This window comes from Urocitellus parryii (assembly GCF_045843805.1).
Source record: "Urocitellus parryii isolate mUroPar1 chromosome 8 unlocalized genomic scaffold, mUroPar1.hap1 SUPER_8_unloc_2, whole genome shotgun sequence".
Taxonomy (NCBI): Eukaryota; Metazoa; Chordata; class Mammalia; order Rodentia; family Sciuridae; genus Urocitellus; species Urocitellus parryii.
This window is the reverse complement of record NW_027551786.1, coordinates 42,901-114,989: the sequence shown is the minus strand read 5'-3', so window position 1 is coordinate 114,989 and position 72,089 is coordinate 42,901. Positions and strand designations below refer to the sequence as shown.

The 72,089-nt window shown below is 44.2% G+C and overlaps 2 pseudogenes; both read right to left on the bottom strand.

Annotated features, from left to right (window-relative positions):
* Positions 1-13,447: 13,447 nt before the first annotated feature.
* LOC144251528 (chondroitin sulfate synthase 1 pseudogene) lies at positions 13,448-15,624 on the bottom strand (annotated as a pseudogene).
* Positions 15,625-35,245: 19,621 nt separating this feature from the next.
* Positions 35,246-66,243, bottom strand: LOC113178056 (OTU domain-containing protein 4 pseudogene; annotated as a pseudogene).
* Between the last annotated feature and the right edge of the window lie 5,846 nt (positions 66,244-72,089).

Genomic DNA, 72,089 nt, shown 5'->3' with positions numbered 1-72,089 from the left:
GGGTGTGTGGGCATTTGCAGGCCAGGTCCAGGGGCTGCCCAGTTCCCTAGAACCTAGCCTGTGATGGCAGGAGGGACTCAGGGCCCTGGGCACCATCTAGCCTTCTGAACAGTGCAGTTCCTACTCCCACCCCAGCCCCTACCTGCAGCACTGAGGCCGAGAGTAATAAAACACCCACCTCACAGGAGACAGCTTTATCTTGTTGATCGGAAGTCTGCCAGCCCAATTTATGATGGAACATAAGATCTCCAAATCTGAATTTATGTGCCGGAGTATAACGAGAGGTCAATGAGATTGAAAGTGGGCTCCTGAGAGGAGCTGGCAGGCTCACTCCCAGGTGCTCTAAGGAAACCTCACAGTCTTTGTCCCCAACTCCAGCCTGGCCCAAGAGGGAAAGGACCGCCAAGGAGAGCCCTGCCTGGGAGGCATGCCGTTTGGTGTAAGGGGGAGAGAGAGGGACTCTGTCAGGCGGGGCCACGGCTGTGGCAGGAGTCTTGGAGAGGGCCAGCCTGGACCATCTGGCAGATCTTGTGCCTGGTCTCAGGCCTGGCCCTCAGCCGTGGGCGAGCCTCTGGCTCAGAACAGTCATAGCAGAGCTCTGGCTCTGGCCCAGGGACCCACCGCCAAATGGAGTTGCCATGGGTAACCATGAACCCATGGCCCCCACCCAAGCCCTCTGGAGCCCTCTGTCCTCATCACCCACTGGAGTCAGGGGTGGGGTAGGAGGAGGGTTGGCTCTGTCTGGGGTGGGCACCTGGCCAGCAGGAGGCTGGCTTTCTGTGCCCCAGGGCAGACCCTGACTTTAGGATTTATACAAATAAATGAAATGAAAAGTGCTGGCAGCCCTGATCTGATTACAGCCATTCATTTATCACTGACCGAGGATGAGTAATTTTATTGTGAAGCACAGTTCAGGGTGATAGATGAGGGAGCAGGGCAGGTGGTCGCCTTGCTGTCTTCCTCTCCAGAGGGAGGTGGGAAGGAGAATCCTGCCTCTCCATAAGTGGAGGCTGGCAGTTGGGGAGGAAAGAGCCCCATCAGGGTGGCTGGCCACGCCAGATCGGAGTGAGGAGGCAGGGAAGGCAGACCAGGTCTCCCTGTCCAGATAGGGCAGGACCAGGACATGGCCATCCCCCACGTCCTGACTAGGGCTGAGGCTGAAGGCCCTACAGGTGGGAGTATGGAGGGGCAGATGTGTAACTCCAGCATCCAAACAGAAAAAGTGGGGATGCTTTCCTCTGAAAATTGCCACAGCAATCAGCTTCTCTTTGAATCCATGTGTTTCTGTTTGTTTTCCTTTTTTTTTTTTTTTTAAATTTGCAGTACTGTGAACTGAACTCACTGAGCCACACCCCCAGCCCTTGTCATTTTTTAATTTTGAGACAGGATCTTGCTAAGTTGCCCAGGCTGGCCTTGAACTTGAGATCCTCTGTCCTCAACCCTGCTAATCCACTGTTTTTAACAATGCTCATCTCACCAGCTACTGCACACCCACACTTCAAAGTAACACTTGCCGGCTGGGGCTGGAGCTGGGGCTCAGTGGTAGAGCACTTGCTTAGCAGGTATGAGGCAGTAGGTTCCATTCTCAGCACCACATAAAAATAAACAAAATAAAAGGTATTGTGTCCATCTACAACTAAGAAAAATAAACAAAGTAACACTTGCCATTGGTCACTTCCAGGTGTTTGGTGAGGGACCCTGCATTGCTGCCGGTGGGATTTGGGGTTCTGGCCTGCCCACCCACTCCAAGGTCCCCGGCCTGGGTGGGATGTGTGTGGCTGGGTGGGTGGAAGCTGGGAGGCGCAGGTGCCAGGGAGCAAGCTCATCCCGACTGCTTATGGTGGGCAAGGTTCTGGGGTCTAGGAGGGCTGAGCAGACCCAGGACTTCCCTCCACTGTGGTCAGCCAGCAGCCTCCCTCTGGCAGGCAGGTTAGCCCCCTGGCTGGACATGGGTCAGACAGTCCTGCAGGACCTCTCAATCTTGGCCGAGAAGCGTGGATGGTGGGCGCCTCGCTGTGTGACAGTCCCTGTCAGTCACGATGGTTGTGGGCCCAGAGAGAAGCGGGGGTGGCGGCGGGAGGGGGCGCTGGCTGGCGGAGCTGTCCCCAACCGCCGGCTGCGTCCCCGGAGGCTGGTGGCTGCGGCGCCAGGAGCGTCCAGGAAGTCTGGGCAGCCACGACGCCACTGCCCCTGGCCTGCCCGAAGCCTGCCCCCCGTGGGCTTAACCCTTAGTCTCTCTGGGCTAACCCTCGTGCCCAGGCCTGGCTTAACCCTTAGATCTCCACTGGTCTAACTCTTCTGTCTCAGGGACTAGCTGACATCTGCTGTGCCTAAGTTGGCCCCAGTGGGCAGCCCAGGAGCAGCATCTACTGGAGCTTCAGGCTGGAGAAAGACGCTGGCCCAGGTCACTGAGGACACTGCCCCTCCCTCCTGCCCCCTTTTCCCAGGGTCTGCAGTCAGGCCTGCTGTCTTCCCCTTGTACCACAGGGACGCAGTGAGGGCACACTGGATAATGACAATTTCTGCTAAAATTGTTAGTATGCTGGGCTCCCTACCCAGCTCTTTGTGCAAATCATGAAGCTTGTCAAGATGGCCTGCCCAGGAAACTGACGCTCTGAGAGGCCAGGACTTGGCTCAGCCCTGGCAGGTGGTAGAGCTGGATCCTGCCTCCTGCACCAGGGCTAAAGACATTCCCTCCCCTCTCTCCTGGCCCCTGCCCCTTCCTCTTCTCCCTCCCAAGCAGATGGTGCAGGAATTGAAATGGACTTGTGGGGAGGTGGGCCTCTGGATTCTCAGAGTCTCTGAGGAGGGTCTACAGATGATGAATCCCTGGGAGTGGGAGTATCTTTGGATCTCAAGGAGGAAGAGTCAACAGTCATGAAACCCAGAGAAAATGGACTGCAGCAGTTCCAATCAGGTGAGACTCAACCTCTCTTTGACTCTGATGGGCTAAGGGGTAGATATTGTACCAACCCCTGTTGCCCACTGCAATGCCAGCTTGAGTTCTCACACAAGACTGGCATTTGAACCATAGATAGGAGCCTTAAAAATAACGTAAAGGTTGGCTGCTGTGGCACGTGCCTATGATCCCAGAGACTTGGTCCAGAGTTATTAGGATAATGAATTTGAGGCCACCCTTGGTTACTTAGCAAGACCCTGTCTCAAAAACAAAACAAAACAAAAACAAAAAACAAAACACACACACACACACACACACACACATACAGAGAGAGAGAGAGAAGACTAAGGATGTTGATCAGTGGTAAAGTGACCGGTATTAAATCCCCAGCACAAACAAACAAACAACAAAAACTAGAACTTTAAGGGGTTAAGGTGTAGTTTAGTGGTAGAGCACTGTCCAGCATGCTCTACCATGAGGCCTGGGTTCAATACCCAGCACCAGGGAAAACAAAAGAAAATAAGACATTAAGGAACAGAAATCATTGGTCAGCCAGAGAATGACAGGAAAGGCTTGGGCACACTACTGGAGACAAGGGAGAGAGAGAGAGGTGCTCCAAATTAGGGCTCCTAGGGTTTCCACAGCCTCAGCCTCTCTACTACACGTATTCAATTCCCCAGGACTCGGCTGAGGTCTGGGTAGCAAGTGTGTGCAAGAGGACGTGGGCCTTCAGCCCCTCCAGTCAAGGAGAGGTAGAGTCTCACCTGATCAGAACTGCTGCAGTCCATTTTCTCTGGGTTTCTTTGTTGAGGCTTGGGAGGCCTCAGTACAGCTGTGGCCCACAGGTTGGTCAGGGATACCTGGGACCCAGAGTCCTGTAGCACCTGCAGGGCAGTCCCAAACCATCTTCCTGGCTCCTGTGCATTTTAGGTGGGTGGTGGCTGGCTAAATTTCTCAGCATCTCCCCAAGTGTCACCCTCACTTGTGACCTTGGATTCAATACCCAGTCTCATCCTAGGTGGAGACAGTTGGATTTGCTGAACTATGGGAACTCTCTCCATTTTTCTTAGCAGGAAAGAAAAGAGGGTGGGAAACTGGTTTCTGAAAGCCAGGTCACATGCCAGGAGGACCTCTGGCTGCATACAGTCACCTCTTGCAGTAGGAGGACAGTAGAGTGAGCACATGTGGAGGGGCTGGGGTCCAAGAGACTGACCATGAGGGACAACTCTGCACCCAGCCAAGGTCTGCATCTTATGCCACTATCAAAGCCTACGGGTGGGTGAGGATAATTCCATGGGTTATGCTGCACTGCTGTGGTACATCCTTAAAACTGGCAAGAGTGGGTTGGCAAGTGAGGAGGGCCTTGACTCAGAGGATAGTGCTGGATCTGCTCCTGAAGGCGGTGGAGCCCACTGCCCATGCAGGGTGAGATACCTGCAAACTTCTCTTCCTAGACAACTGACCAGGAGGTCCGAGAGAGGCAGAGTGAAGAAAGTCAGGGTCAGGGTGAATTGACCCTTGGCCTGACTGGTGAGAGACTGAACATGTTTAAGGGCCAAGGGGCTGAGGTGGGGGCTGAAGATCCAGGAGAGTTTCCCCCAAAGCAAGGTCAGACTTAGATGGGAGGTGGACCCCCAGCATCAGGCCAAGGGCAGGAATGCCTGATGGGTGGGGGTCTGTTCAAGGTTGGTGAAGGAGGAGGAAGGCAGGGAGGGGGTCATCAGGGCTTCTGCCAATGGCTCGGTGAGGTGCAAAGGTGCAGAGGTTGCTGCTAAGTGATTGAAGCCACAGTGTGGGCAGAGGTGAGCCATCAGGGTCTCCTCTGCAGGGAACAGTGTCAGGAGGTGGAGCTCGTCTGCAGCTGGTGAGGGCAGATCAGGTAGAGAGGAGTCGTGGACACGCAGCAGAAGGGGGCTGCAGGTGGAGGGAGAGTAGGGCTCTTAGCCTCAGCCCAGAGAGTCCTGATATGGCTGAGGATGGTGGGGCTCGAGTTCTAGGGACAGTGGGTACTAGCACTCAGGCACAGCTAGATGGCTGAGTGCGGGGCACATATGGCCTGCATGGCTTATTTTTTTATTTTATTGAGATAGTATTCACATTACAGGGGCTGGGGTTGTGGCTCAGCCGTAGAGTGCCCGCTTAGCGTATGTAGGGCCCTGGGTTTGATCCTCAGCACCACAAAAAATAAATAAACAAAATAAAGGTATTGTGGTCAACTACAACTAAAAAAATATTTAAAAATTCACACAACATAAATTTAAGCTCAAAGTGAAAAATTCAGTGGTGCTTTTTGCATTCACAGTGTTGTACAACTTGAAATTTCGCCTAACTCTTGACACATTTCATAGCACCAAGCAGTCACCCCTGTTCTTCCTTCCCTCGAGCTGGATAACCACAACTCTATTTCCTGTTTCTATGGATTTGCCTTTTCTGGACTCTTTTCTAGATGGAGTCCTGCACTAGGTGTCTGTTTTTGCTGATCATACTGTTTTCAGAGTTCATCCATGTTGAAGCATGTGTCAAACTTTATTCCCTTTGGGGCTGAATAGCATTCACCCTGTGGATGGACCACAGTAGTATCATTCACCCACTGACGGCCCTGGGGTGCTCCAACTGTATGGCCATTGTGGACAATGAGGTTGTCGACATTAAGTGTTGTTGAGCACTAGTTGCAGTCTTTTCTGGCAGGTGTCGGAGGCTGGAATTGTATGTCCTGTGTGATTCTGTGCTTAACTTTTTTTTTTTTTTTAAAGAGAGAGTGAGAGAGCAGAGAGAGAGATTGAGAGAATTTTTAATATTTATTTTTTAGTTCTCGGCGGACACAACATCTTTGTTGGTATGTGGTGCTGAGGATCGAACCCGGGCCGCACGCATGCCAGGCGAGCGCGCTACCGCTTGAGCCACATCCCCAGCCCCATCTGTGCTTAACTTTTGTGAGAAGTTGCCCTTCCACATTTCATAACCTCACCAGTCATACAAGAGGGTTCTAACTTCTCCACATCCTCATCAACACCTGTTATTTTTCTTTTTGAAATTTAGCATTCTAGCAGATTTGGAGTGGTACCTGGCGCGCTGGTTTTGTGTTTATTTTTCCCATCATTCAGGGGCTTCAGAAGGTGGAGTTTACCAGCGGGGTGGAAAATGAAAGTGTCCTGCCAGGAATGGGGTGAGATGGGGGCAACAGCCCTGTGGAGATCACACAATACGCTGAGGAGGCCAGGTGCTTGCTGTTGACAGGAGTTCTCACTGCTGGACCAGCATGAGAGACAGCCCTTCTTCCTCTATCCCCATAGTCCCTGCAAAGCTGGGTCAGTCCCTAGATGTGTGCACATGCTCAGATCTGCAAACCTGCACCCTAGGGTCACAGAGTCAATGCAGCGTCTCCCAGAGTGTGGGGAGGGACTCAGGGCAGGTGTCCTGACCAAACAGCTATGGACAGATCCTTCCTGGAACATGAGTCTGGAATTAGTGTCCAGAAAAAAAGCCCACACTTTGGGAGCCTTGCTATTGTTAAGGCATTTGTCTTTTCTGTGAAGCTTACTGATTCCTCACCCTTACTTTCTACACATACTCTGGGAAATCCTACACACACTTGGGCAATGCTACAGGAATTCAGGCAGGTGCAACAGGGCTGGGAGGAGGATTTTTGCCCCCTGGGGGCTGTGTGGGAAGCTGGGCAGGTGTCAGCTTTGGACAGGGTCATGGGCTTGGTCACCTTGTGTAAGAGCTTGTGCATCTAGGGAGGCCATGATGGTGGGGACCCTCTGGTGCAGGTGGCACTGGGGGCCAGCACCTAAACCTCAGGCTCTTTCATGGATTTCTCCTGGGAGTGAGCAGAAGGAAGGACACAATGTGGGGACATTTCCTGTACTAGATGTTGATGGGAGAGTGTCAGGTGAACCTCATTGATGGTGTGTGGGAAGGGACCCCACGCTCAGATGCTCAGCCCCCGAATCTGGAGGACCGCAGAGAGAAGATGTGTTCTGCTAGAGGCTGTGCTGGCCCTCCCCTCTGCCACTGTGATCACTTCTCCATGGGACTCCAGAGCCCAGGCACAGGCAGAGAGGGCTCCAAAGGTGAGAGGGCTTGTTTCCTACCACCAGACCCTGAGACTGGAGGCCAGCACCCTGCTCGGCTGTATCCCCTGCTCTCTGAGCCTCCGCCTGCTTTATCGATCCAGGTTTTCTCATTTACATGGCTGGGTTCTGTCTGGTGACATGGAAGTGAGAGGAATACAGGCTGCAGTGGTCTAGCAGGAAGCCCATCTATCTCCCTAAGGGAGCCCTCACTTCCCAGATCCTGGGTCTAGCTGCTGCAAGCTGTACAGAAGGGTGAGTGTGCCCTCTGGTGGCCAGTTCTGTCCTTGCAGGCTGAGGGAAAGAAGCAGAGGACCCCTCCTTAGGCCTGACCTCTGACTCTGTTCAGCTTAACCCCCAGCTCAGTGTCCAACCTTGTCTTTGACATGGTAAAAACATTCTGGCTTTACTTTCATCCTCAGAGAAGCCACTTACCATGTGCTGAGGCAGCCCCAGAAGAGGCTGGTCTGTCCACAGGGGCCCAGATCTGTCCACAGCCACAGGAGGGAGCTTGGAAGTGGAGTTCCCAGCCTAGCCTTCAAAAGAGACTGCAACCCTGGCCATAGAGAACTGGGGCCTGGGTAGCTGGCCAAACCACACCTCAGATTCTGATCCAAAGCAGGAGTAAGATAATCAATGCTTATTGTTTTATTTTGGGGGCATGGGGCCAGAAACATGTCACCCTGAAGCATGTCTTTGGCATATTTCAAGGTGAAATACCGAGAAGCTGCTGAAAAGATGCCCTTTGTAACTGAGATTTACATCCATCCATACTAGGAAAAATGGCAGATGCAGGTAGGACTTCCTGTTTTACACTCATTCCCTTTCTGCCTGGAAGAGCTTCTTCTGCAGAAAGAAGATGGGGCTCTGACACCTGCCCAGTCAGAGGTGGTCACATGTGGCTGTGCTGTGGAAGTTATCAGACCATAGGACAACCCTGGCCCCCTCTGCACCTCCCCCAAGCTTCTGCAGCCAGCACCACTGCCTGGGCCCTAGGAACCCAAAGCCCCCTTCCACCATCCTACCCCTCCCTGGGCCTCTTGGAGGAGTGTGTACTTCCTGTGTTTAGGCATATAGTGCCTAAATTACCACATAACTTCCCTATTAATCTGTCTGTTGCTCTGTTTCCTTCGTAGCTTAAAATGATCAAAACTTGAGAGGGAAAAGAATAAGTCAAGAACTTCCCTACAGGGCTACTGGGTTGCATGGTAACAGGTGACTCACCCAGGAGCATGGATGCTCCTGATGATGAGGGCAGTGCAAAGACTTGTTTGGGAGCACAAGGCTGCTTGGTGTGTGTAGGCATGAGAGGCAGCGTGTGAGACGGTGGCTGCTCATGAACTCCTGACACTTCGCCACACAGGCACCTTCCTGGGCTGAGGAGCATGTGCTCTAGAGGGAAACAGACCATGAACAAAAAACACAACCCACAGGAAGATTCAGATCATAGTTCAGGGAAGGAAATACCAAGGAGATGTTTGCAGGGCCTAGGAAGTGAGGTTGGATGGTCAGGCAAGTCCTTGGAAGGAGTGACATTTGAATGCAAGGTGTTGGGGAGATAAGAAGGATAGAGAATGAAACAGACTTTATTATTACTGTGTGAATCCATATGACTGCATGACATATGCATATGACTGCATGACATATGACTACCACACCTTGTGGATGAGGAGACAGAAGTTCCAAGAACTAAGATAGCTTGTCTGAGTCCCACAGCTACACAGATGGTGAGTACCTAGGTCCACTGGTCCAAGGTCAACCCAAGGTGACTACATCTTCCCCCATGTCTGACTGTAAGGGAAAAGCCAGCTTAGGTGCCATAGGTATTAAAGGCCACATGGATAGTGGGTACCCAACTGCCTGGCCTTAGGTCACTCTCCCTCCTAGGCAGGCTGTGCCTATACAATGCCAAGAGAAGATGCTGAGCATGTGAACACTCTTGTGGATCTGTGGAGTTGGAGAACCTGGATTACTCTGTCTACTCTGTCTCAGTGGGTCCACAAAGCAAAGCAAACCAGGTATTTGTATGCCTATTTTCCAGATGAGAGAACTGAGGCTCCAACAATGAATGGATGAACAATCATGGTCACAGTTAGTTGTTGGGCGACCCATCCCCAGGCTCTTTCCACAGATCCTCATCCCTGTGGCCCATGTCATTGAATCATTAATACAATCACACATTCATTTGACAATCCCTTAGTGAACATAGCTGTGGTATGGGCCAACTGATGAGTGGAGGAACATGAGGACCACCTACCCTGGAGGAATTCACAAACTGGTGGGGGACAATTTGGAATTTATACTACTGCTCCCTGCCTCAAGTTCCTGGAGGTCAGCACCACCCACGCAGACCAATAATGTCAGATGCAGCACAGGAATCTCCCCCTAAGCTTGGGATAAATTTAACTAGCAGAAGCATCCATGTGATGCTTCAGCTGCCTGTGCTTGGCCACTTTGGCCACGTCACAGTATTTCATTGACCCTCAGTGCCTCTGAGACCTGAGGGCTATGGCTGCCCATCTCACGGTAATTATGAGAGACATACACAGTCTGCCCAGACTCCACATAGGCCAAAGGCAGCAGACCCAGACCTAAACTCACCCATCCGCTCCCATCTCTATACCCAGCTCAGACCTATATTGACCCTAGGGAGCAACAGCCTCACCACACAGCAGGTCTAAGCTGGGTAAGCCCCTCAATGTACAAGGAAGAATGTCAGGGCCCAGTAGCTGATGGGCCCTGGGATGAGACAAGGTTCTCAGAGTCAGAAGGGGGAGAGAGACTGGCTTTCTCTATACCAAAAGTCATATCCCAGAATAGCACAGGTGGGTGTGGGGGATACTTAGGGAGGGGACTCTGGGGCTCTAGAGGAGGGAGAGTGAAGTGGCTGCTCAGGTCTGGGGGAGGGGAATCAAGTGGCTATTTGGGGCTCTGGTGGAAGGGAGAAGCAGAGCCAGTAGCTCCTCCTGAGTTGAGCAGGTTGACTCTCCCATCTGGTCCATGCCCCCAACTGCAAGACCTACAAAGGCACCAGGAGAGTATCCTCCACCAGGTCTGGACAGGAGACACCAATATTCTTCATCCCATAGTACTCTGACTCCCAGCCTGTACTTTCCATCTCACAGGTCCAAAACAAAGTTTTCAAGCCAACTAGAAATTTGAACTTCTAGGAGTATAGGTGACATAGTCACTGTCCACTGAAGTGCCCACTGACATTTAATGTTAGTGAACTTTATCCTTTCTTCCTGACACATCAGCTTCTTCAACAGGGTCTCTGTCATTCCTGGGCCATTTTCTCTGTCTCCAACCTCATCTCCAGGGAATTTTCCTACTGTTGTCTGAATCCTTGAGAATCTCACAGAATGCCCAATCTTCATCCCCTCTTCAGGATGGGTTTCTATGGTTCTGAAGAAACCACATGTCATGACCTTGAATCAAAGCTCCCTCTGAGGCTCCTCAATGAGATATGCATGAAGAACTGTTCTAAATCAACCTGGATCCCTCACACACATGAGATTGGATGACTCTCAAAGTAGCATTGACACGGTCTAGGAAGGTTTCTTCTTTCTCAAAAACATTTTGTTGTGCAAAGTCCTCAAGAGTCAAGAGATTGTTTAAAAGAACCTTGCATGAGAACTCCCTCCATCTGGGGTGACCTGAGGAAAATGCTCACTTATTTGGCCTTCTTGAAGAATTGTAGAGAGGCCATGGGAACATAAACACAGAGACATGGAAGAGAGAACTAGGGTCACGGTCAGTCTTCCTGAATAACTGCCTAGTTACTTGGAATCTCAAACCAATCTGTTAGGTCAATAATTACACAGAATTACTCTAGACCAGAGGAGCTCTATGCAGAAGGGATCTAGGCCTATTTCCTGGGGTTCCAGACATTCCTAATTTGTACCTGTTGTCCTCACATGATTATTACTACTGTCTTCTCCACTCCCAGTAAAGTCCCAGTATAGATGATGAATTTTGATCACTCAATCTCAAATAATTGTCAAACAACTCAGTGATGATTATGATTAGAAGGAAGAATGAGATAAAGACAAGGACAATGATCATGACTGAATGATTTTCCTTAACTCATCAGATCAGCTGTCTTTATCTACAGGCTGAATCTCTCCATTACACAATATTGTTTTCTCATTTTCTGAGGGCCAGGCCTGATGCTGAGGGCTAATTAATCCTACATGTCATTGAGCTTGTAGATGAACAATATGGAATAAAAGATATCATGCAGTGTTCAGGGGGAGCCCCTGGGAGTTCCCTGAGCCACTTCTGCTTCTCTCCTGTTAGGGTGAATGTCTAACTCTTGCCTCTGGCCTTGGACTTCTCACATCCTGGGGACTGGTGCCAGGTTCCATCCTAGGAGTCTGGGATGCAGCTGCTTCTTCAACAGCACCCCCATATGGGCATGATTCTCTGACTACTCAGGACCCAGAAGCTGTGGTTTCCCTTAAGGGCTGTCCCAAGTCTCAGGGAGAAAAAAGCGACTGTCCCTAAACATAGTATCCCCAGCTATACCAATGCCCAGCCTCAGCTCCTCTCCCCCCCCCCACCAGCTCCTGCACCTTCAGCAGATGTCTCACCACAGACCACATCCTCACAAGGTGACCACAGTCAGAAATTTGGAAATTCAGATCTGGCGGGATCCTGGAGATCCTCATGGGGCTGGGCAGGCATATCCCCAGCTGTTGCAGCTGCAGCTCTAGATGCCCATGCCCTCCCCTGCTCCAGACTGATATACACTGAGAACTGAATTCTGGCAGTGAGAGAAGAGTCTGTGTCCAGCTGGCCCTTTTCTCAGTGTCCCTGGAAACTGGCTTGTCTCTCCTTTTGAAAAGGGGTAGGTATGCTATTCCAGTGCTCCCCTGTCAGAAGGACTTGTGCTAGCCTCCTGCTGCCTCATTTCTACTCACAGTCCTCAGAGACTCTCCCTGTGGGTATAAGGTGCTCATTCTTCCTAGGCCCAGGTGTCCTCAGCTTCCTGCTTCTGCCATCCCCAATGGCTCTTCTCAAATCATATGATTGTCCCACTGCAGGGTGGGGAATTGGGGATTCTGAGAAAGAGAATGACAGATTTGTTCTGGAGACATAAGAATGGTTCTGAGTCTCAGAATTCTCAGTTAGGGGCTAGCTCTGTAGTACCAAGCCCCTTTGGTGAGGCTAACAAGATCTTAAGAACCCTGCCTCCTCTGGCAATATTTGGGGAGGAGAGTATTCCCTACCTCAGCTCTCCCCAGGAATTAGGAGAGACTCTTTTACCCTAGTAGAATATATGCTATCACAGACTCACTGACCTGGAAGGGATATTCTAGTTCCTTCTGTTGATCACTTAGTAGAGGTACAGAGGGAGTTTTTCTTGCATAAAGCACACAGAAAGTTTGTATAAACTCTGTGTCCTGGGACTTTAACAATATCAGCCAAGACCTGGGAGGACCAGACATTGTAAAACACCTGGCATGATGTGATCCTGAAACTGGATGGTGGTTTTTTAGGCAATTTTAATTCTTTAACTTCAATCTCTCCATCCAAGTTCTTAGAATGCCTGACATGGACAGTCCAATATGGGGCAGCAGAGACCAGACATGGGGAGCTGAGAGCTGAAAAGAGTTGAAGCTCTTCATGGGGGAACCTAGACATCCAGTGGCAGGCTGCAGGGGTTGTTACAGGAGGAGGGATGCAGGGATACAACTCTGGTTCTGCATTTTCTGCAGTGTTAGTTTTCCATCATCCTAACAAACACCAGAAATAATGAACTAATATGAATGAAAGGTCTCTTCTTCCTTTCAGGTGTCTACATTTTGGTCCATGAGCAGTTGACTACATCACTTTGACCCTGAAGTAAGGGAGTCTATCATGTTGGGCAGCACATGGTAGAGAGGATCTGCCCACCTCATGGCAGGTAAGGGTAAGAGGAAAAGAGAGAGGAATGGGCCTCCATTAACACCTTGAAGGGCACACTATGACTGGAGACCTTCCAAAAGCCCCAGGTCTTAAAGGTTTTGCCATCTCAACACAGCCATAAAGCCAGACTGCAACATCAAGGACCCTTCTACCTGCACTCGCTGCTCTACTTCCTGCTCTAGAACTTGAGATGGCTTTTAAAAAACTTGTAAAAACAGACAAAAGTTAGAAACTGTGCAATGTTAGCAAAACATAATCTTACAGTGTTTTGGTTTTTTATTACAATAATATTTCATAAGAATGTTCATGTTTTTGCCATAGGACTGTAGACAAGGGGCCTGGATGGAAATAAAAAAAAAATCATCCAAGACTTTCAAATCAGAATTAAGCTGGTTTGCCACATCATGTTCAAAGGAAGATGTGTTCAAAGGCAAAGACTAATCATAAATTTGTTCACAAATCTCAATTTAAAGGAGTCCTATGTAAGAAAAACACTTAGAAATTATATCCTTGCATGGACTTCAAAAGCTGATCTTACAAATATTTTTTAAAAAATAGATAATTAAAAATATTTTGTCCAGCAGAGCTGGACATCAGGCTGGCTGCTACTGTAACTTGGATCATTTATCTCCAGTCACATTTCAGCTAATTGCTGCATGGAACCATGTGATGATGCTTTGGACCCCAAGCACACTTTGTATTGTTTGGGATCCAGATTGGAGTCATGGAAGACAGAGTGTTGGACATGCTCTACTCCTACCTAATGGATTCTTAACATCTTCAAACATACTTGGAGAACATTATTGAAAATGTCCACATCCTTCAGCCCCAGCCATGGATGGAAATTGCCACCCACTTGGAGAAGATGTCCCTTATAAGTACAAGTAATGCCAAACCCATAGTTTCTCCAGAAGCCAGTTTTTGAGTAAAAGGAAAAAAAATGGTTGTCCCTGGGAACTTTCCCATCATAAATAATCTTTCAATCATACTGTCTAAAGATGATTGTGGAATATGTTTATTGGCCCCAAACTCTATTTGCTCAACACTGTTGCAGGAGTTCCATGGTAAACACCAGGTCAACTTCACAGAAGAATTGCAAAGATTTGTTATGAAATGGGAAGATCTTACCCTGAGGGCCAGAATAATTTAAAATTCTGAAGACGAAGGCAAAACCTTCATATCACCTTTAGGGTACTTCCTGCTATAATTTCTCATCAGTTCCACTAGTTTGGCCTTATCAGGGTTGGAATCAGAATTAAAAAGTAGTACAACCACTTTGGCATGCTGACTTGGGGTGGGACATATCTTTCCTAAGTTTTCCAGAAACCTCACAAACATGTCAAAATGTCCAGATAATGGCACCAGTATATGACATTTTCATCTTTGAGCTCTTTGTGTTTGTTCTTGGATCCAGGGAACTAGAAGGGAAAAAGCTACTTCAGGGAATTGGAGAGGAAGAATAGGTATCCAGACTTCTGGTTGATTCTGTTGGCCAGCTCCTGAGTTTCTAGTTCCTCATGCTCCACTAACTGGATCTTGCTGAAAATATTCTGTAGGTCTGCATGCCTCCTCACAGCAACTGACATCTTTCCTTTATACTTCCTGTGTACAAGCAGTAGGTTCAGAACGCACTCTGCCCCATACATGGGATTCACCACAGGACGATAGCCACACCAGATCTCCTTGAAGTCCATGATGCATATCCGGGTCTTGGTAGCGGCCTTTATCATTTCCACTACCTACATGATGATGTCAACCAAGGCTTCCATCTAGGCTGAGTCCATTCTTCCTGGGAGGGAGGGGTACAGGGTGGCTAACAGTCCACAGCCAAACACAAATTCTTCCCAGTCAGAAATTCTCATTGCAGAACTTCCTCTTGAGGGCAGGACTGAAACCTCATGAAGGAAGCAGGAATTCCTATGCATGGTCCTCTACACATCTATGTGTTGCTGTATTTGCTCATTAGGATGATTTCTCCGTGGATCTGAATTGTGTGATAACTCTGCTCTGTAATTTGGCAACTGAGAATGTAGCTGTGCAGTTTGTACTGGTATCTTGGGTTTTTGTTCAGGGTGAGCATGATAGCTTAGTGAATCTTACTGTTCTGGAGATCTCAGATGTACCCCTTCTTGTTCTGTTCAGAATGCTCATTAAAAAAAGCTGATATATCTCACAAGACCCAAAACATTTCTGTAGTGCTCAGTCCTGTCTGCCTGAAGAGCAGGGACTCAATGATATTTAAACTCCTCAGGAAACTCTTCAGATGATCTCTGTTGATGTAAAGATCATCATCTACTTCCAGATCACTGTCCAAGCAGTGCTCATGCATATACTCGAGTATCATGAAAGTCTTCTGGGGTGGATAAGTGCCATCCACACCCCATAGTGGCACAATTAGAAATGGTACAGGTGTGTCTTAACACTCACTAGAGAAAAACTCCACTTTCCCAGAAATTGTTTTAGGTCGTATTCTGAAGGCAGCCACAGCAGGAGTCTGAAGTATTTATGGGTGGTTATGACTCCCACAAAGAGAAGTTTCCTGTCATGCGAGGCTGCCACTGGGCCAAGCCTTGTGGCCATATCTGTGCCCTACAGACATTTTCTTGTGCCCCCGCAGGCCTGGGATCCTTTTGCCCACAGCAGTCCTTCAGGCTAGTATGGCACCACTAACCCACTGGTTTCAGCTCTGAAGCACGGGGTAGGAAAAGACTGTGAGGCCAGGCTAAAGCCCAGCAGGAGTCAGATATGAGGCAACAAGCAGAGCTAGGCTTGCTAACTTGCCTGGAGCCATGTCCACACCAATCTGCCTATAGGGCCACTTTCACGGCCTATGTTCAGAAGCCCTCCCACCACAGCTCCCAGCGGCAGAGACTGGTTGCCCTCATGCTAGGAAGCCTGGTCCCAGCTTCTCAGCGGGTGCCTAGGGCCATCCTTGCCCATGGCAACCCTGGAGCTGATAGCAGGCCTGGTGCTGAAGCTTCATTATGCACACCTGCCTGCACAACAGTGACCTGCACCTTTAAGAGGGGAACATGCCCTGCTCTTGCAAGCTGCCTCTCCTGAGCAAGGCCACCATGACTATTCAAGCTTTGGCAAAGAAGCGTGGGGCCAATGAAAATTCATTGGCAATGGCACCTGCTCAGAGATCTTGGTCCTGTCCTTATGGTGCCCCGGCAGGCTCCACCCCTGTTCTCCATGTGGCCTAGACTGCTACTGCTGCTGCTGCTGCTGCTGCACATGGCTCACCATTGCCCTTTGATTTATTTTGAGTTAATGTTTGTGCAATGTGAGAAATAGGGTCTAGTTTTATTTTTCTACATATTCCACTATGGCTTTCTATCATGCTGTCTCTGTGATAGAGTCAGAAGCTTATGGGGACCTGTGAAGCCATGAGCCAAAAATTAATCTGCCCTCCTCTAACTTGTTCCTGTCACGTAAAATGGTCACAGTGAAGAAGAGCTGACCACCACAAATGGGACAGTTGCAGAGCACATTAGTGTTTCTTGTAGTCCTGCCCAGCATGAAATACTGAGGGGAGTCCTAAGACTTAAGAAGGGTAAGAGATGGGAACTTGAGAACCTGGGAAGTTAATATCTCTGCTAAAGGTACTTACATAGCTGAACATAAATCCTAACAGTGATATATCCTTGTATTTTAGTTTCTAACATATTATGTTATAAATTAAAAACAGGAGAAAAAATTTCATAGTTTGAATCAATAATGGAAATGAACACAAAAATTCCAGTGTGCACATCATAATTGTGACAACAGCATCATAAACAATAAGGAAGAGATGAGGGTAGGAGGAGAGGGAACATGGTAATAGAACTCAGGCATATGTTGGTATTGATGTAAAACACATAGAAACCACTATAAAAATAAATTTCAAATATAGATAAAAGGATATAAAAGGTAACAAAAGTGGTATGATAGGGAATAAATAAAACAATCAAAATGGAAGCTGCTAGTGGAGCAGTGAGGAACCTAAAACAAAGGAAAAAACACATGTAAAAAACAGCCCATTGGCAGAAGTCTTTCATTATCTGTGATGACATTAGATGGAACAGATGAGTCTTGGTTTCTAAATACCTAAGAAGCCTGCATCCACACAAAGTTTCACACAATTTCTCTACAATATTGCATTAGGGAGATAAGCTTGGGTTTGATGGATTCTCTTCTAACAGAAACAATGCACCTGGTAACACAAACTTGACCTGCCATGACTTCCCATGCTCTGTCAATGCCACCAGTCTGAGACACAGGACAGGATACCTTTTGGCACAAGTGGCACAGAATGAGGCTGGACACCCTTGCAATAGGCTCTCCAGTGACAGAAGATTTGGGGTCCTCAGGAGGCGGGCTGCTACTCTGTGAAACCTAAACAAGAAAGGAGCAGTGGAGGGGCATTCAGAGGAATCCAGGAGAGAAGCTGGGGTTGTACAGAGTTCAGGAGTGAGGCCAGTCCTGGGAGTGAACAGGAGGAATGGGCATCAGGAGAGTTTAAACTTTGTCTGAGGTTGCAGTAACCACATTCTGAGGGTCAGACTAACACAGGGTCACCCCCAGAACACTGGCAAGAGCCAAAGCACAAGAGGACCTCACCTGTAAAATGCACTGAAGCAGGCTGATTGTATGTGTAAGCATGGCAGACCATGCTGGTTGAATTTCCTAAGGGAGAACATCCTAAGGTCCAGATGCTGTAGGGGAGAGCACAGTGTGAGAAGATGGGGCTCCTAGGAACTATTTCCTTCTCCCAGCATGACTGCATGTGCCTCCTGCTAATCTCAGGGGACTATTTATCACTGTCCAGAAGTCATCCCTGGGAAGGCTTCTCTATCCTAGGGTCCTCTAAAGATACTTACACAGTTTTCTCTGGCATTTCCTCCCACCTCTAGCCATACATACCTTTCCTTAGAAAGAATTTCCTATGTGGTCTTGCATGAGGGAGGGGGGCACATGGTCACTTCTGCCTCCACCCTGGATAAGGCTGTATACAACTCCCTGGAAACCCAGAAGAAATGGGTCTCCCGCCATCAGGGGCGAGTCTCCTCTACACTGCTGCAGTTGTATAAGATCTCCACTCCTATACCCAGGTGGGAGGCGTGTCTTGCCTGGAGGGGCGAGTCCCCTCTACCCTGGCTGCTACAGTATATGAGGGTCTTCCCACTAGAGGGGGAAGTCTGCTGTACCCTGGCAGCAGCAGTATAGGAGCTCCCCCTGACATCCAAATGGGAAGGATCTCCCGCCTAGAGTGGTGAGTCCCCTCTACCCTGGCTGCAGCTGTGTATGAGCTCCCCAGACACCCAGATGAGAGGCATCTCCCACATGGAGGGGTGAGTCCCCTCTAACCTGGCTGCGGCAGTATACAAGCCAGGTGGGAGAGGTCTCCCACATGGAGGGCAAGTAACCTCTACCTCTATATGAGCACCCCAACACCCAGTGAGAGGGCTCTCCTGCCTGGAGGGGCGAGTGGCCTTCTACCCTGGCTGGGGTGGTATTCTAGCTCACCCCAACTCCCAAGTGGGAGGGCTCTCCCACCTGGAGGGACCAGTCCCCTCTACTTTGGCTGGTGCCACATAAGGGCTCCCAGGCACTCTGGTTGGAGGTGACTCCCATCTAGAGGGGCAAGTACTCTCTATCCTGGCTGCGGGAGTATATGAGCTCCCCCTGACACCCAGATGGAAGGGGTCTCCTGCCTGCGATGGTGTAGGGGCTCCCCTAGACACTCAGGTGGGAGGGATCTCCCGCCTGGAGGGGCGAGTCCCCTCTACCATGGCTGCACCGGTATATGAGCTCCCCCTGACACCCAGGTGGGAGGGGTCTCTTACCTGGAGGGGCGAGTCCCTGCTACTCTGGGTGCAGTGGTATATGAGCTACCCCCAACATCAGGGTGGAGGGGGTCTCCTGCCTAGAGGGTCGAATCCCCTCTACTTTTGCTGCAGCGGTGTAGGAAATCCCCCAGACACCTAGGTGGAGAGGTCTCTCGCATGGAGGGGCAAGTACCCTCTACCCTGGCTAAGGCTGAATACAAGATCACCTTGACACCAACGTGGGAGAAGTCTCACGCCTGGAGGAGCTAGTCTCCTCTATTGGGGCTGCAGCAGTATAAGAGCTCGCTGGGACACACAGTGGGGAAGGATCTTCTACCAGGAGGGGCAAGACTGCTCTACCTTGACTGCAACGGTATACAAGCTCCTGAAGACACCCAGAAAGGAAGGGTCTCCCGCCTGGAGGGGTGAATCCCCTCTACCCTGGCTGCAGAGGTATAAGAGTTCCCCCAGGCACCCAGGTGGGAGCGGTCTCCTGCTTTGAGGAGCAAGTGCACCCTATCCTGGCTGTGGAGGTATATGAGCTTCCCAGTCACCAAGGTGGGAGGGGCCTCTTCCCTGGAGGGGCGAGTCCCCTCTGCCCTGGCTGCATAAAAGCTCTTCCCCCATACCCATATGGGAGGGGTCTCCCGCCTGAAGGGGCTAGTCCTCTCTACCCTGGGTGTGGTGGTATACTAGCTTTCACTGACACCCAGGTGGGAAGGGTGACTCCCTTCCTGGAGAAGCTAGTCTCCTAGATCCTGGCTGAGGGAGTATACAAACTCCCCCCAGACCCAGATGGGAGGGATCTTTCACTTGGAGAGCGAGTCCTGTCTACCCTGGCTGCTAGGTATAAGAGATCCCCATGACACCCTGGTGGGAGGTGTCTCCTGCCTGGAGGGGTAAGTACCCTCAACCCTGGCTTCAGCGGTATATGGTATATCCCACTCATACACCCAGGTGGGAGGGGTCTCCCGCCTGAAGGGAAAAATCCCCTCTATCCTGGCGGCAGAGGTATAGGAGCCCCTCAGACACCCAAGTAGGAGGGGTCTCCCGCCTAGAGGGGAGAGTCCCCTCTACCCTGGCTAAGGTTGTATACCAGCTTCCCAAGACACCCAGGTGGGAGGGGTCTCCTGCCTTGAGAGGTGGGTCCTCACTACCCTGGCTTCAGCGGTACATGGGATCCCCCACCCAGACACCCAAGTGGGAGTGGCCTCCTGCCTTTAGGAAAGAGTCCCCTTTACCCTGGTGGCAGGGATATAGGAGCCCCTCAGACCCCCATATGGGAGGGGTCTCCTGCATGGAGGGGTGAGTCCCCTCTACCATGGCTATGGTGTTATAGGAGCTTCCACTCGTATCCAGGTGGGAGGGGTCTCCCACATGGAGGGGCGAATCCCCTCTACCCTGGGCTGCTGTGGTATAGGAGCTCCCATGACAACCAGGTTTGAGGAGTCTCCTGGCTAGAGGGTAAAGTACTCTCTACCCGGCCTTTGGTGGTTTTGGAGCTCTCCTGGATACCCAGGTATAAGGGGTCTCACGCCTGGAGGGGCGAATCACTTCTACCCTGACTGTGACAATATAAGAGAGTCCCCTGACTCCAGGTGGGAGGGGTCTACCTCCTGAAGGGGCGAGTTCCCTCCACCCTGGTTGCAGAGGAATAGGAGCTCCTCCCTCAACACCCAGGTAGTGGGAGGGGTCTCCCCCCTGGAAGGGGGAGTCCCCTCTACCACGGCTGTGGTGGTATAAGAGCTCCCCCTGACACACAGAGGGGAAGGGTCTCCAGCCCGAAGCAGCAAGTCTCCTCTATCATAGCTGGGGAGATATACAAGCTCCACCAGACACCCAGGTGGGAGGTGCCTCCCGCTTGGAGGGGCAAGTTCCCTATTCCCTGGCTAAGGTGGTATATAAGGTCCCCCCAAACACAGTTGGGAGGCATGTCCCGCCTGGAGAGGCAAGTCCCCTCTACCCTGCCTGCAGCAGTACATGAGCTCCCCTACCCTGACATACTTGTGGGAAGGGTCTCCCGCCTGGAGGGGTGAGTCTTCTCTACCTTGGCTGGGGCGGTATACTAGCCCCCCCATACCAAGGATGGAGGGGTCTCCTGCTTTTAGGGGTGAGTCCCCTCTACCCCAGCTATGGTATAGGAGCTCTCCCCAGACACGGAGGTGGGAGAGGTCTCCAGCCTGGAGAGGCGAGTCCCCTCTACCCTGGCTACGGAGACATAAGCATTCCCCAAGACGCCCTTGTTGGAGGGGTCTTTGGCCTGGGAGGAGAGAATCCCCTCTACCCTGGTTTCAGAGGTATATGAACTCCCCCCATACCAAGGTGGGAGAGGTCTCTTGCCTGGAGGGGCGAGTCCCCTCTACTCTGGCTGGGGCTGGTTACAAGCTTCCCCTGACACCCAGGTGAAAGTGGTCTCCCTTCTGGAGGGGCGATTTTCTGCTACCCTGGATGCAGCTGTTTGGGAGTCCCCCCCCCACACACACAGACACCTAGGTGGAAGTAGTCTTCTTCTTGGAGGAGCAAGTCCCAACTACCCTGGCTGCAGCATTATATTAGCTCCCCTACCCTGACACTCCGGTGGGACGGGTCTCTTCTCTACTCTCCCTGGGGTGGTATACTAGCTCACATCAACACCAAGATAGGAGGGGTCTCCTGCCTTTAGGGAGACCTTAGCTGCTGAAGTATAGGAGCTCTCCCCAGACACCCAGGTGGGAGGGATCTCCTACCTGGAAGGGCAAGTCCCCTCTCCCCTGGCTGTGGCAGTATAGGAACTCCCGCTTCACTCAGGTTACAGGGGTCTCCTGACTGGAGGCGAGAGTCCCCTCTACCCTGGCTGCGGCGGTATAAGAGCTCCCCCTGACACTCAGGTGAAAGGGGTCTCCTATGGAGGTGTGAGTATTCTCTACCCTGCCTGTGGTGGTATATGAGTTCCTCTAGAAACCCAGGTGGGACGGGTCTCCCACTTGGAAGGGTGAGTCCCTTCTACCCTGGCTGCAGCCATATATGAGCTCCCCCAGAAACCCAAGTGGGAGCGGTCTTCCGCTGGGGGGCCAGTCCCCTCCAACCTGGCTGCAGTGCTATAGGAGCTTCTGCCAACACCCAGGTGGGAGGGGTCTCCTGCCTAGATGGGCAGTCCCCTTTACCCTGACTGCAGCAGTGTATAAGCTCTCCCGGACACCCAGGTGGAAGGGTTCCCACCTGAAGGGGCTAGTCTCTTCTACCCTTGCTGTGGTGGTATACTAGCTTTCCCTGACACCCAGGTGGGAGGGGTGTCCTGCCTTGTGAGGCACGTGCACCCTACCCTGGCTGCAGTGGTATAAGAGCTCCCCCCCACACACCCAGGTGGGAGGGGTGTCCCACATGGAGGGGCGAGTTCCCTGTACCCAGGCTGCTCCAGTATACAAGCTCCCCATGACACCGAGGTGGAGGGGTGTCCTGCCTAGAGGGGGTGAATCTCCTCTATCCTGGCTAAGGTGGTATACACACGCTCCATGCAACACCCAGTCAAGAGGAGTCTCCTGTCTGGATAAGCGAATCCCCACTACTCTGGCTGCAGCAGTATACAAACTCCCCACCACCACCACCACCACACCCAGGTGGGAAGGGTTTCTGGCCTGGAGCCTCAGTCTTTTCTACCCTGGCTGCTGTGGTATAGGAGCTACCCATGAAAACCAATTTGGAGGGATCTCCCGCCTGGAGGGGTGTGTCTTCTCTTCCCTGGCTAGAGTGGTATACTAGCTCCTCCTCCACCACACACACCAAGGTGTGAGGGGTTTCCCCGCCTTGAGTGGCGAGTCTCCTCTACCCTGGCTGCTGCAGTATAGGAACTCTCCCTCCAACACCCAGGTTAGAGGGGTCTCCTGACTGAAGGGGCAAGTTCCCTCTACCCTGGCTGTGGGGGCATAAGAGCTTGCAGACACCCATATTGGAATGCTCTCCTGCCTGGAGAGGCAAGTTCCCACTATTCTGGCTAATGTGATATACAAGATCCTATGGACACTCAGGTTGGAGGGGTCTCCCGCTGAAGGAGCCAGACACCTCTACTCTGACTGAAGCGGTATACTACCTCCCCCGGACACCCTGGCTGCAGCGGTAAAAGAGGGGTCTCCCCTCTAGCCTGACTGCAGCGGTATAAGAGCTTTCCCCAACTCCAGAGTGGGAGGGGTCTTTGGCCTGGATGGGCAAGTTCCCTCTTGTGGTGAGCCGCTTCTGCCGCTTCTGCAGACTATGGTCGCCATTACAAGATGGCGCTGGCTCCGCTGTGGTTTGTGACAAACAACTCCTTATTTGGGAGAGTTGGCGCATGGTTTTTCAACACCCTATGAGAAAGTGCATGGTTTTTCAACACCCTATGAGAAAGTGCCACGTGGCAGCTTCGCATTGGGGCTTGAGATGCTTTATTAAGGCTGGGAGGGGCATCCGGGATTCAGAAGAAGAAATATCAAGGGCCTGAATAAACTGCTGAAAGAAGGTTCCTGAGTTGCGTCTTCCTTGCGGGCAAGGGGTCGCGACACCCTTTAGCCTGGCTGTGGCAGTATCTGAGCTCCCCCAATTCCCAGGTGGGAGAGGTCTCCCGCCTAGAGGGGTGAGTCCTTTCTACCCTGGCTTCAGTGGGATATGAGCTCCCCCTGACTCCCAGGTGAAAGGGGTCTCCGCCTGAAGGGATAAGTCCACTCTACCCTGACTGCGGCAGTAACGGAGCCCCGGGCCGCCCTCAACACCCAGGTGGGAGAGTTCTCTTGCCTGGAGAGGTGAGTCCCCTCTACCCTGGCTGCAGCGGGATATGAGCTTCCCCAGACACACAGGTGAAAGGTGTCTCCCACCTGGAGGGTGGAGACCCTGTTACCCTGGCTACAGTGGTATAGGAGCTCCCCCCCCCCCAGTGCACACACACTCAGTTGGGAGGTATCTCCTGCCTTGAGGGGTGAGTCCGCTGTATCCTGGCTAAGGCTGAATACAAGCTCACCTAGACACCAAGTTGGGAGTGGTCTCTCGCCTGGAGGAGAGAGTCTCCTCTACCCTGTCTGCTGAGCTATAGGAGCTCACAGGGACGCAGGTGGGAGAAGTCTTCCGCTTGGAGAGGAGGGGCAAGTCTGCTCTACCCTGGTCGCAGAGGTATAGGAGCTCCCCCCACACACACACACATAGAGGCATAGAGGTGGGAGGGGTCTCTGGACTGGAAGGGTGAGTTCATTCTACCCTGGCTGCAGAGGTTTAAGAGCTCCTGGAGTCACCCAGATGGGAGGTCTTTCCAGCCTGGAGGGGCCAGTCCCCTCTACCCTGGCTGCAGCAGGATACAAGCTCCCCCCAAAACACCCAGGTGGGAGGGGCCTTTCTCCTGGACAGGCAAGTCCCCTCTACCCTAGCTGAGGCGGTGTATCAGCTCACCAAGACACCCAGGTGGGAGGGGTCCCTCACCTGGAGGGGCTAGTCTCCTATATCCTGGCTGTGGCAATATATGAGCTCCCCTTGACACCCAGGTTGGAGGGCCTACCAACTGGAGGGGCGAGTCCCCTATACCCTGGCTCTGAGGGTATACAAGCTGCTACAGACACCCAGGTGAAATTGGTTTCCTACCTGGAAGGGAGAGTACCCTCTACCCTGGCTAGAGCAGTATAGGAGCCCGCCCACCAGAAACCCAGGTGGGAGGGGTCTCCTGCCCATAGGGTCGAGTCCCCTCTACTCTGGCTGTGGCAGTAAAGGAACTCCCTGAAACAACTAGATGGCAGTGGTCTCCTGCATGGAGGGGCGAGTCACCTCTACCCTGGCTTCAGCAGGATATGAGCTCCCCCAACACCCAGGTGGGAAGGGTCTACCGCCTGGAGGGGCGAGTCCTTTCTACCCTGGTTGAGGAGGTATAAGACTTCCCTGAGACATCCAGGTTAAAGGGGTCTCCACCTGGAGGGGCGAGTCCCTGCTACCCCGGCTGCAGCTGTATACTAGCCCCGACCCCCCAGACACCAGGTGGGAGAGATCTCTTGCCTGGAGAGGCGAGTTCCCTGTACCCAAGTTGGGGTGGTATACTAGCTCCCCCCGACACCCAGGTTGAAGGGGTCTCTCGCCTGGGGGGGCGAGTCCCCTCTAGCCTGGCTGCAGAGGTATATGAGCTCCCCAACACCCAGGTGGGAGGGGTCTTTTGACTGGAGGGATGAGTCCCCTCTACCCTGGCTGTTGTGGTATAGGAGCTAACCCCGATACCCAGGTTGGAGGGTCTTCGGCCTGGAGGCGCGAGTCTCTTCTACTTTGGCTTGTGCCATGTAAGAACTCTCAGGACTCTCAGGTGGGAGGGGTCTCCCTCCTGTAGGGGTGACTCCCCTGTACCCTGGCTGCGGTGGTAATTGAGCTGTCCCTGAAACCCAGGTACGAGCAGTCTCCCGACTGGAGGGGCGAGTCCCTGCTACCCTGGCTGCAGTGGATACGAGGCCCCCCCACGCCATAACACCCAGATGGGAGGGGGTCTTCCGCCTGGAGGAACGAGTCCCCTCTACCCTGCTGTTGTGGTAATTAAGCTCTACCTGACACCCAGATAGGAGGGATCTCCCGACTGGAGAGATGAGTCCCTGCTACTCTGACTGCAGCAGTATAAAAGCTCCCACATGACACCCAGGTGGGAGGGGTCTTCGGCCTGGATAGGGGAGTCCCCTCTAGCCTAAATGCAGAGGTATAAGATCTCCTACACACATACCCAGATGGGAGGGACCTCCCCTCTGGAGGGGTGAGTCCCCTCTACCCTTGCTGCAGGGATATAAGAGCCCCCTCTGACACCCAGGAGGGAGGGGTCTCCTGCCTGCAAGTGCGAGTCCCTTCTACCCTGGTTGGGGCGTTATACTAGCTCCCTGACATACAGGTGGGCGGAGTCTCTAGCCTAGAGAGTCGAGTCCCTGCTTCCCTGGCTGTGGTAGTATATGAGCCCCCCTCCCCCACAGGACACCAGATGGGAGAGGTCTCTGGCCTGGAAGGTCGAGTCCCCTCTAGCCTGGCTTCAGCAATATAGGAGTTCCCCGGGACACCCATGGGTGAGGGGTCTCCAGCCTGGAGGCAAAAGTCCCCTCTACCCTGGTTGGGGCAATTTCTAGCACCCCCCCATCCAGGTGGGAGGGGTCTCCGGCCTGCAGGGGCAAGTCCCCTCTACCCTGCCTACAGAGTATAGGAGTTCCCCAGACACCCAGGTGAAAGGGGTCTCTAGTCTGGAGGGGCGAGTCCCTGCTACCCTGGCTGCAGCTGTATAGGAGCCCCCCACTGGATACCCATGTGGGAGGGGTCTCTCGCCTGGAGGAGCCAGTCCCCTCTACCTGGCTGCAGAGGTGTAGGAGCTTTCCCTGACACCCAGGTTTGAGGGGTCTTCTGCCTAGAGGGGCAAGTCCTTTCTACCATGGCTGCAGCGCTATAAGAGCTTCCCCAGACACTGACGTGGGAGTGGTCTTCCGAATGGAGGGGTGAGTCCACACTTCCCTGGCTGCTGTGGTATAGGAGCTCCTCTTGACACCCTGATGGGAAGGGTCTCCTGCCTGAAGGGGCAAGTTCCCTCTACCCTGGCTATAGGGTATAGGAGCTCCCCCCAACACACACCCAGGTGGGAGGGGTCTCCTATCTGGAGGGGCGAGTCCCCTCTACCTTGGCTGCAGAGGTATAAAAGCTCCACCCCCCACACCCAGTAAGGGGAGGTTTCCTGCCTGAAGGGACAAGTCCCCTCCACCCTGACTCTTGCAGTATAGGAGCTCCCATAACAACCAATTGTGAGGAGTCTGCTGCCTGGAGGGTACAGTCCTCTCTATCCTGCCTGTGGCAGTATAAGAGCTCCCGCAGACACCCAGGTGGAAGGGACCTGACACATGGAGTGCTGAGTCCCCTCTACCTGGCCCGCCTGTATAGGAGCTCCCCCTGAACATCCAGGTGGGAGGGGTCTCCCATATAGAGGGACGAGTTCCCCTCTACCATAGCTGTGGCGGTATACAACGTCCCCCTGACACCCTGGTGGGAGGGGTCTCCCGCCTTGTGCAGCAAATAACCTTTATCTAGCTTTGGTGATATATAAGCTCCACCAGACACCCAGGTGGGAGGGGTTTCCCGTCTGGAGGGCAAGTCCCCTCTACCTGGGATAAGGGAGTATATAAGCTCCTTGGAACACACAGGTGGAAGGGGTCTCCCTTCTGGAAGGGCAAGTCCTCTCTACCCTGGCTGCTGCTGTATAGGATCTTTCCTGACACCCAGGTGGGAAAAGTCTCCCTCCTGAAGGGTAGAGTCCCCTGGATCCTGCCTACAAAAGTATAGGAACTCCCCCTGACACCCAGATGGGAGGTGTTTGCCGCCTGGATTGGCGAGTCCCCTCCACCCTGGCTGCGGAGATATAGGAGCTCCTCGCAACACCCAGGTAGGAGGGGGTCTCTTGCTTTGAGGGGAAAGTCCCCTCTACCCTGGCTGCACCAGGATAGGAGCTCCCCCTGACAACCAGGTGAAAAGGGTCTCGGCCTGGAGGGGCGAGATCCTGCTACCCTGGCTACAACTGTATATGTGCCTCCCACACACAAACACACATAGGTGGGAGGGGTCTCCCGCCTTGAGGGGCGAGTCCTCTCTATCCTGGCTAAGGACCCTTTTACCGACTCCCTCCTGTGACTCACTTCTGTTCCCCTTATGGTGTGGTATCCTGATTCATTCTGGCCTGGGTTCTTCAAATGGATCCTGGTTGCTCACCACACCATCCCAACCTCCACACCACAGGTATCCCCTCACAGTGCCCAATTTTGCCCCTCCTTTGGTCCAGATCCCTCACTGAAGATCTATTCACCTGGGGCAGAGGAGCGGAATTGGCTGGCCTCTGCGCCCTGAATGCTCCCTACGGGAAACAGCCCTGCCACTTGCCTGTATCCCCTTTGTGGCCTGAACCTTGATGCCTGGCAATTAACAGGCGCCTTGCTCCAACCCAGCCCTGAGAGATCCCCTCCCTTCCCTCCACTGCCCTCTTGCCTTGCATGCTGCCCATTTCCCAATCCAGCCTTTCCTATCCCTGACATTTGCACTCCAGTCCAAGGGCCTGACCACTCACCTGATCCCCTTATCATGTTCCTCATGTCTCTTGGTGTAGTGTGGAATCTCTTCACGTTGGGTCTGACCTAAGGGCCTCTTGCTTGGGCCCACCAGCATGGTCCCCTAGGTGCCCCTTGAACTTCCCACTGTATCCTGGACCTCCTGCAGCTCTTTCTAACTTTCACCTTGTGCTTTCCTCTGGCAATCATCTGTCTCCTGATCCTTGGGTCCCTCATCCTGGGTCGGTCTGGTGAATCCCTTGCCACCGCTCCTGGTTTGGGTCCTTGCTCTTGCCCCTCTGCACACCTACCATGAACCCCCACCGTGCCCTCCCTTTGCCCTCCTCCTGGCCCCCTTCCTTTGCCAGACTTCCTTTTGCCAGGTCCTTAGCCCTGGTTCTCATCTGGACAAGGACACCTTATGGGAAACAGAGCCGTGTTCCTCAACTAGGCCCCTTGCTCTCCCTGGATGCTTGGTCCTTCACCTGGAACCCTGACACCTGGCAGTGACCCTGGGCCTGCAGCCTGCCTGTGCCCTGCTGCATCCCCTGCCTTCCTTCCCAAGTCTTGTCCACTGTCCTGAGCCCACTGCCCACTGTGTCCTCCTTTGACCCTCCTTTTGTTCCTGTCCCTGCCAAGCCCCCTTTCCTGATCCCTTTCCCAGGATTCACACCCATGCCAAGGGAGTGGACCTGGCCTGTTAGCCCTTCTGGCTCCCTAAGGAAAAAAGTAGCCCTGCCCCTTGCCTGGGCCCTTTGGCCTCCATCAGCCCGGGTACTACTCCCCAACCCTATCCGTGGACCTGGGCCTTGAGGCTTCCTCCCTGTGCGACACCATCTACCCTCTCTCCTCTCCCTACCCTCCCCAGCCCTGCTCTGGTCCAGCTGCCTCCCTGAGGATCTACTTTCCTGGGGCAGAGGAGTGGAATTGGCTTGTCTCTGTGCCCTGAAGGCTCCTATGGGAAACAGAGCCCTGCCCCTCGCCTGGCCCCCTTTGGCTGCCTGAAACCTGACACCTGACAATGGATATGGGGCCTTGTTTGGATCTTGATCTGCTGGATTCCCTCCCTCCCCTCCCCTGCCTTCTCGCCTTGCATGCTGCCCCAACCCAGCCCTCCAGAACCCTGACCCTTTGTGCTCCAGTCCCTGGGCCTGGCTCCTTGCCTGGGCCCCTTACTGCTTTCCTTCGTTGTGTGGCATAGTGTTGTATGGCTTCGCATGGCATCGCTTTATGTGGGATTGGATGTGAGAGCCCCTTTCTTGTGCCACCTACCTTGTTCCCCTCAGTGCCCCTTGTGCCGCCCACCCGCCTGCTGTCTCTTCATCCTCACGTTGCCTCTTCCTCCCCTTCCCTGCTTTTCCCTTGTGCTGTCCCCTGCTTATTGGGTCTCTCATCATCTTGGGTCAGGTCCGCACATTGCCTGGACTCCTTGCTTGGTTCCTGGCTCTCCCCCCTCTCCATACCCACTATGACCTCATGTAGAGCCTTGACGTTGCCTTCATCCTAGTGCTGCCCACCTGCCCAGTCCTGCCCTTCCCTGCTCTGCCTTGGCATGGGACTACATCTAGGTCCCCAGCCTGGTCTCCTTGCTGGGGTTCTGGTCCCCAACCCAACAACATGCATCCTCTGGCCTATTCCCCTGTGCCTTCCTTTGGACCTCGTGTTGTCCCTGTCCCTTCTGTGTCCCTTTTCCTGATCCCTTTAGTAGGATGCACACCAGGGCCGGGGACTTGACCTGGCCTTTTGGACCTTTGAGCTCCGTTTGGGAAAATGTAGCCCTGCCTTTTGCCTGGGCACTTTGGCCTCCCTCATCCAAGGCCATGTTCCCCACCTCTGACATCCAGTAGTGGATCTGGATTTTGAGCCATTCCCTGCGCCACCCACTCCCATTTCTATTCTCCTTCCCTTCCCCAACTCTGTCTGTTTTCATGAGACACCGGCCTAGGTCCTACCACTTGGCTCTCCATTCCTTGGCCTTGTCCCTTGCTTGAAACCATGGCTGCCCGTCTCAAAGATCCTGTTTCTGTCCTATGATTTCAGGCTCATTTTTCTGGCCCTCTCCTGTGCCTCCCCTCTGTTCCCCTTGTATTGTGGTATCCTGGCACTGCCTGGGCTCTCCCCTCTCCCTGTTTCTACCTAGCCTGGTCTCCTCGAAGGGGTCCTTGCTCCCCAGCGACCCCACCCCCCAATTCCAGGTGCAATGTATCCCCTCACACTGCTCTCCTTTGCTCCTGGTCTCTATGTGGTTCTACTCACCTGTGGCAGAGGAGTGGAATTGGCTGGCCTCTGGGCCCTGAAGGATCCCTATGGGAAACCTAGCCAAGCCCCTTTCCTGGGCCCCCTTCACCTTACAAACCTTGACACCTGGCAGTGGACTTGGGCCTTCTGCTGACCTTGCACTGCACCATCATCTCCCTTCCCTCCCCTACCATTTAGCCTTGCATGCTGCCCCTACCCCAACCCAGCCCTCCCTAACCCTGATGTTTCATGCTCCAGTATCCGGGCCTGGCTGCTTGCCTGAGCCCTGAACCAGGTTCCTAGTGTTGTATGGCAGCCAGGATAGAGGGAACTCACCCTTCCATGTGGGAGGATAGCGGAAGGGAGGAGGAGAGAAAAGAGGGAAAAGAGTGAAGAGAGTGTGAAAGGGGAAGAAGGATGGAAAGAGAGTAGGAGAGAGAGGAGGGGAAAGAGAAGAGGGGAAAGAGATGTGAGGAGCCAGGAAGAGGAGGGCAGGCACAGAAGGGAGGAGGAAAGTGGGGAGAGAAAGATGCACTGAGGGAAGGAAAGAGAACAGAGGGAGGTTTCAGAACTCATCCAGCAACTGCAGGAGCACAGGAGCCAGTGGGAAGACTTCTGCTGAGGTCAGCAGCTCACCTCAGCAGCCCACAGAGCTGAGGTGGGATTGCCATCTTTGGTGTCTTCCCCAGGGCCCTTCTGTTCCCAGAACCCCCTACTCTGGCCTCTCCCTAGCCTGGGCTGAGATCCCATGGGGACACCTCTGTCCCCACCTGACAAGACCAAGAAACAGTTTAGGGCTGACAGTATTACAAGTCCAGAGTCTCAACCACCAGCTCAGTACCCTAATGTCTTCATATCTGCCCCTTGAGAAACACCATACAAAATCATTGGGAGATCAAATCAAAGGGTTGAGATAGCACTACATAAGAATCAGTTTTCTGATCAATATTGCCAGTCTGTTTTCTGATTAGGAAACTGAGGTAGTCAATGGTTAAGTCCTGTCCTGCTCTTATTGCAAGTCCATCCAGTAGGAAGGGAAGGGAAGGACAGAAGCCACCATGAAGACTGAAGGTGACCTCTAAGAAAGTCCAACCCACACACTAAGCTTGGCTTCTGTGTGGCTTGGGCATGAACAGTGGCTGTGAGGATTCTGGGGCCTGGGATTCAAGCCTGTTGCATATGTACTGGGAGTACATGATTTTCTCTTGTGGCTGGAAGGGGACATTTTCAGGGAGGTTCTGAGCTGGGTCCCCTATCCTAGAAGCTGGTGTCAAAAGGCTGTAGAGGGGTTGGGACATTGGTCAGCTCAGGATTCATATAGGCAACAGATACCAACAATCTTCCTGTGAATTGGTCACATCACAGACCACAGTTATAAGGCAGAAAAGCTCAGCACACTGAGACCAGAAATAGATTTGGGCAGAGGTGCAGGGGCCAGTGTCATCCCCACACTGGAAAGGATCAGGGCACCCCTTACTGTGCCTGACCCCAACTCCTGTGAGCCCCCCATCACTGACTCACCACCCTCTACCAGCCATCTGTTTCCCACATTCTCACTTCTTACATACAATACCCATCCTCCATCCATTCTCAGGTCTGTAGACAAGTGAAGGGGCAATTCAAATTCCCATGGCACTTCCTGTGCCCTTCCCATACCCTAAGTGCTAGAGACAGAGGGTAGCAGCAGCTCTAGAGGGGGTCAGATCACCCTGTCTCTCCTAGGGGTGTGGCTCCCAGCCCCAGCTACACTGTCCAGGGGTCCCAGAGGCCACTTAATAATTGATCTTGGCTGCAAGAATGGGCATGCAGGTCAGGTAAATAATGAGCAAAGCCGCCAACCATGGCAGAAGAGCACTTGACACAAGTTGAGGAGCTTCAGGTCCAGCCATGTGCAGTGGGGAAACAGGACTAGTTTGGGGAGAAACCTACCTGCAATCCTACTGTGACTAGGACAGAGCTACTGGGACCAACTTGATTCTGCAAGGTGTTCCCTCTGCCCCTCTGGCCATAGGCCTTGCTTCTATCCAGCCTGTCTGCTTTGTGATGTTGGCATTACCTGAGATAATAGGGAGAACACAAAGATTAAAGTATTTACTGCCTGGTACTTTACAGAAAACAACACAAAAATCTCTCCATTAAAACAATTAACTTCTTCTCAGAGTAAGTATTTATTAAAAAAGAAAGGAAGAAACACAGAAAAAGAAAGAAAGAAAGAAAGAAAGAAAGAAAGAAAGAAAGAAAGAAAGAAAGAAAGAAATTTACTTAATTCTAAGTTTTCACTCAATATGTTACATCAGAATTTTAATCACATATTTATTTTCTGTTCCTTCAGAGATATGTTCACCTAGGAAGGAAGAAAGAGAAGGAGAGAGAGAGAGAGAGAGAGAGAGAGAGAGAGAAGGAGAGAGAGAGAGAGAGAGAGAGAGAGAGAGAGAGAGAGAGAGATTGATTTCCCAAACATATTCCCTGTTTAATGGATTGTTTGTTATGTGAAATCAATACATATACCAAAAAAACCTTATGTAAAGTAACTATTACAACAAAATGGTTTAAAATAAAATGTCTTAAGCATAATTTTTAAAAGAGTTTAATGAATAAATACTTTAATTTTAATGTAATCTAATTTTGGAAATCATCTTCTTGATTTTAAAATAGAACATTCTAAGAAAGTAAAGTACCCAGATGACAAATTCATTAAGAGATTCTCCTCTACTAACTCCAAAAATATTTATTTATTTTTTTGCATTTATCTTTTTTTTGTATTTTATCAGTTTGCATATATATATATATATATATATATATATATATATATATATATATATATAAGTTCCACACATGGTGTAATATAAAGTCGATTTGTAGTAAAGTTTGTTTCAAATACAATTTCCATGTATATGTGACTGTGTTTCAGTATTAATTAGTTCTAATATTCTATGTGTATTCTTGTATTATAAAAAGCTTCCTTGATTACTGTAGCATATAAAGTGTTCATAATAACTTTTGGTATGTAATGAAGCATATAAAGTGTTCATAATAACTTTTGGTATGTAATGATGCAAATCTCAAAAATATTTCGGCCTTCTTCAAACATGCCAATGCTAAAATTGTAAAAACATCTTGACAATTCATATATATATATATATATATATATATATATATATCGCACACACACACACACACACACATGCACACGTATACACACAACATACACACACTCTGGAGATTTTTGTTTACTACTAAAATGAATCCATAGGTAACCTTGGTGAAAATGGACAGCTTTACAATATTGAGTCTTCTAATACATGAGCAAAGATCTGACTATATTTACTTAGACTTTTAAAATATTTCTTTGAAAAATGGTTCAGAGTTTCTGTGTAGAGTATTACATATTCTGTTCGATTTAGTAGTAGGACTTTTGTGGTACCTGTATTTATTAAAATTTATCTATGAACACAAAACCGAAATAATTATATTTAATGCAAATTCAGAAAACATAGTAAAAAAAAACCACTTATTTATCCTTAACAATTTAGCTGTACATTCAAAATTTTTACATAAAAATTAGGCCATCTACTAATTTTGAACTTATTCTCTGAAAATTTTAATATTTTAATTAATTTGTTTTCCTTGCCTCATTGCACTGTATGGAATTTGAAATTTGATGAACAGTAAGTAGTGGATATACTTGTCTCTGGATATCTCCCTTAAGCAAACTATTTGCTTTTGACAATTTCCAGATATCCTTAAACAGATGAAGCACGTTTCTCTGATTCCTAAATACTTAATCCTTTAATTGTGTGCTCAGGCACACACAGTTAAGTTTTGCTGTGCTAAGCAAAACAAAGGGGTTCTGTGAGAAACTGTGAACTCTTTGAGCTGTGTCCTTGTTGTAGTCTTGAGAAGATGGCAGAATGTTCTGCCAAATTTAAAATCTATATAGATATAGATATGTCATTGCCCAGAAATTAACTAACTACAACTCAGATAGTAAGAAATATGGAGCACTGTGACCATGAACAAAGTTACTCCGAGAATGTTTATCCATGCTTGATAAGATTAAGCTGCCAGAAAGATGTCCTTCATTTTTGCCTTATAAAAGAAGGGGGGAAAATAAAGCTGCTGCTTATTCTCTACTGGATGTGTGCGTGTGCATGTGTCTTTCTTTATGTATCTCTACTGTACCAGGAATTAGATTGTCAGCAGGTTCTAACATTTAATTATGATTAGAAGTGAAATTTATTATTTTTTCTTGCATCTCTTAACAGACATTTGGAATATTTAATATTCATCTTTACTTTATTACTTCACTTTTATTTACTTTTTAATTCTGAAGCAAACTTTTTTCTGGAAAAACCACATTAGATTGGGATATGTTATTTGTGTGTGTGTGTGTGTGTGTGTGTGTGTGTGTGTGTATACCCTTTATGCATTTCCAGATTTTGTTTAAACTATTATATTTGGAATTTTTGGATTTATACTCAAGTCTCAGGTTAGCCTTTACTGTCTACCCATTTCCACTTATTTGATGTTTCTTTCAGATCTTTGTTTTGTTTTATTTTGTCAGGGTTATTATATTGGTCCAATAAATGGATGTAGGCAGTGCTTTCTCACAGAAAAGATTACTGCATTTATGTTTACAATAATCACAACTATTCTGTGTTTGGCCTTAATTATTTCCTTCTATGTTTGAAATGGGTCACTGAAGACAGTATCTTGACCTGATTTCTTTGTGGGAAAGTCTTTAAAAATGCATTCAATTTCAGTAATATATCCATTTTTCCACTTTGTACTATTCAGATTTTGTTTTTTCTGTGTTTATATAGACATGTCCATTTCATGTAAACTTCAAATTTGCTGGTAAGAATTTATGCATATTATCGATTTATGATGTTTCATTTCTATAGATCTCTTTTTATTCTATTATTATTATTTTTCCTTATTTCTCTCATCGATTTTACTTGTTCAAGTAATTACATGTATTTTTTTAATGTTTTATATTAGGCTGTTTATAAAAAAAACTTTAACAAACTTACTTTCTAGTTTTTATGGGGGCAGTCACCCGATAAATAAATGAAAACAGATTGTGAATGAAGATAAATGGCAATGCCAAAAATTCACCTGCCCCTGACTCATGTCCAAAATCTCATCCAGAATGGGAATGAGGGTAAAGGGGGAGGGGAGGAGATAATTCCAATTTGGGTTTTTATTTTAATGTATTTTTTAAAGCCTCCAGAAATACTCCACCTAAGAAAGGCCTTCTGTTCTAAAACATCAGAGCAACAACCATCACGTGTGTTGTCCCCTATGCCATCTCCCATCCCTGACCTCCTCCTATCGCCCCTATATGGACGTCCTCTGACATGTCGATGGTACTGATAACCTTCATCCATGCTTCTGCTCGGCTGCCCTTTCCAGATCTCCTCACCTCTCACGTGTTGATATCCGCCCCTACCAGAATAGCCCCAATCACTTTTGTACTTCCTGCCTCCGTAAGTTTGATTATAGAACTGCTTGGATCTGCCACTTCTCAGAATATTAGACTCTTCATTTTCATCTCCTGAACTCTCTTCTTTTGGTCTTTGCACTCTGCTATCCATAGAGTTGGCCCCAGGACTGACTACATCAGCAGCAGTCTTTGGATCTTTTACTTTCTCTGGTTTTTCTTTCAGACTTTGAATGGTCCTCTTAGGCTCAAGTTTAACAGGCACAGTTTCTCTCTCTCTGTTTAGAATCTGAGAAGGAAGATGAGACTTTCCCTCTGCTCCAGGAAGTGCAGAAGCCAGGGTCAGATCTGCCTTTCGTGTCTGGGATGACTGCTCGGCCTTCATGTTTGCTGCTCACGCTTGTTTCAGGGGAGTGTGTACAACCTCACTAAATTCATTTACTGCTAAGACTGAACCACATTCTTTAGAGAGATCCAGGTTTTCCAGAGGCAGATCCAATTCTCCTTTCTCATCAGAAGGCAGGACAATATTCTGCCTCATTACAGGATTTTCTATGAACCCCTGAAAAGGGTATCCATACCAAACATGAGGAAAGAAAGGAGGTGCAATGGGAACTGGGCCTAAGAATGGATTAGGTCCAAAGGGCGGTTGTGGATACATGTTCTTGCCACTTAGTGACTCTTCATATTCAGCATGAAGAAGCTGCCCAGTGTTCTCAGATTCAAGATCAGCCTGGTAAGACAACTGTCCATGACTTTCAGACACCTGAGATGGAGGGATAACCAGAGGTGAAGAAAATGTCGGTGGTCCGATATCTGCCTGAGGCATCTGACCATTAACACTGGCCTCAGTCTGCATAGGAAAGTGTGCATCGGTACAAGTACAATCACTTTCATTCTGAGCAGAAGGAGCTTCTTGGAACCAAGGATTATGAGGATACACAGGTACTGGGACCTTTGGGTACATCCTGCAGGCTGCCAGGTAGGCCTGGTGCAAAGGGTAAAGGTAAGAATGTGGGGCCCACATAGGACAACTATATGTCTTCACTCCAAGATTGAAGAAAAATCTAAGAATGTTCTTATCTTTAGGCAGGTCCTCCCCAGTCTGACAGAGTGAATAAGGTGGTGCAATGGCTCGATCTCCCTTTTCATTATAAGGAAACCCAGGATAGAGTGGGTCTTGATAAAGGCTCAGTGTCTGAGGCAAAGGCATCAAGGGCTGGTTAACTGCCTGAATTGACACAGGAACTGGAGAGGGTGTTAAATGAGCTTGAGACACAGCAGAATCAGGTCTAGTGGTCAAAGTCTGTGTCACTGATAAAACAGGAATCGGAGCAGGGACACCTGTTGGTCCAAAAGTTTACAGTGGCTGGTAAAGAAGGCACTGCAGGAGTTAGATGTACCTCTGGAGAAACTAAAAGGGGAGCTGGATTCGAAAGAGACACATGTTCTGCTGGCTTTTGTTCTGCAGGATATGGGCACTCTAATTTCTTTGACTTTGATGGTGATGAAATTCTTGTACATTTTTCATCACTGGTATTCTCCAATGTGCTTGACTCAGGATTTTTATCCAAGTGAATATGTCCATGGATAGGTTCTTTGTCTTTTCGTTCTTCTATATCCATTCTCCGCCTGCTTCCTTTCCAATCACTTACATGCGATGATTTTCTCTGAACACATGAGTTGCTACTCTGAGAAGCGGACTGACTCATTGATGAGCTAGAAAGAGCTGGGAAAGTTCTGAATCTCATAGAGTAAACGAGACTCCTCTATAGCTTGCTTCTCTCTGCGCTCTTCTGGGGAGAGGCCAAAACAGTGAGATTCTCGACTTGTAGGATCAAAATCTTCAACTCTCTCACTATCAGGATTTCTTATGATCTGTGAGGGTGTCCTGCTAAGATTTTTGTACTCACTGGAGGATTTCTGAGACTGGGACCCTGAAAAATGACTAGAGAACGCATGTTGTCTTACTCCTGAAGGTTGCTGCAGGCGAGGAGGTAGTGCTGATGGGGCTTTTATTGGCTTGCTTGGATTCTTTGGCCCTCTGTAATCCATGTCAGAATGGAAATTTTGTCCAGAATTGGAAGGTTTTTTCATCTTCTTTCCTGACACTGTGTTCCAGCTTTCTGGGGGAGGTGCTTTGAGGTTCTTCTGTGTAGGTTTTTTTCCCAGTTCTTCAACCAAAACTGGTCCATTTTCAGAGTGTATCCCTTGAATGTCTGCATTATAAAACTTTCCATTGTGATCCAACCTAACTTGGCATTTATCTTCAACTTCATATTGTAAACCAGCAGCAATGGAATAATCACGTTTTTGTTGAGCTTGTTTAGACTTTAGCCAAATCTCATACTTGACATTTCTATATACTGCTGGATTAAGTGACTTAAGAACCTTTCTAGATAAAGGCAGGCTAGAAGAGCTCCCATTGTTCTTCAGGTGCTCATCGCCTGACAAAGGTTTAAATCCATTTACATCATTAGCAGTGGTAGTTTTACTCTTGCAACTGTCATCCTCTGAATCGGATATTTCGCTGTTGTTTTCAGTTACTTCAGAGGTGTCTAGTCCCATCATGATTTTACTAACATCAGTCTTAAATACCTTCTCATACAGCAATTCATAAAGGAGAGACTGACACATAGCAGAACTATCTTTATACTTTATGGGATAGACAATATCATAATGATTTCCATTGGAAAAACATAGTAACACCTTTTCAGGAAAATTATTTTCAGTTACTTGTGAAGGAGAGGGAACAGTCACTTCCCGACCGCCTCACCGCCCCGCTCAGGTGCTGGGCCGAGGGTCTGCGGCCCCACAAGTTTCCTGGTCCCAACGAGAGTGGGGCTAGGAAAGCCCCAATTACATGTATTTTTAATAAAGAAACATTTAATTTTCTCTGTATTATTTTCTTTTGTATTATTAAATTCATATTATTTTTTATAATATTCTTGTTGAATTTGTTTATCTTTCCTTGAACATTTTGAAAAAATGTTAATTCAATTTTAGCTTTTTCTATTCTCTGATAATACATGGTTTTAAAGCTTCAGTCTCCCTCTAAAACACTGTTTCCATGCATCTCAACTTTTGATATATTGTATTCTAATATAGTATATACCTAATTTTTTTAAGTTCCATTGTGATCTCTGCCTTAAAACATAAAAAGATCTTTTGCTTTTAATGTTTAGCTTAACTTCACTCTGTACTCACAAAATTTTTTAATTTTATTCCTTAGAAATCTGTTAAGATTCCTTTGAAGTGCCAGTCATTTAATTTAAATGTACAGTGTGTGAGGGAAAAGACTAAGTATTTGAGGGAGACCAATAGAGTGAAGAAAGAGCCTCAAGAGCAAGAGTGGAGGGGAGGGCATTGGAAGTCCTGGGGCATAAAATCTACAAGATCATCCTATGTCCATGCATGGATATACCACAATGGACCTCACTTTTATATATAATATAATGTACTAGTGAAAATAATGAATAACAATATTAATAATTGATCTGTATTATAGAGCAAGTGTATCATGGGGAGAGAGGAGGAGAGGGAAAGGAAAAGTATTAAAAATGACATTGATCAAATTATGTGCATGTTCAAATAAAGCATAATAAATACAAATATTGTGTAAAGCTATAATGAAACTAAAAACATCATAATGGATTCTAAAAATAGATATTCTATAGATTTAGAATACAATCATAAACGTTATTAGGTCAAATTTTATGTTCAAGTTGCCTGATTTTGCAATATCTTGATTTTGACATTATTTTGCTACTCATACCTTACTACAAAATATATGCTAGAATCTTCTAGTCTGAGAGCAAACTCAATTTTCTCCCTGTAGATAATCAATGTTTTATATGGGTATTCAGGCTAAAATATAGTTGCATAAAATAATGTTTTGTTTTACTTCATCAGTACATCAAGCACCTCATAACAGTTTTATCTTTACTAATTATTTTATCTCAAATCTACCTTGTTTGATGTCACTATCTTTACAACCTTCTTTTGATTAGCTTTTGTCTGTGTATATCTATTCTTTTGATTAGAATGCCAAAGAGGATACAGCTAGGTTTTTGTTTCTATCTTGTCAGATTATTTGTGTCTTTTAACTGAAAAGATTACTGCCTTTATGTTTACAATAATCACAACTATTTGGAATGTTTAATTGATGATATTTCTACTCCATTCATACTCCTTTTGTCATATGTGGCTTACACTTTTCTCTTTAATTTTTAAATCATTATAGTTGTATCTATTATTTAGAGAGCTATGTACTTTTTTAATACCCTTTCAGGTGCTACCCTGGTAATGTTAACATATAGACTGGACTCATAAAGTCAATCTTTTCCTACACATCTAACTTTATTTTTTCTTCATTTCTTTGTATTGGTGCATTATAGTTGTACACATTGCTGGGATTTGTTGTTATATACGCATACATGCATACAATCTAAAAATACAATTTGGCCAATTTTCATTCTCCAGCATTTCCCTCCTATTTCTGTGCCTCCTACCTCTTGGTCGCTTGCCTCTACTGGTCTCCCTTTGAATTTTAAAAAATCTACCCCCACCTTTGTTTACCTTTTTCTTCTCTTGCTTCTGCATATGACAGAAAACAACAGGACACTTAACCTTCTGATTTTGACTTATTTTTGCTTAACTTGATGGTCTCTAGTTCCATCCTTCTTATTCTTAAATGATAGAAATGCATTATAAAATTTATTTAAATGTATCCCCCTCTCCTGACTTATACATCAATGCTGTAGATTTCACCAATTTATTTGCATATATATATATATATATATATATATATATATATATATATATAAATTCTTGCCAGGTGCGGTGGCACATGCCTGCAATCCCAGTGTCGCCAGTAGCTGAGGCAGGAGGATCACAAGTTCATAGCCAGCCTCAGCAACAGGGAGGCACTAAGCAGTTCTGTGAGACCCTATCTATAAAGAAAATGCAAAATAGGGGCTGGAGATGTGGCTCAGTGGTTGAATGTACCTGAATTCAATCCCCAGTGCTCCTCCTATCCCTAAACTTCTTAAGTGATAATAATAATACCTTTAAGCAGTAAATATTCATTTATACTGAACAGAATATTTATCTTTTTATTGCTTTTCAGTGTTATCAGCATCTCTAAGCTGCTCTGTGGTCTCACATTTTTTCCTAAAACCTATTATAAGCATTTTCTGTAGGGTAAATCATTCAGTACTAAATTTTCCATTTTTGTCCATCTTAAGTATGTATTTTTCCATCACATTGGAACAATATTTTGTTTCATATAGAGTTCAATGATGTAAGTTTTTACTGCCAGGGTTATAAAGCTATCTCTTAATTTTTCAGCTTGGACATCTGCTAAAAATCTAACCGCTGTTCTTTAAAAGGAGGTATGCTGCATTTCATATTTTTCTTCAGTATGATACATTTTCACTTCATTTTGCCTAAGTAGCTATGTAGATAATATCATGCAAAACTACCATAATGACTTAGTGGCTTGCAATGGTAAGTTTGTGTTCTCCATGGGAAATTTACATGTATTCTGGGCAGTTGAATTTAATTTGCATTCTCAGGAGCTCTCCTCAGGTTATCTTCTTCATGACAATGAGAATATTATATAATATCCTTCTTTATCTCTTATACTTTTTTACTTACATTATTTTTGATATTAATGTCATCATATCTGCTCTTTTGTTGAAAAAAGAAATTCATTATGTACATAGAATATCGTTTACCATCCTTTCATTTTTAGCTTAGATCTAAAGTACAGCTTTAGATTACTTTACAGATTGCATTCCATGTCTTTTGACTGGAGAGCTTAATCCATTTACAAATAAGATAGTAAAGCAAAAAGAAAAAAAAAAGATAGGAAAATCTTACTTTTGCCATTCTGCTATTTGTTTCATTTTATTTCATCAGATCTGCTGTCCTTTTTCTCTATTAAAGGATTTCTTTGTGCTTAGTTGATTTTGGGGGTGGGGGGTAAGGACATATTTTGATTCTTTTCTCATTTTCTTTTGTATAATTCCATAAATGTTTTCTTTGTAGTGTGTGACAGATAATTGCATGTAACACTTTGACTGATCACAGGGTGCTAAATGTTTGGTTAAACATTATTCTTTGCATGTTTGGGTGACTTGGATGAGACTAATATTTGAATTTGTACACAGAGTAGATTATTCTCCCTAATATGTGTGACCATCACCCAGTAAATTGAAGGGCTGAATAACACAAAACCCAACTTTATCCCAAGTAAAAGTGAAATACTTGCCTGGCTTTCTTCAAGCAAGTTTCATTTGTTTGTTTTTTTGGTTTTCCCCTTTCTTTTGGATTCAAACAGAAACATTGGCTCTTCTTGAATTTTGAGCCTAAAGCCTTCAAACTAGGATTAGACTCTTAGCTTTCTGGGCCTCAAGCTTGAGAACTTCAGGACTTTGAGATTTTTCACCATCTATAATCACTTCATCATCTCTCTTTTTAGTTTCCTCTTTGGAGAAAGTGCTCATTTTTTGTCTCTGTGATGCTATATTAAAGAGTGTGAGGTGCTGGGTTTGATCCTCAGCACCACATAAAAATAAATAAATAAAATAAAGGTATCATGTTCAACTACAACTAAAAATATTTTTAAAAGAGTGGATCTGGTCAACTTTTTATCTTTAGATAATGTTATAATCTGAGTATAGTTTATTGTAAGTAATATTTGGATCTTATGATTATATAAGCTCAGATTATTAAAAGGATTCACATAAAACAACGGGAAAAGAAAACATCACAGGAAAGTGTTGGAAGCTTAAGCAACCTGTAGATGCATTTCTCCTGGGTCCTTTCTCAGCCTCATAGTATAAATTTCATATCAGGATTATTAAACATTAAAATGTGTGTGAAGAATCTTCATGTCTGAAGCAAGCTCTGATGAAGTTTTCCTAAGGGTCTTTTATGCTCTACTGGTCACCTAGTCAAACAAGACTGTGTAACAAGTTAAACCAATTAAATCATTAGTTAGATAATCATTACTTGAGTATTGCAATTGAGTATCCTGAGTGCTACCTTGTCTTAAAATTTGAATAGCATTTTATAAATCAGTAGCTAACTCTAATCCATCCTTACCATGGTCAAGAATCAGATAATCATGAAATAAACATTAAAAATTCTTTCTTATATAATACCTAATTACAAACTTGCTAATTAAGTACTCTGTCCCACATCTAGAATATTTAATTCAAGATATCAAAGTGACACATTAAAAAATTGAAATCACGTTATATAAACTAGAAAAAGAAAATATATCTTACATAAAATGTAAAGAGGCCCAAGTGGGAAATACACATGAGAAATGAAAAAAAAAACCAAAAATACTTGCATTATATTCTCATTAGATCTCATGAATATTCTAAAAGCAGAAATTAACAACTTATGGACCATCTCTACCTGTCAAACTCTTCCTAGTAAAAAGTACATTGAACAACAGTGGCCAAGAAAATAAGCAGGACTTTCTGGAATTCAATTACAAATGGATCATTCCTTCCTTCACTTTTGGGAAATTATGTCTAATTTCTTTAAGCAGATATAATTCAGATGACAATATTTAGTTTAGTTCAGAAAGTTATACAAAGTGCAGTTGCTGTATATTTGAAATACCTGAAAGCTGTCCATTTTTCAAAAATTTTACTATTAGTTTACTTTAACTTATTGAGTTTTACTTCATTTTGGAATAGGATACATATATACAAGTAAAAAGGAAATTTATAGGAATTTTTATGAGTGATCTATTATTTATTAAATCTAAGAAGATAGACTTCTTAGAAGGTGAAATAGTTAGGCTTCTTAGCATTTTCTACATCCTAATAGGTCTGTCATCAAATAAACTATATAACATTTTAGAATTCCTCAGGAGTCAACATTAAGAGTTCACAGACTCCATAAGAAGGTTCAGAGACCTTGATATTATCTTAAACTACACAAATTAACAATGCTAATTAAATTTTGCACAATTATACTTTAATTTAGGAAATAAATAAAAATTGAAATAACATAATGCATTCATATAATTTTACCAAAAATTAAAAAATTTTATTTAACTTCTATGTTTCAAATTATTCAAATGAATCACTTCTTTCAGAAAATTAGTGGTGCTGAATTTTTCCGTGGATTGTGGTACAGAAAAATAATTTTCTTGATGAGTTATGTAATATCATCTTTCTTAATAAAACGTTTTATTCCATGTGAAATAGACCTCTAAAGTAATAATATAAATTAGCAAAATACTCCAAAGTGGACATTCATTAGGATCAGAATTAAATTTATGTGTAAAGGAAACCACTAAATGACTTACATTTTACCATACATCTTGAAGTATTCATTAGAATCCATTTTCTTACCTTTAATATTTGTTCCACATCATAGACAAAATCTTTTTGAAAATTACCATTTTGAGTACATTTTCATAATCTGTATTTTATTAAATATTATTATAATTGCCAAAGTAAATGAATTAAAACAAATTGTTCAGAGAAAAAAAGACACATTTGAGGTTTTGTGGACACATTTTATTAAATTTAAAAAAAAGGGAAACGTGCATATTTCTATGTTATTACAGAATTGGAAAATATGGATTGCATGTCTTCTATTGCTAAAGGTTTTATTGTGTGTAGGGACTCCTATTTAGAAATGAAAATTATAGGATTAAATAAATTCATAAAGAACTCATATCTCTTCCACACAGATTGTAAGGGGCAGGATTGGGGGCAAATAAAGTACATGTATACACACAGAAACACATATAGTACTCCAAGAATCATAGCAACTTCATTAATTATCTATTTTCTACTTAAGACTAGATGAGCAATTGCCAAATTTTTTTAATTTAACATTAATAAATCAGTATTTAAATAGTTAGGAATAATACCCCTCTGTAGAATATTCTCCATGTTTTCATGCACTGACACCAAAATTTTAACTAGAGTATGCAACATTAATCTTCTTGGAAAGGTAATTATCACCATAGATTTAACAATATCATATGTGTAACACAAGTATTCTGGGTATTCCAATGTAAATAATACAGATAAAATACTTTTGAGGAGGAAAGTGGTGTCATGATCAAGTTTATGTAGATATATAAAAATTATCTTTAAATAGTCTTATAGCTAAATGTGATGCCTTGTATGCATGTGTTCAATAAAATAAGATTATTAAAATCTATGACAAAAAAAGAAATGTGACCAAGGACATTACTAAAATATAGAATAAAATCAGATAAATGATTTTGAAAATTTATACTCTAATACATTTGAAAATCTTGAATACATTGACAAATTTCTATAGATATATGATCCACCTAAATTGAACCAGGAGGATATAGAAAATTTAAACAGCTCAACTTCAAGTCACAAAAATGACGATGCCACCAAAACCCTACCAACAAATGACTGGATAGATTTGCAGCCACATTCTACAAGATCTTCAAAGAGAACTAACATCATCATCCTCAAAATATATTGAAAATTTGCATTCTTTGACTAAAATCTCTTCAATCTCTTCAACCCCCAGCTTCTGATAATAATCACCATTTCACCCTGTTTCTATGGGTCTGACATTGTCAGATTCCACAAGTAAAGTGATACCATATACTAGTTGTCATTATGTACCTGATTTATTTCACCTAACAAAATGTCCCCCAGGCTCATTCCTGTTGTCATAAATAACAGGCTTTTCTTGTTTTTTTTTTAATATTTATTTTTTAGTTGCAGATGGACACAATTCCTTTATTTTATTCATATATTTTTATGTGGTGCTGAGGATCAAACCCAGGGCTTTGCATGTTCGAGGTGAGAGCTCTACTGATGAGCCACAACTCCAGCCCCATTCTTTACTTCTTTATGGCTAGATAGTATTCCATTGTGTCTATATGCTCTATTTTCTTTATCCATTCATTAGTTGATGGATACTTAGGTTGATTACATATATTGACTATTGAGAGTAATAATGCAATACACATGGAAGTGCAGATATCCCTTTGACAGGCTGGATTCTTGTCTTTTGGATATATATCCAGTAGTGGTATAAGTGGATCAAATGGTAATTCTATTTTTAATATTTTGAGGAACATATATATCGTTTTCCATAATGGCTGTGCTAATTTACATCTCACCAACAATGTGCAAGAGTCCTCTTTTCTACATCTCCTAACACTTGTTTAAGTTTATTATGTTTTAGATGTGATATGTCCCACAAAAGCTCATGTGAGAGACAATGCGAAGAAGTTTAGGAGTAGAATTGTTGGGTTATGAGAGTTTAACCTATTAATCTCCTAATAGGGATTACTGGAAATTAACTGTAGGTAGGTAGGATATGGCTGCAGGAGGTGGGTCATTGGGTTATGCCTTTGGGGTATTTGTTTTGTTCTGCTTTTGCAGAAGGGGAGGGTTCTCTCTCTGCTTCCTGATTCTATGTCCTAAACTGTTTTTCTCTGCCACACTCTTCTGCCAGGATGTTCTCCCTCACCTGACACACAAAGCAATGGAGTAAGCCATCTATGGATTGAAAACTTTGAAACCATGAGCCCAAAAATAATTTTTTTCTTCCAAAACAAATTTTCCATCCTGTAAAATTTTTCCTGTCAGTTCTTTTGGTCATAGCAGTGAAAAGTTGACTTAATTTTCATCTATGATAATAAATATTTTAATGAGTATAAATGATACCTTATTGTCATTTTATTTGACATTTCCCTTATTGATTAGTAGTATTGAGCATCTTTCATATTCACTGTACTTCTTGTCCCTTTTAATGAGAATGTCTAGTCAGGTCCTTTTCCCATCTTCTAATCAGGCTGTATTGTTACTATCGAGTTAAAATGGTTGTTTAACTTTCTGAATATTAATCCCTTATTTGGTTTACAAATATAGACTCTCAATCTGTCTATTGTCTATGTCCTTGTTGTTACCATTTCTGTACAGAAACATTTTAGTTTTTGTTGCCTATGATTTTGGGGTCCTATCCAAATAATTATTCCCCAGGCCAATGTCATGGAGTTTTCCCATATTTTAACCTATTTCTTTTATGGTTTGGTGTCTTATGTTGAAGTCATTAATGCATTTTGAGTTGATTTTTATATATGAAAGGAGACAAGGGTCTCATTTCATTTTCCTGCACATGGATATAAATTTTCCAATAATTATTGAAGACATTGTTCTTTCCCTATTATGTGTTCTTGGCATCTTTTTCAAAAAATAAATTGATCATAAATGAGTGAATATATTTCTGGGGTTTCTTTCTGTTTCATTGGTCAGTTTGTTATATGTCAGTAATTTTTTTGATTACTATATCTTTGAAATACATTTTGGAATCAGGAAGTTTAGTGGCTTTATGAGTTGAATTTCGTATTGTCTAAAATCATACATTAAAGTCCTTGAACCCAATATCTCAAAACATGGCTATATGTGGAGAGTTTCAATGATGTAATTTGGTTAAAGGAAGTCATTACAGTGGCCTCTAATCCAATATGACTAGTTTTCTTATAAGAAGAGGAGATTAGGATGCAAACATGGTCAAAGGGAAAACTACATGAAGACCCAGGGAGAAAATGGTCATGTGAATCTAAAGAAAGATTCTAAAGCTTCCTACACTTCAGAAGAAACCAAACCAGCTAACATCTTGATCAGAGAGGAAATAAATTTCAGTTGTTTAAGCAACCTAGACTATAGTATTTTGTATGGCAGCCCTAGAAATCTAATAACATATCAAATGTTCACCGCTGTTTGCCATTATGAGTGGGGCATTATTTAAATCTGAAAAATGTAACAGAATTTAAACTTCAAAGTAAATTATTCTTAATTCTATTTCTTATGAAATGCTCATGAAATTTTGAATCAAGTATATCTTGAATTAAAAGGCAACAAAACTACTCAATGGGCAAATCCTTTTATTTGGATATTCCTTTCTTCCTCCCCATTAATACACTGCTTTGATTTTAAATCTGACTTTACCATTTATTTGCTTTGAATCCATGGATAAGTTTCTAAATCTCTTTGTCCTAACATCCATTCTCAGTTTATTAGAATATTAGGTTAAATCTAATTAGCTGGGTAGTAACTGTAGGTAGTAGAATGTGGCTTCAGGAGGTGTTTCAATGGAGCATGCATTTGGGGTATTTGTTTTGTTCTAGTTTTGCAGAGGGGGAGGCTCTCTTTCTATTTCCTGATTTTATGTCCTAAATTGTTTTTCTCTGCCACACTCTTCTGCCTCACCTGACACCCAAAGCAATGGAGTAAAATGCACATAATTATGTCTGCCTCATACAGCTATTATGAGAACAATATTAATGATATAGACTGTCTGATAACTATAGGAAATAACTCAAAGTTGCAGAAAATAACTTCAGGAAGAAAATTTACCAAGCTAAAACTCTATCAAGTAAAATTACAATTTCCGAGTCAATAGATATTTGAATTAGTTTTTCTATGAATATTGGGTTTAAGGTAATTTCAATCTATAGAACAAATTATGTAGTTATGCATTTTAAATAACAGTGATTTTATTGCTTATTAATTAATAATATATTCAATATTATAATAAATATATAGTAATTTAATATGCAACAAATGCTGAAATAGCATACCAACTCTATGGATTAAATTAATTTATTAGTCAGCAAATATTAATATATGAAGATGAAACAGCAGAATTTAATTTAGATGAAGTTTGGTTTCACCTGATTTGACTCACTCATTTTCTAAGACAGTCTCTGAATTCCAAATCCTTTTAGCAGTTGAACACAAACATCAGATTTTATTGGTAGAATATTTTGCTTAGTGCTAAAGCCTACAAAGTGTACTTTTACTAGAGGAATAATTTTTCTATAAAGTTCTGGTTGAAAGTACTTTAAGTGATATAAAAATAAAAGCAGCAAATAGGAAAGTACAAGGCAACAACAGCAATATTATTTTGCAAACTTTTCCCTGAGCTATAACTAATCTGGTTAGCTTGGCTTAGAAGAATCATTCAGTGCATTCAATATTCTTCCCAGAAAATATTTAACTAGCTCAAATTCAAATGATAACATAGATGAAGAATAATTATAAAAAGGGAAGATTGCTATCACCTGGATGTGGCCTGATATTTAAATCTGTTTTGTATAAAGCAGAAATGTCAAGCTATTTAAACCCATTATGCCATTTTTAATTGTGAGACACAGAAATATATACTTCAAAAATCTTGTTTAAATTATTTTTAAAAAGTATAACTACTAAAATAATATCCTATAAAAACATATATAATGATGTCACCATTACTATTTAGTTCTAAGTAAACTTTTAAGACAGGAAACTTTTAAATTTAAATAATCATCTTAATGCATTATAATTATATATTTTTAGCATTTCTTTTCCCTAGTGGTTCACTAGACTAAAACTTTCCATACATTTTTTCTTGGGGTGGAAGGGCACTGAAGATTGAACCCAGGGGTGCTTCACTACTGAGTTACATCCCTGGTCCTTTCTATTTTTTATTTTGGGATTGGTATCACTAAGTTGGATTTCATTAAATTGCTGAGCCTGGCCTCAAAATTATAACCCTCCTGCTTCAGCCTTAACAGAAGCTGCAATTTTATGTATGTTCCACTGCACCTGGCTTGTTTATTTCATTTTTAAAATTATCAGTATTAAATACTTTAAAAGTGGCAGAAAAATCCTTTTTGGACAGTACAGTTTGCATGTTAACAAGACATCATGCTAATTCTTTACACAGTGTACTATTATACATAATAATTTTAATATTAAAGTATAACTAAATCAATGTATTTAGTTTACATTGACAATACTTCATTATTTCACTTGCTTAACACTATTCTTGTAATATCTGGTAGATAACAGGAAAAATATAGACATCAGTAAGCATGCAAATTATCCAAAATCACAAGAAATAAAGACATAAATAAAATGCAAAAGATAACTTATATTTTTACAAAGCAAGGTCCACTCACAGAACCAAAGTGGCAACCTGTGACTACCCACTCTTCACAACCCCAGAGGAAGAATTTAAATTGAGTCACACATACTAGTAAGCAGCAGTTTATAGTGGAAAGGAAAAAGATAAAAAGCACATTGATAAGGGAAAAGGGTAGAGAGTGGGGTCCTCTCAGAGAGGAGATGAACAGTGCAATCCCTGCTCCTGCCTTCCAGTTTTATTGGAAGTCTCAGAGAAATTTCCAGAGAGCCCTAACCAGGTCCACCTCTGAACTTTTGACTGAAAACAAGACTGCACCAGTTTTCCTAATCTCCACTGCACATGCTATTACCTATAGGCACAGAGGCAAAACCCAGACAGATGAAATTTGATATTATAATGACATGCAAAATTTCCAAAGGCAATTCTGGGTCACAATGGCCTATGCTGACATGTTCTAATTGAAACTTACAGATTTTATGGTTGGTGGGCTTTACATCTAATAATCCTGTCTTCCAAAAGTTCTGGAAACTTTGATCTACATAAAGGTCACAAGTTACCCTTGGAGGGTAACTTGCTCTTTGTATTGGTAAGGAGGTGTCTTTGGGCCTGCATTTCTCCTCCTGGTAACAGGTTGCTTGCTGAAGAATGTAACATATTTCATTGACTTAAGCCAGAGCTGGGCCAGAGAGGCCCGAAGTAAATTGCTTTTTTCAAAAAAGCACTGTCTATAGATTTATACCTTTAACCTCAGGTTCCCACTGCTCATGTATGTCTAATACCTATCAATTTTTATCACAAATTAATGTGTCCTCATGTATTACAGTTTTGGAGGCATACATTTAGCATCCAATTAGGACAGATGGTACCATTTACCCAGAAAAGAAACAAAGATCATCATTACTTTGAAATTAGTGAAAAGTTAACATGAGGCTAACAATTGCTGCTCTTCTGGAAACTGTGAAATTGCACAGTGTAAAGAACTGAACATAAATGGATAAATAAAATGAATCTATGAAATTACCTAAAATATTTAAAATTAGTATAAAGTATATGTTAAATTTCCACAAGTTTTGACTAATAATTAATTAGTTTCTCTCTGAAAATAATCAAGATATAGTACAGATGATGTTTTTCAGAAATAGCTATTATCTAAATCTTTTAATAAGTCTATAGTAAAACAAATCATCTCTAGAGAAAGTTATGGAATTTTTAACAAAATACTAAATTTTACTACCTTATTTAATGTAATAGTCACAAATATAAAAATGCAATCTGACATATATTATCATTTGTTAAATATAAATCAGTAAACTTGAATCCAAAAGTATTAGATTATCAATAATGACTCTGTCAAATATCTCTGCAGCTATCTCAAACACAACTATATTTGTGACTTAAAAATAATTTGTTTTTTAAATATATAGCAATTGCTAAAAACATATTTGACAATTTAATGACCTTTGTATAAAAGAAATATCATAACATCTCTTAAAAAATAGTTCACTTGACATTTTTTAAGTGTACCTAAATTACTACAGATGATTGTTCATTGAAGTTTCACTATTGTGTAGGAACATCCCTTTGTGTTCATTCTAAAATTATTTGATTCATTTATTCTTTTGTGCTAATAGAGTTACAATGAACTGTGAATGTTTTTGCATATATCTCTCGGTACATATGGAAGAATGTATCTCTGGTTTGATCCCTGGAATGACATTGTTCCAGCATGAAAATAACCATGCACAGCTTCACAAGATAACTTTCAACTGTTTCCCAAAGCAGCTACACCAATTACAAGCCAACATCAGTGTAAGAGTTTTCTTTGATTTACATTTTCGGAAAATACTGAGATTTTAATTTTTGCCATTCCAGATTGTATCAAATGCTATGCCTCTAAGACTTTGATTAGCACTTTCATGACTACCAATAAAAGGGAAAATAATTTATTTAGTTTATTGACTATTTCTCTCTTTTCTTCTATAAAATGTTAATTATTCTTCCGGGTAATTTTCTATCAACTTTTTACTTTTAATCAATGCATAGTTATTATTATGCATTGTTAGTTATTATTTAAATAATGATTCTCTGAGGGTTACATATTATGTATCAAAAATGTTTTCTACCCAGAGTGTGCTCTGTCTTCTTTTCCTTCATTGTGTCTTTAGAAGTATTATTTTAACATAATGTAATAGAATTATCACTTTTAATCGTGGATATATTTATGATTCATTTAAAAAATTACTCATCTTGAATTAAAACTATTTTCATATTAGTAAATTAGTAATATTAGTAAAATATATTTCTGTATTTTCTTCTAAAATTGTTCTGTTTTTCTTATGCCTCCTTTTATTTTTATGTGGGTCTTTTACCCTTGACTTATGGATTGAATCAATCCATAGTGACCATATAAAAACATGTGATTAATTATTTTGAAATCTGTTTAAAATACAAGGAGACCACCAAGTTGATGGTGTTAGGAGGATCTGCCTTTGGGAAACTAGGTCGTGAGGGCTCTATTCTCATGAATAGGATTAGTATCCTTATAAAAGAGACTTGGAGGAAGCTGCCTTCCACCATGTGAGGACATAGAGAAGATGCCAACTCTGAGGAATGAGGCACTCACCAGATATTGGATTTTCTGGAGCTTTGGTATTGGGCTTCCTTCCCAGCCTCAAGAACTATAATAAATAAATCACTGATCTTTATCAATTAAAAAACATGAGGAAATTTTCACAGGAACACATATATAGTAGTCCACAGATTCACATACAGACATATATTGTCGATTAACAGATACCGTGCTTTCTTTTAAAGTTCCTAAACATCCTTTGCAAAATCCAATGATAAATTTGGGGGCCATAAAAAAGAGTTTAAGTAAGTACAAAACTCATACTCTACAGATGCTAACCAAAATTAACAAAAAAATAAATTAATGTGTAAGATTTAACTATAGGCAGACTTAGACAGAAAAACACTTGGTAATTTGGTAATACTCTTGTACATGACTCTTGAATAAAATAGAACATTAACACCACAGTTAAACAGAAGATGATTTTTGGAACATTTTATATAAAAGCTCATTTTAATAAAAATGTCAATATTAAATGAGAAAAAAGGAAGGAAACAAAATTTGCCAATCAAGAATTTAGAAAACAAACAATGTGAACCTGAAGAAAGAATAAGTGTATTAATTAGATAAAAATTTAGTTAACATATTAAAATTAGAATTGATAAATAAAGAACTCTTCTGGGAAGGGAAAAATTGGGCAATACACAAAACTAACCACATGAATACTGGTAGGAAAATTTGAGACATATTCACACCAAAATTCCTGCACTTATACTTCCAGTATGTGAATACATAGTTGTAACAGACATTCTCAGCAATGTATCAGAGCTTCCTTTGAATTGCTGCTTTACAACCTGAGGGACATTATGACAATAAAGGCCACATAAAAGTTTCTAACTCTCCTTTACAAAAACAATACATATAAAAGCAATATTACAGTTTCCTAGTATAGAAGTAGGTTCTCATAGCGAAAGTCCAAGATCCCCTATAGCTCTGCAGGGAGAGAAAAGAATAACCACCATGAAATACATCATAGACTTCTCCAAAACAAAGGCCATGACTCTGAAGGAAAAGGACTCTGCCAAAGCTACATCCCACCTGTAGGAAGGGTACTTCCCTGACTCTAGTACAATTTAGTCTTCCTGCCTTATCTAAAAAGACAATATCAACAACAATAAAAACCATACAGCCAATAGCTGTCACTAAATCAAGGACACAGATTTAGAAAGCTACAGTTTTAATAAGAGTCTGGGGTCAGCTTGACCCCTGGAGAAGCACTGGTGAAAGACACAGAACCAAACAGAGGCCTACTAAAAGACTGAGATTTAACAAGAAAGCTACAGAATGTTCCTTTACCCTTTTTCTTTACTACCACACCAACAGGTTCTAGTGTAATGAAAGAGTACATAAGCTGAAAGAGTGCTACAAGACAGCTATTTTTGTTGAGAAGTAGTACTTGGTGAAATCAAAAGTCAAGAGGGGATGATAAACAAAAAGACAAAAAGATATTAGTGAATTGTGGAGCCTCTGTTACCTAAACCTAGAGCAAACATTAAATACAGTCTAACTCCTAGTTTGATGAACATGAATCCTTTCTTTAAAAGCCTCATTATTTCAGGTCCAATTATCAAATACAAGGCATCACAAAAATCAAGATGAAAACACAATTTAAAATGACAAAACAATTTTCAGAACCAAAATGACAATATTTTATATAATTACCAGATATAATATTTAAATAACTATTAATATGCAAAGTAATTTAATAATTTAAAGTAAAAGCAGATAAACACAAGAACAGTTGAGTAATGAAGGTGGAGAGATGAAAATTCTAAGTATCTAAAGGAGCAACAAGAAATTTAAAATGCACACACAGAGTAATAACAAGGAAACAGACCTCTGGGAGCTCAACATAGAGTGAGCACAGTTGGAGAATCACTGTGCTCCAAAACAAGTCAATTGAAACTCCCTAAACTGAATTGTAAAGAAGGAAAATAAATAACAAAAAACTCAACAAAATCCAAGAACCTACAGAAAATTTTCAAAGAATAATAAACACATTATTGAAATACCATAAAAGAAGAAACTAACATAAAATAAACATTTTTAAAATTAATGACATGCCAAACCCCAGATGAAGGAAACTCTGAGGAAAACAATTACTAAAAATCTGTGTCTAGGCATATCATATTCAAACTGCATAAAAACAGAAAACATAATAAACAGAAAAGCAGAAAACTAAACATACATACATACACACACAAAAAAATTATCTGTAGAGGGACAACTTATCTACATAGGGAAACAACAAAACTTATCTATAGAGGGACAAGGAAAGTAATTACATATTCTCAACAGAAATCACAAAATAAAAAAAATAATTAGACAAACTACTTGAAGTATTAAAAAACACTCTGAAAAATATATATCCATCAAAATAATCCTCTAAAATGTAGAAATATGACTTTTCTCAAACAAAATATGCAGAAATTCCAGGCCAACAGATCTGCCCTATAAAAATGTTAATTAAAAAAGAAAAAGTTCTCTAGGCAAATAAAAAAAAGGTCAAAATCACACCTATGTAAGGAAATGGAGAGCAAAGAAGAAGGGATGGATCAAGGTTTAAAACGGGTTTATTTTTCTTAATTGATTTGAAGGATAACTATTTAAGGCAGCAATTGTACAATATATGGGCCAAATATAGCATATGCCTAAGTGAAATGAATGACATAAATATCAGAAATGACAAAAAGAGAAAGTGACACATTATAAGTTACCTGTGACACATTTGAAGTGATAGAGTGCTCTCTGAAGATGGGCTTATGCTAGTTAAAGTGATATATTTTAAGTCTGGGTCAACAATTTAAAAAGTTTAAGAAAAAGAAAACTCTGTTAAGAGATAATTTGGAGTTATATAAAGTATTAAATTGAAACACAGAAGGCAGTAAAAGATAATGAGAGAAAGAAACAAAGAACAAAAACAAACAATAGAAAACAGATATTAATATGGTGAATATTCGTTCAAGTTATAGCAATAATAACTTCAAAATGTCTAAACACACTAACTAAAAGAAGTTTTCAGGGTGGGCACTTTATGTTGTCTGTAAGAAACACATTTTAAATATGAAGACTCAGATAATTTAAAAGTAAATTTCTGGAGAAATATCTACTAGGCTAACACTAACCAAAATGAGGCTAAAATAGTTACATTAATATGAGATAAAGCAGACTTTGGAGCAATGACTATGAAAGATAAAAAAATAATAAAAGGGCTAATTGTTCAGAAAGACATAAAAATCCTAAATGTGTATGTACCTAATAAGACAGCATCAGAATTCACAATCCAAAGCCTGACAGGGTTGAAAGGAGAACTCAACAAGCCTATATTAAAGTGTGTACAATAACCCTCTATCAGTAGTTGATCAATCAAAGAGCGATACAACAAGTACAAATATTCACGAACCAAAGAGTTCTACCTATTAGCTTGATGAAATTGACATGTACAGAATATTCCATCCAACAATGGAAGAATTTACATTCACATTTACATTAATATGAAAACTTGACAAAGATATAACATTTTCTGGGTCATAAAACATACTTAAAATTTATTTTAAAAATCATGACTAGAGTTGTGGCTCAGGAGTAGAGCACTTGCCTCACAGGTGTGAGGCACTGGGTTTGATCCTCAGCAACACAAAAAACTAAATAAAGAAAATGAAGATATTTTGTCTATTGCCAACTAAAAATTTTAAAAAAATTAAATTATGGGCTGGGGATGTGGCTCAAGTGGTAGCACACTCGCCTGGAATGCGCAGCGTTGGGTTTGATCCTTAGCACCACATACAAATAAAGATGTTGTGTCCACCGAAAACTAAAAATAAATAATAAAAATTCTCTCTCTCTCTGAGTGTCTCTCTCTCTTTCGCTCTCTCTCTAAAAAAATCAAAATCATACAAAAAGTTTTCCTCTATCATAATAAAATTTAAAGGATTCTTTGAAAAATATCTCAATATTATAAAATAAGTGACACAGTTCTGCAACAACCCACTACTCAAATTATCAAGAGAAGTTTAGAAATATTTTGAAGTAAATGAAAATGAAAATACAGATTACAAAAATTTGTGCAATACAGCTGAGCAATGCTTAGATGGAGTAATTTATAGCATTAAATTCTTTTTTAAAAAATATATATTTTTTTAAACATAGAGTGAGAGAGGAGAGAGAGAGAGAGAATTTTTTTTAATATTTATTTTCTAGTTCTCGGCGGACACAACATCTTTGTTTGTATGTGGTGCTGAGGATCGAACCCGGGTCACACGCATGCCAGGTGAGCGCGCTACCGCTTGAGCCACAACCCCAGCCCCAGCATTAAATTCTTATGTTGGAAAAAGAGTTCTAAAATCAATAACCCAAGTTTCAGTAGAAGTATAGCAAGTGAAGTTCTAAAGCAAACAAGAAATAAGAAAGGGGAGGGGGAGGATCATCAAATTTGAAGCAGAAATTTAAAAAAAAAATTGAAAAGCAGGAAATATTAAAGAAAATCAACAAAACCACAGTTGGTATTTTGACAATATAAATTAATAACAATTCTAGCCAGGCTAACAAGATAACGAAGAGAACACATAATAAGCCAACATTATAAAGGAAACAGAGACTATCATTATTAATCATGAATCTTAAAGATGACAAAAGAGAGCTATAAACAACCAGCCCTATAGCCACAAAACTGGCAGCCTAGATGAAGTGGACCAACTACTTAAAAAACACGAACTAAGAAAATTCACAAAAGAAATATAAAGTCTGTATAGCATTGTATATTTACTAAGAAATCCAATCAATAATTAATAACCTTTCAAATAGGAAAGTATCAGTCTCCAGTGTTTCATTGGTGAGTTCTACCCTAAATTTATAGTTTTCTAAATTTTCCACAATCTCTCCCCAAACATAGAATCAGAGGGCACACTAACACATTCTATAAGACCAGCAGCACCCTAACCAGATAAAGACATTGCAAAATAGGAAAAGTATAGAAATCTCTCTCTCGGTAACACAAACACAAAACCCCTCAACAAAATATTAGCAAATAAAATGTGTAAAAATGTACATACTGACAAAGTGGAATTTATTCTAGGTATACAAGGTTTAACATGATCTACTACATTACCATGCTAAAAGAAGAAAATACATGAGTTCAAGTAAAAAAAAAATTACTTAGCAAAATCCAATTTCTATTCATAATAAAAATAAAAAGTCCTTGTCTTATACAGAACATACACAAAACCCTAATGAAAACATCATACCTAATGTGAACAATTTGATGATTTTTCCAAGAGAAAAGCAAGGGTACACCTTTTCACTATTTCTATTCAACATCATATGGGAAGCCCTCACCAGTTCAAGAATAAAGAAAAAAAATATAGATTCAAAGGAAGAAACAAGGTGTTTTTATTTTTAGATGACATTGTAATCTATGTAGAAAATTCAAAAGAACAAAACCAAAAACTCTTGGAAATAAGTGCATATCGCAAGGTCACAGTATACAAGATCAATACTTGAAAGTACATTTTGGCCTCATAAAATGTGTTTGGAAGTATGTCCTCTGCTTGTATTGTTTGGAAGAGCTCAAGAGCTTTAAGAGTGGTGATAGAAGGGGAAGTGGACACCGGAAAATGTAGGCAAGAAGATACCAAGTGGCAATGTACAAGATAAGCAAGTTTAGAGATGTACTGTACAATGTGAGGACTGGGGTGATGAAATTGTACTATGTATGGTTTGAATTAAATGAGTATATTTTAGCTATTCTTGCTATGTAAAAAAAATGGGCAATGTAAGATGTGGGATGATGATATGCTAATTTTCTCCAATGTACTAACATTTTTATTCTGAATATCTTACAAATGTATTCTGAAGTTTGTATGAAGACGACAAAAATTTAGATAGCCATAATTTGGAGAAACTGCACTACTCAAAATTAATAACCTACAACTTCAGTTAAAAAAATAGGGTCTCATAAAAAGTATGTAATCACTTTGCATAGACACACTGACTCAACATAGAGACTTATAATTTTGCTTCCACCAATTAGATGTACTTGCAGGACAGTTGATTGAGGACATTAGATATGCAAGGGAAGAAGCAGAACATAGAATATCCATGCCTGTGTGAATCATGGCAAAGACAATGACTTCCTATTACAGTAGGTAGAGACACTCATTTTGCTACTAAGTTCACTGGATGGAGTTGAGTTTCAAACCACTGAATTACGTCACTAAGAGGGCATATGGTAATGTAACTAATGGCCTCATCTCAGTATATGGTATGAAAATGAATTCTAATTTGTTGTCATTAGTAAGAGGGTCCTAAGGGAACCCCCCTGTCCTCACAGGGTGAGAGGCTGCCTGGGAACATGTTCTCCAGTTACCTTTTGACTTCCACCTCCATGTCTCAGCAAGTGGACAGTATATGAAAACAGAACTTGACGCGTTATAATCTCATGCAGGAATACACTTTTTTCCTGGAAAATTTATCCCACGACACCTTAAAATCGCGACCCTTAGCCACACATTTTCCTGACTTTGATTGATTTACATAGTATTTGGAGTTTTTTTGGAAACCCAGCTCCAATGCAAAGCAAAATAAAAAGGCATGTAGATCTTTCACCATCCAAGATTTCCCTACTCAAAGGAAAGGTCCCTTTGGGACTGGAATTGAGACTTGGCGGGCACAGTCACCAGCCTCAGAAGATGGCTCCGCAGGTGTCTGAAATGTCGACGAGGACGGAACTCACAATCAGGAGCAAATACACAATGGCAGCTTGAGGACTTAGATTAAAACATACAAGGGACTTTCAGAGTGAGTTTGAAATCTGCCTTGTCGCACACTTTGCTTATTTTAAAAAATCAAATAGTTCTACAAGGCTTCAGACTAAAAGGGGGCCGTTCCTTCCCTGGTTTCCCACACCACCCCCTCACTCTTCTTCCTCCACAAAGCCACTGCCACTTCCAAACGTCATCTTTCCTTTTGGTACACATTTGCCTTTCTTGAAATAGCACCGCAGGCGGCCTTCTGTGGACATGATTATCCCTGACCAGCTCCATTTTCCTGGGGACTCCTTCCACCCCTCTCTGTCTCTGAGCCCACCTCCTGCTCATTCTTGGCAGCTCCCACGTAGGATGAGCACCAGGTGCCACGTGGTGAGCAGGCCCCAGGCAAACCTCAGAAGTGGGCCTTTTTCCCCTTGACTTCTCTGATAAAAATCTAGATGACTGGCAACTTTATTTCTTGCCATTTTGATGCTGTGAGGCAGCTTCTGATGGTGTTTTTAATGTGCCTGCAGGAATCTAATATAATTTGTTGTGGTGCACAGTGTGGACAGATCCTAAGCCTTCCCACATCAGCTAGGATGACCATATGATTTATCATCCCTACCAGAATACTTGATCGAGTCAAAGGGAGATGTGAGCCATCAGCCAGGACACAGTCTGGGAGCCCGGCTGTCCCAGGCACCCTGCAATGAGTGGTTGCTCTAATATTAGCTTATTTACTCTGTGGTTAGCCTGTGGTATGCCAAGAATGGCCGTGAAACTTCACAGCCGCCACAATGGAGCAAATGACCAAACGCCCCCAAAATGACATGATTTGGTGGAGAGGCCACAGCCAAAGATTCACAATGTTCTGTGGCACTTACTGTAGAGACAAGGACGACAACGCGTTTTCTGAATGGGTTGATATTCCTAAGCAGAGAAAACCAACCAACTGTTGCTTTTGATCTTCCGCTTCATTTCAGATACTTTGAAACATGTAAATTCTTTGGATGAATGTAAATCATTAAGGACATGTTGGATTGAATAGCCTATTAGGGTAAAAAGGCCATGGGCTTCTTAGATAATAAAGAGATGTCACACCTCCTTGGACAATAAACAAATTATTTAAGAGGCTCCAATGTTCATGGCTCTGCGATGTCAACATTTTTGTGGTAGAATAATGGAGTTGGAGTGGCCTTTGATGAGGCTGTCTGAGCAGAAAGTACTGCTTCTCAGCAGTACCTCTCCTCCACTGTGGCCCGTCCCAGTGACATTGGTGGTCCAGGAGCTTGGCTTTGTTAGCTGAGCTATGGAGCTGCTACCATGCCTGATGCTCCCAGCCAGGGGCAAGGCCAGGGAGCCCACAGATCCAGTGGAAAGACATTTCCACCAGCAGGAATCTCATGAGCAAAAGCCCCTGGGGCAGGCAGTTAAGGGGTTTGGGGGAAATGAAAAGCAGAGAGAACTGTTGAGGGCAAAGAGCATCTGAACTAGAAGCTCATGGATGGGACCATGAAGGATCCTGAAAGCCAGTGTGCAGAGCTGGGACTTGGTTTCATGGGCTTCTTTTTCTCCAAGGATGACAGTAATCTTAAAACGGGAGGGTTAGGAGAAGCATCCCTTGGGAGGCGTCGGCAGGAGTCCAAGGCCAGCGAGGGCCGGGGACTGCAGCTGCCTTCTCCAGGCCTCCAGAAGCCACCTTTCATTTTGCCAGATGGGAGTCGCAGAAAACTGGGAAGGGAGAAAAGCTCATCATTTCCCAAAGAGCAGGAGAAGCTGGGTTCTGGAACACACAGATGATACGTTGGATATTAATATTGGTTCTGAGCAAAGATTTCAGCAGATCTTTGAAGAGCTAGCGTGTTGACACTTGGCAGGAAAGGTAGTTCCTCAGAGCCAAGCCGACTAAGTTCCTCTCTTCATGGTGTTACCAGATTGGGTTTCCAGAGCCGTGGCGGAAATTCTTCTCCAATCTCCTCAACGAAACGGAGGAAGGTGGGCAGGGTGGGCAAACAGCTTGGCAAGAGCCCAGATATAAGCAAATGGATGATTAGAGGTGCAGGCAGGTGTCCCCAGTGCTGCCCTCGGGCTCTGTCCACATCCTACCCTGATGATGTGCTCATCAATGACAAGGGTGAGGAGACCTTAATGGGTCCATTATGGCACATTCTCTGCTGTCACAGAGCTGATGTGTTACATGTCAGACTTAAGAGTTTAAGAGATTTTGGTTGTAAAAGGATGGATGGAAACCAATAAGATGACATTTAACAGGGATAAAGATAAATCCTGTCTTTGGATAGAAAAAATTAACTAGCTCAGTATAGGATGGAGAAGACCCAAGAGCGGTTCATCTCAAACAGACTGATGGTCTATAATTGACCGGAAGTTCAATGTGAAACAATAGCCCACATCCTGGCTGCTCAAAAAAAATCAATATAAACTTTGGGTGCATCAACAGACTCAAAATATTGAAGGTATTAAAGGGAAGTGCTTCCAGGTCAGAGCGTTCTGGGGTTGTCGTGTGTAGTTCTGGGTACCAGGATCAGGGGAGAGGACTTGGGGAGGAGGGGCCCATGCATCTAGGCAAATGAGGGTCTAGAAGCTGTCACATGATGGGCAGGGAGGAAATGGGGACGTTACTCTGAGACACGAGGGCAGTCTTCCAAGCATTTGAAAGTCTGTCGAGTGTAACAGGTGGCCAATTTTGTCTGGAGGGTTCATTCATTCATTCAGTAGCTTTTTTCTCACTGACAACTACATTCCACATTGTGTCAAGCATGATGGGTGTTAGAGGCATGTGATCTCCCAGGAGAGTGGACACAGGGTCCCACGGGCTGAGGTGGATTGACATTAGGGATACATAAGGGAAGCACAAGGGGTAGACTTGCTTGTGCCTACAGAGGCCCATTCATGCCTACCTGACCAGGCAGTCAGGGTGCTGGTGGGCCAGGAAGGCGGGCACTTGGGACTGGGGAATGGTGCTGACTGAGGTCCAGAGTATTCAAACACATGGCCGTGAGAGCCGTGAGCTAGAGTTTGCGGATGGCATGGTGTGACAGGGGTGTTGGATGCCAAAGATGGCCTTCGAAGCAGGACAAAGTCTATGCCAAGATGCTTGCACTTAATAGTAGGCAATAGAGAATGAAATGACATCAAGTACCTTGTCTCTTTGTGCAAATTAACCCTCAAGTAATGAAGCTGAGCTGGGGGCTTAAGCCCCCCACTACCATTGCAACATTTCAGAATAGATGAAAACTTAAACCAGGGCAGAGGGAGATCGAGTTGACCAGACAAAAGCAGGACCTACAAAGGATGCTTTGGCAAGGGCGATTTGGGCTAAAAATAAGCAACAGTCTATTTAATCATTGAGGTTCTTCAACTTGTGAAAGGAGCTGAGTGACCACTTGTCAGGGATGCCATAGAAACGACAGCTGCATTGGCAGGCAGGTGGGACCTCACAGGGCTTAATGTCCCTTATCGGTGCTAAGAATTGGTGATTATCTCTCACAGTGTGGAGTGATGATTTCATCATGAGAAAGCATGTTTCATATTTTAATATCAGTAATGAAAGGTAGCATTGCTGGTTCTTGGTTTTGAGATTCTATGCTAACAGTATGGTCTTGCTAGAACTCCCGGAGCAAGAGACCACAGACTAGGCAGTTGAACAACAGGCACTTGCTGTCTTTCTGGAAGCTGGAAGTCCAAGATCAAGGTGTGGGCAAGGTTAGTTTCTCAGAGGTACAACGGAAGGACCAGGTCCAGGCCCCCCTCCTTGTCTGTAGATACAATTTTCTCCCTGGCCACCATCTTTCTTCCTTGAGAAATTGTGTTCACATTTCCCCTTCTTATGACACTTGTCACATTGGATTATGCCCCAGTATAATGACCTCATTTTTACCTGATTGCCCCTGTAAAGACCCCATCTCTGAATATGTCACATTCTGAGGTCCTGGGGGTTAGGACTTCAGCACAGGAATTTGGAGGGGACATAATTCAGCCTATAACAGTAACTGAAGGTCAACTCTGGTCTTAGAGAGAAACCACAGCCCCTAACAGGATCTCTGAGCCCTCCTGTGAGCAGGCCCCCTCTGCCACAGTGAAGTCCTAGGCTCCTCGGTGCCTTCATCTGCCAGAAGTGGACTCCCCAGCTCAGTGCTCCCCTCTTGTCCCTCAATTTCCTCCTCAGGCCAATTTGGATCCTCCAGAACTACTAGAATCCTTCCATTTTTGTTTCATAGCACTTATTATTTGTAATTACGAATTATTTTGCCATCAGCATGCCTCTGCATATTCCTGGGGGAACATGCTTTAAATATCAACTAGGCCCAGGTAGCTGCATTTAAAGGAAAGACTCACAATCCAAGTAAAAATATGTGTTCTTACTATGTTCAGTACCCGTGGCAACTCTCTAGTCCATTTCATAATTTTAAATTGTGGTAACAGAGAACATAAAATTGACCATTACATTCATTTTTAAGGGTACAGCTCTGAGGCATTGTCAGAGTCACATCATTGGGCCACCATTGCCACCATCCCTCTCCAGAACTTCTTCATCATCCCAAACTGAAACTCTGTCCCCATTCCATCTCCCCAACGCCCCCGGCACCCATCATACTATTTTCCAACTCTATGAATTTGTCTACTCTTAGAGCTTGATATAAGTGGAGTCCTGTAGCATTTGTCCTTTGGGGACCAACTTACTTCACTCTGCACTATGTCCTCAAGGTTCATCTATGCCATAGCATGTGTCTGAATGCCCTCTCTTTTAAAAATGGAATGTTCCGTGGTCTGGCTCTCCCGCCTTGTGCTTCTCCCATCGTCCATTGGAGTGTACTTGGTTTACTCCTACTTTGGGCTACTGTGCACGATGCTGTCATGAACACGGGTGTACAAATACCTATGAAGTCTCTGCTTTCAGTTCTTGTGAGAACATACCCAGAAGTGGAATTTTCTATTTCATTTTTAAGGTGCTGATTACAACCCTATAACCTGAGTTCATGGCCACCTGCAGTTGGAAAGACTCTATGTTTTCTGTGCTGCACCTTCGGCCCCAAGCCTGGTGTCTGGCACTGTGTAAATGTTCTTGGAAGCCTGTTTCATTAAACAATAGATGTCCAAGGCTTCATGTTTCTAAGTAATTTTTTTTATTGCTCTCTATGAATAAAGGCTACAGAGCTCCCACTTTCTTTTCTCTTTTTTCACACATTATACAAATGCTGTTATTAATTCCACTGAACACTATGGTTACATTGTCCTACAGAGTGTACATCATTTATTACAATGACAACATTTTCTGGGCTTAGGCCACAAATTACCTCAAAATGATGTGGAATCACAGTCTGTTAAAATAATTGGGAAAAATATCACACATTATTAATTAAATCTTCAGAGATTTTTCTTGAACTTTCTCCATGAATTCTTTTTTTAGTGTCATGTAGATTAAACCTAATTGACTTAATGTTAATATGCTTGAAATGATTCTATATATTTTTTTAAGCCTAAGGTTTTATCATTGTGGGAAAAACACAGCTGTTGGATACCCTAGGTTGAGTGTAATGATGATCTTTATTGACTCAAAAGCAAGTGGACTGAGTTCTTCCTTGTAATTCCACTCTAGTGGAATTAATATCTTCTAAGAAAATCTCCAGCTCAAATTTGCAACTGAACTTTTAAACAGAGTTTTCCTTTCCCACTTCTGAATTTTCTTTACTTCCAAACCTCAGCTGTGGTGACCAGATAGTATTCTTTTACCATTCAAACTCAGGAATACAAAATAAATATTTTTTAAAAAGTCACTAAGGAGAAGCAACTTCTTAAAAATATTTATTTTGTAGTTATAGGTGAACACAATTCTTTATTTTTTAGGTGGTGCTGAGGATCAAACCCAGCACCTCACACATGCCAGGCGAGCACTGTACCTCTGAGCCCCAGCCCCAACCCAAGAGAAGCAACTTTTAATCATGTATTCATAGTTAACATTTCCCTTCCTAGTTCAGAAATGCCACGCCCGGATTATGCCAAACCTCCCCTGGATCCTGAAGCTCGAGATTGGGAGGTTGAACAGAGTGTGAAATTGGGCACCGAAGAGGGGATGGGTGGCAAATGAGAAAACAGGAGGGCAAACTCAGAATGTTCATCGTGTTCCGTGTCGCCCTTTGGAAGCTCTCTCTGCACAGCACCTGCCTCTTAGAAATGCAGGGGACAGGGAGACCTTTACTTGGCCCTTTTGTCAAGTGTCTTGGGCTCTCATTTCCCTTCCCTGATGAAGTCCTCAAACATGTGTCCTCCTCTTGGCATCCAGGAACCTGATTTCCATTCCCCCTGCCCCCTGAGATGCTCCAGGTCACCTGGGAGCCTTCTGCCACCAGATGAAGGGTCTTTCCCCATTTGCATCCTCCCTGGCCTTCTGCAGAGGACCCTGCCAAGCACTCACCCCCGGAAGCTGTCTGTGCTCTCAGCTTCCTGCACCACATCCTCCGGGGAAATTCTGGCCTCTCCAACTGCTCCTTTGGAATTTCCTTCTCCCCCCCTTGCCAAGCTCTGCCCCATCTCCCCTCTGACTTTCCACTCTCTCCTTTAGAGAATTCACTTACAACTCTTTGCCAAGGACTCCTAGAGCCCAACCCTCTCACTCCAGCTGCCACAGGGCACTCCTCACTGGAGGTTTCGCTGTCCTTGCCTATCCCCCTGGTCCACCTTGGTTCCTCTATCCAGGCCCTCAGTGCTCATTTCTGGAACACTCAAGACACCCTGGGCTGCTCCAGCAGCAGTCCCTGACCCCTGGTGTCCAGGTCACACACAGACTCAGCTCCCAGCCCCATTCTCATCAGCATGTGCACCCATGAAAACCTCCACATAGCCCTCCATCTCCTGCAGGGTCTTGTTTAGTCCCCTCTGGCTCTTGGAACTCTCTCCCCTGGCTCCTGGCCCTCAGTCCAATCTCATTCTGCTAATCTCTGCTACATGAGCCATCCATTTCCACCAGGCAGGGCAGGCTTCTTGGCCCCTCTGCAGGTCCTGCTGGCCTTCTTTCCTGCAACATCCTTAGGACGTCCTGCCCACTGTCCTTCACCCACCTAGGTCTTTCAGCCTTTATCCTCGATATATCGTCCCTTGTCAACAATCCTTGTTTTCCTTAAAGAACAGGCCTTAAATGTCCCCCTTTGCCTGCAGCACCTAACAGCAGCCTGGTTTCCCCATAAACTAAATGGGCCACACACAGAGTGACAGACCCCGTCCCCCACCCTGCCATCTACTGGTATCTATTCTAGTAGTTTCCAGAAAGACAGGCCTCCAGACCTAGGGAGGCCCAAAAGTTCCCTAACAATAGCTCATACATCCCCCGCTATGTTCAACCTACACAGGTTCACACCTAAAACTTCAGATTTGCCCATATAACTCAAGGGACGAGTGGTTGTGCATCAGAGGTGTAAACGTCACACTGTCGCTTCTGAACCAAGTCCATCGGGGTTAGAGCCCCCTCACCGCTAGTGCCCGCACTGTCATCACTTCTGGCCATGGGTAGTTAGCTCAGAAGGTTGACCTAGCTTTAATAGGGGCAGGAAAAGTTGCAAACTCGCGGATGGGCTCGCTTCTCCCGCTACGGTACTTTGTCCTGACCCTCAGTCTCGCCCTGACTGAATGAAGGCAGATGCGAGGCTGTGACTGTGACGGGCAGGGCTGCCCTGGGTGGGAAGCCGCGGAGGGTGGCAGCTGCGCGCTGTCCTGGCCGAGGCAGGGCCCGCCGCGGGGGGAAACGGGCTGCAAGGGCGCGCTCGGAGGACGCGGCCCCAGGGAGGCGCCCGGCCAGTTGTCCGCGCTGGGTCCCGGAGCTGCGCACGGCGCGAGGACAGCGCTTCCGCCGAGCATGGGCAGGGTCCCGCGCCCCTGCTCGCGGCCTCGCCCTTTGTCCCCGCGAGGCCACGGGCCGCTGCAGGGCGAGGCCCAGAGGCAGCCGCCGCGCCCGCCTGCCACGTCCCCGAGCCGCTGAGGCGCCCCCTGGCGGGCGGCGCGGGCAGCGCAGGCGGCGGCGGCGGGCCGGTTGCCATGGTGACCGGCGGCAGCCGCCACCACAGCAAGGCCGGCCCCTGCGCCAGCGCCGCCGCAGCGCGGCTCGGCTCAGTGTGTGGGTGAGCGGCGGCCGGCCGGGAGTGGGCCCGGCCCGCGGCCTCAGCATGGAGGACGGCTTCTCGAGCTACAGCAGCCTGTACGACACGTCCTCGCTGCTCCAGTTTTGCAAAGGTGAGGGCGCCCGGCGGGCGGCGCGCGGGGGCCGCGCAGGGGCCCCGCTCCCGCCGCCGCCGGCGCATTGTGCTGGGGTCTCGGGGCCGCGCTCGCCCCGGGCCCCGCGCATGCGGCAGGCGTGCGGACCCCGGCGGGAAGCGCGGGAGTCGGCGGGGAGGCCGGCGGTCCGGCCGGGCCCTAGGAGGAGCGGCGGCGCGGCCGCCCGTTCCCTGGCGAGCAGCGCCCTGGACGCTGCGCCCGAAGGTCAGCCCCAGGCACCGGCCGGCTCCCGGGATGCGCAGGTGTGCTGCAGAGGGACCCTGGGACCCGCCCGGGCCGCCCCACAGCCCTGCCGTTTCGCGCAGCCCGGAGCTTTTCAGCGCAAAGACGGGGAGGACTGGCTCCAGGGTGCTGCGTCTTATTTGGCGTACGGGATAATAGTTTTTTGTTGCATTTTTTTTACAAGAAGGAAACATTCCTACCTGTGCATAGGGCATCCTGTAAACAAATATGAAATCCTGCATGCTTGGAAGAGCAATCTAAGTCTATGGATTGATTGATTTTCCCCTCACTAGAGTTTTTCAAAAAATTATCTCAAGAGTACTTACTAAGTAGGTGCTGTTTGAGAGAGAAGAAATAGCATGTTCCTGCTCCAGGGACCTTTTAAACAGTTTGGGCAAAAGAAACCCATATAAAAGGAACAATCCAGAATGCTATGTACCAGTATGTTCTGGAGAACTGTTTTGTGGTTTGAACCACTACCTTAAGCTTAAAAACTTATTTGATCTAAAAACGATCTCAAACTAACTTTAAATGAACCACATTACTATGTTGACCTATACTGAGGAGGAAACTTAATATTTGTCAACAATAAAGCATTCCAAAGTGTGAAGGTTAAAACAAACCAATAAAAAATGCTCTTCAGATCTGTTGTTCTTAATGCTTCTTGTAACTTTTCAGGTATAGATGAAACCTTGCAAAATGATATTAGAATAATTTTTAGCTTCTTAATCTTTCCACCGATGTAATCATCTAATGACTAGTTGGAGGAAAAACAGACCTAGACTATAACCTTATCAAATCAATTTAGCAAATGTGTTCTTATTACCCACTAGAGCAAGGCACTACACTGGGCCCTAGAGATACCAAAAGACACTTCTGTCAAGGAGCTCACAAACCAGGAGAGGAGACAGGTATACAAGGAGAGATGGTGCTAAAGGTTTTTCAAATTATTGCTGTTCATCTTGTTGCTTTAGTCATAGGGATTTTAAGAGAGGTGTAATGTGTGGTAAAATAAAGTGTGGGAAGAAATGATTCCTCACTGGCAGCAACCACAGAGCAGTGGTTCCCAACCAGAGGCAATTATGGAGCCCAGAGCACATCTGGCAATATTTGGACATATTTTTAATTGTCAGGACTGTGGACAGTGGGCAGGGGTGAGGATTGCTTTGAGCTCTAGGGAGCAGAGGCCAGGGATCTTGTTAAACATTTTACAATGCACAAGACAACTACTCACAACAAAGAAAATACAAGATGCTTGTAGTAGCAAGGTTGAGAAATCCACTTTAGTAAGAAGGAAACATTGTACAGGGATGATTAGAATTTTCTCAACCAGAGAACAGGAATTCCAGAGAAAAGGCAGTATGAGCAAAGCCAGTGGGGAAAAGGAAAAAATCATGTACTGTTTGGGAAATGCGGAAGGGTTCCATGGAGGTGTAGGGTACCAACTGGGGTACTGTAGGGAGAAAGAATGGTCACCTTTGAGGTTGAGGCAGATTGTGGAGCCTCCTGCTTTCTTGGGTTTCATATTATGGACTGGAGTAAGCCACTAAGGGTTAAAATAGTTGAAGCAATTATATTAAAACTGTGTTTTAGAGATATAATCAGAGGGAGAAGAAGCTTTGATTCTTAGCATATAGTAAGAAAATTATTTTTGAGGAAGATAGTCACCTTCATTTAGGAGTTGTCTGTTGTTAAGCACTGGTTGTTGCAAAGTCCCAAGGAGAAAGAAGGAGGGATTCTGTGTCATTGGACTGGGGTTAAATGGGAAGTGAAGAGATAAGGAAGGACAGTGGGTAAAAGAGGTACAACCCTGGAATTTGCACCACTACCTTCAGATATTCAGTAAAGTTTACAAATATCACATGTTCACTGTTTGGAATTTTATTTTTTATTTTTTTAGAAAATTTTAATATTTATCTTTTTTTTAGTTTTCAGCAGACACAACATCTTTGTTTGTATGTGGTGCTGAGGATCGAACCCTGGCCTCATGCATGGCAGGCAAGCACGCTACCGCTTGAGTCACATCCCCAGCCCTGTTTGGAATTCTTTTGGCAAATGATTGCATTTGGCTTGACTAAGGATTGGCAGGGAGGGTGGTGATAATGGGGCAATGGCGGTTGGAGATAGGGCACTGAATTGGGAGGTTTCTGTAATGGGCAGTTTTACTTCCCTCTACTTCCATCTAGATGTTGTTGTCCTGCTCCAGGAAGCTGCTGATGCTCCTCTGATGTGCTGTGCTTACGCACACCTTCTGCCTTCTCTCGTGCCTTTCTCTCGGTTTGGTATACTTTTCTCCTCTTTCCTGAAAACTTGTGTTCACCCTTCAAGGCCCACTTCAAATGTTCCATTCTCCATGCTATATTTTATATCAATTCGCAGTATTCTATTGTGTTTACTAAAGTGTTTATTTTCCTTAACCAGAGAATAAAGCCCTCAGGGGTAAGAATGCATTTTATGGGTTGGGGTTGTAGCTCGATGGTAGAGTGCTTGCCTTGCACGTGTGAGGCCCTGGGTTCGATCCTTGGCATTACATAAAAATAAATAAATAAACAAAAATAAAGATATTGTGTTCATCTACAACTAAAATAATGCAATTTACTCATTTCTGACTCCCCAGCAGAGTGTCTAGCATAATACCCCTGCTTAGTGATCACTGAAAAAAGCATGGGCAATATTAGCAAGTGGCAGAAAGAGCATCTCCAGGACTATTGTCTGACCATTAAAACTGCACTTCTCCTTCTTATTAATTTTATGTTTTAAATTTCATCCCCTTGTTTAAATATTTCCTTCCGATATATGATATGCTATCAGGAAGAGAAAAACCAGAATATGGCTTTAAGCTCTGAATGAATGGGCCAAAATCATATTTTAATATGCTTTTTAGAGTACTTCCATATTATTAATTTAAAATTGACCATCTTATTAAGATTCCATTATTAAGGAAACAATTATAAAAATCATTAAGAACATTTTTATAGATCTTAGCCTCTGACTCATCTTGCTAGTTTTTCAATTAACTTGACCTAAACTTCCCTCATTTGGAGTATAAGGTAATATTGTATTTTCCTAATCATTAGTAAACACTTATCTTTGGGCTGATTTTTGTGGTTTTTCTGTTGTTGTTAATGTGAGTTCTATACAGGAACAGGTGCACACGTGAGATGATGCACAGGTCTGATTTAAAATCACCTTTCCAAAACCTCTTCCCCATGTTATGCACTGTCTTTGTCTAGCACTTCCAAAGTATTTCCTTTAAGTTAACCCAGAATGCATATATCAATTTTAGCTTCTCTTAAGCTAGGGAAAAACTCTTCTGGCTTCAGAAACCTGTATTTGGAATGTGGATCATTTGTCCTATTCATCATTTTTTTCTTTTGTGGTGCTGAGTATTGAACCCAGGTCCTTACGCATGTGAGACAAGCACTCTACCAACTGAGCTATATCCCAGCCCTCTGTCATTTCATCTTACATTCCCCTTCAGAATTTAGTCAACCCCTTTTATGAAAGTATAAGATGGCTCAGGTTGGGGGGGTTCAAATATTTTAGGCTAAGATTTAATGGAGGAGTCACTCACCAGTGTCTGGGGAAGTAGTAGAGGTAATACCACAGTTTTGAGGGCTCTCAGAGCCCTGGCAAATTTCTCATATGACTCTCATTTTTCTTCTTTCCTCAACACTCTCACAGCCTCCCCATCACAATGTGCATAAGAGATGATTAAGAACAATCTCATTACTTCCCTTATCCTTCGTCCCATGCTACCAGGCCATTCTTAATAACCTTCCCTATATTCTTTTCTTTATTCCCTTTTCTTACTCCATTCCTCTTTCTCACTTCTGTACCTGTTTTGTGCTCTGTAATCCATCACCAGCAAAAACCTCTTCTCTGCATGTCCCCTACATGTTATTGTTCTGACTGAAACTTGGACCTCACAGAATCTTGCTTTCTTGCACCCTGGTCAAGTGGTGCTTGTTTAAAAGTCCACTTTCCTTTGAGTGAAAGTGAGAAAACTGCAGCCTTTTGGGGGATATAGTATGATTCTTGTGGGATCAGCACCATATCCTCTCTAGGATAACCGCCTCATATCTTTCCAGCTTACTGTACCTAGCACCCTAACTTAAAAAATTATATGACTTTCGGGCTGGGAATGTGGCTCAAGCGGTAGCGTGCTCGCCGGGCATGCGTGAGGCCTGGGTTCGATCCTCAGCACCACATACAAACAAAGATGTGTCTGCCGAAAACTAAAAAATAAATATTAAAATTCTCTCTCTAAAAAAAATTATATGACTCCATAATGCATTTTTCTCACCATCTTTTCACTGTCTTTCATACCCCACATGTTCTCATTACTTCCTTATCCATCCTAGGTTTTGTAGTCCCTCATAATAATAACCCATATGAGGGACTACATACCTTAACTCCTCTCACACATTTTTCCTTTGGCAAAACTCCAATCCCATTTATTTTGTACCTGTTTTCTGGTTGTTGAACTTGCTAGGGGAAAATACCCAGTATTACTGCATGGATCCATTTTAAACTCATGACCCATGAACTCAAATGGTCCTGGCAATTCTAACTCATTTCCCTACCCAATTTATTCTTACCTCACAAAAATAATTTCAAACATTCTCCTTAAACTTTCAGCACTTTCTCCTTCATTTTTAACTGACGAACTTGATTCCTTTTTAATGGAGAAAGTCAAAACAATCAGAAGGGACCTTCCACAAGGCAGCTTCCATGGCTTCTGCCACCAGGCTTGTACCTGTGACAGTGTTTAATCTTCTGTTCTGTAGTGAGGGATTGTCTGTGTTTCTTTCTAAGGTACACTCCTTTTGGACTTCACCTCTACTCAAAGACCAGAAA